Source organism: Boleophthalmus pectinirostris, unplaced genomic scaffold (genome assembly GCF_026225935.1).
Source record: "Boleophthalmus pectinirostris isolate CB_2022bp ecotype Guang Dong unplaced genomic scaffold, ASM2622593v1 HiC_scaffold_22, whole genome shotgun sequence".
Taxonomy (NCBI): Eukaryota; Metazoa; Chordata; class Actinopteri; order Gobiiformes; family Gobiidae; genus Boleophthalmus; species Boleophthalmus pectinirostris.
Window position 1 is genome coordinate 3,166,525 of NW_026571190.1, and position 72,089 is coordinate 3,238,613.

Consider the following 72,089-nt stretch of genomic DNA (forward strand, 5'->3'; position numbering starts at 1 on the left):
TGTGTGTGTGCTCCTCATGTGTGTATGTGGTCCTTGTGTGTGTGCTCCTCGTGCTGTGTGTGTGTGCTCCTCGTGTGTGTGTGTGTGCTCCTCGTGTGTGCTCGTCGTGTGTGTGTGTGTGCTCCTCGTGTGTGTGTGTGTGCTCCTCGTGTGTGTGTGTGTGCTCCTCGTGTGTGTGTGTGCTCCTCGTGTGTTGGTCAAAGTCAAAACACGTTGTAACTTGACCAGCTGTTTTGTGAACAGGAGATTCCTGCATCAGCTTAAATTACACAAGAGTTTATGTAATGACGTCACTTTAAATTTCATTTAAAACAATCCAGTATTTAACTTTAAACTAGTGTTGTCACGATATTAAAACTTCAAACTCTACTTACACAAAGGAATACATCTACTTATACAAAGGAAGGAGTAGACTCAGTACTTGATACTGGCTCTGATACCACGATGATAATAACAATACTCTATCAGTTTCAGCATTAAATATTAGTGCTTTTATATCCCATGTGTAATATCTCATATGTAATATCAGATGTGTGTAATCCCTCAGTGGTCCATGTGTGTTTACTCGTCTATGTGCTCTTTTAGTTCTGATACAGCTCAACATCATTGTAAAGTCATTCAGGAAAAGTTCATTTGTATCCTGTGAATGTGACTTTTTTAGTATTGATACCAGTTCAAATAAGTATCTAGTTTTGATACTAGGCCTATCTTATCTTCTACTCGCAGTATTTGAGATCGAAGTGGATCAAACACCGGTTGAACGACTATTTGCTGTTCTTGTGATTTTTAGACTGAAGGTCCTACATTACACAAACATCACTCTTGTGAGCTTTAAGCCACGTTCTAATGTTTTTACCTCAAAAACAGACCTGGAGTTGTGTTGATTCATTTCCACATGTTTGAGTAACTCTTTCTGTCTGCCTACATCTCACAAGCTCAGAATACTCTGTTCCAGCTTGTGATGTCATGAAGTGGTAAAATAGCTACAGCCAACTAGTTCAGTAAAAATGGCCAATTCCGGGGCTGAAATTATCCGGATGATTCGAGTGAATATATATGAAGTTTAAAAACATAGTGGAGCACTTCCTGTATCACCACATGACATCAGAAGGTGGAACAGAGGGTTTTCCATTTGAGAGAAGAACTCAGCCTAAATGTGCAGGTTTGTGTGTTAAACATGTGTGAATGAAAGAGAACCCAACTCCAGGTGTGTTTGTGATGAGGAAACTGTTAGAACACAGATCAGACAATAGTGTCATATGGTGAGATGTTCTCACCTTGGTCCCATTGGCTTTCAGCAGCAGCTTCTCAGCCTCACACTTGGTCTGGGCATAAGTGATGGTGTGTTTGATGGGGTAGGGCAGGTCTTCAGTGCCCCTGAAAAAAAAAAAAAAAAAAAAAAAAAAAAAAGAATCATCTTTGTAGTTTTCATATATATTATTTGTGTGCCACAGTTTTGTGAGTCTTGGTAACAGAAGAAACATAAGGACCAAAGAGTTTGTTCAGAATGATTCCGGTGTAGTAACCACTTCATACTTCAGGGGTTTATTATATGTTCTACTTCATTTATAAAGTTCTTCTTTATGAATGAAGCAGAACATAGATTTGAGTCATGACTGAAAGAACAAGATCACAGATACAAGCAGGTCAAATGAGTTTCCTCTTCACAGAGGCTGAGCGTTCTCTTAGAGATACAGGGAGGAACTCAGTCACACGGGAGGAGCTCGGAGTAGAGCCTCTGCTCCTCTGCGTCGAGAGGAGCAGTGAGGGGAGGGCATCTGTTCCAGACGCCTCCTGTAGGAAATCTGCACACATTTTTGTAAATCCTTATTAAGTAATAAAAAATTAGATAAGAGTAGTGATAATCTTGTGTTTTCTAAGAGAAAAAGACAATCTTTTCATTCACTTATTCACTGTCATCCAAATGTGACGTCTGTGGAGTCGAGTCGTTCTGAGCCGAGCACACGTATCAGAGGAATGTTTGGATTCCTCTGGATCAAACATGTGGCTGAGGAAAGAATGACACAGGGGAAGTGTGCAGTGCATTGTGGGATGTGTGCAGGGTCCTGCACATGTGCACATGGAGGATCACTTCAGCACCAACACAGAGCTGTTTTATAAAGTAGAAATGGAAAAGAATGGAAAAATATACCATTATAAATGATATGTTTTTGTAGCTTTGGGGTGACACAATTATTTCAATTATTTTACAGTGTCAATATTTTACGAGGTCAGTCACTCGGTCGTGTCCATGGGAATGAATTGCTTTGCCTGTAATTTTCCACTGAACTCAATTACAGGTGTTTAATGTTCAAAGACACAAGATTTGGCCCTTGTTTACAGTATGGTTGCCAGGGAACAGTTCAGCCAGGAAGTAAAATGATAAACTTCACCAAAATTATAAAACTAGAAAAAGAATCCAAAATTGGAAAATGACTTGTTTTCTATTTCCTAATCATGAAATAAAAATGGAAAAATATGTAAATAAAGTCTGTCTTTATTGGTTTTCAAAGACAAAATATATTTAAGGTTTTCCTAAAAATCGTGCCTGTTATTTTCTAGTTTTGAAATGTTGTTGAAGGTTATGCCTGGACTCACTCACTGACTTTGGTCAGAGGATGCAGAAGATTACCTGATGAAATCTTGAGTGGTTTGGACCACGGCCATGCTGCTGGTGTAGATGAGGCTGCAGATGCCATTTTCCACACAAGCCTGGATCACATACTCAGTCCCTGAAATGACAAAATATTTGATTAGATGCTCACAGAATGACAATAAACTAAGCATTTTCTTAAAAGACTTAAAGCATATTTAAAGCAATACTGTGTAACTTTCTGGAGGAAGTTTAAACCCTTCAGGACCTTCTCCAGATTTATGTTTTATTGTACTGTATGTCGTTTTATTTTTATTTTTAATTTATAATTTTTTTGTTTGTTTGTTTTGCAGACTGGGTGCACTGGGACATCTTTTGTATTAATAAGACCAGGCCCTATTTAAATGAAGAGATTCATCAGTGTATACATTAGTGTCGTAGTCAAACCACACTAATCCAAGACCAGTCTGAGACCACAGTCCATTGAGACTAAATCAAGACCATCTTTGTGATTCTCTACATTTATTTGTATTTTACAGTTATTTTGGCACATATATACCAATGTTGTTGTTGTTTTTGTTTTGTTTTTGTTTTTTAAATAAATCTATCTCCATTTTATCTGATTAATGTTCACTTAAACTCTGTGCCCTTTTTTGGACCCTCATCCACAGTTTGAGAACCCTTCTTTAAGCCAACTTCCACTGGCAAGTTACAGAAAATTGCTTCAAAGTGAAGAAAGTGTGTAGGATATTTAAACCAGTTTTCCTAACATGAGTGACATTCTCTTATTGGTTTTGAGCAGCCTCTCCACATTTACCAAACCAAACGCACATCATGACAAGCACAGATTTTATTAGGCAAATTTTAGCCCACATATCACAGTAGACCTCTGCTCTGTGCTGTAATTTTGTATCTTCATAAACTCTCTATCTTACAACTAAAATCATCATTATAACACTATTCATTTGACCTGCCCCCTTCTGTATGATATAACATCCAGCTCCTCCTGGGGAACCCCGAGGTGTTCCCAGGCCAGCCGAGAGACATAGTCCCTCCAGCGTGACCTGGGCCCGGTACACCTTCTGAGGCAGGCGCCAAGGAGGCATCCTGTACAGATGCCCGAGCCACCTCAGCTGCTCCTCTACTTCGAGCTCCTCCCGTGTGACTAAGGAAACTCATTTCGTCCGCTTGTATCTGTGATCTGGTCCTTTCGGTCATTACCCAGAGCTCATGACCATAAAACCTATAAAACCACCCGCAATTAAATAAATGTAAGGTAGAACAGTTTAATGTCAAACTGTGGAACATTCGAGGCAGAGCAATGACATATCCACAGAAACAACCAAAAAGTTACACAGTGCACCTTTAACAAGCAAATATCAGCAGTTACACATGCCTTTACGTGCCCTGTGGATCACTGTGACTGATGTGTTTCACTGCACAGGACACACACATTACACCTGGTGTGCACTGACTGCAGGTGCAAGACTTAGAAAGTCATTCAAATCAGTGTCCTCCTGCCACACTGTCCTCAGTCCAGGTGCGGGTGGAGAGTCGGCCTGTGGAAAGAATCTGCAAGAAGTCTATCTTTGCCGGACACCACAGTGGTCTCTGATGTCAAGCTGACAAAATCGCATGAGCAAAACAGGAAATGAGACGGCAGAACTGACAGTTCTGGTGTACTTTCAGAATAAAATATCCCTGCACACTCCTGGTACTTCACAAATGTACTTACCTAGTGTAGACCGCCACAGTATCCAAAAGCACGAGATAGTGGTATCCAAAGGTGCAAGGAAGTGGTCCTAGTGTGAAATGCTGCTGTTGTTTCCAAACAAGACTCTGTATGTTAATCTATGGCATGAACTCCTGACCAGAGCTTTAATCCCTGTGAATATGTTGTCTCAGGAGCGCAGTTTCCACACTTTGCCTGCAGCCTGCTGTGACCACACAGCAGCAGAGAGCGCAGTCAGTGGGCCGTAAAAGGTCATACCAGCTTGTCAAAGCCTGATCCGGTCAGATCTCAGAAGCTAAGCAGGCTGGGCCTGGGTAGTACTTGGATGGGAGACACTGGGAATTCCAAGAGCCACAGGGGGACACCAGTGGCATAAACTGTCATTGTGTCCTTAGGCAAAGCACTTCATCCTCATTGCCTAGTATGAAAGCAATGTGTGTGTGTGAGTGATGGTGGTGGTCGGAGGGGCCGATCATGCAGATTGGCAGCCTCATTTCTGTCCATCTGCCCCAGGGCAGCTGTGGCTACATTAGTAGCTTACCACAACCAGGTATGGAGTGAATGAATAATGATCTGTAAAGCATCTTTGAGTGTCCAAAAAAAACTGATGCGTTATTATTATTATTAAAAGTCACAGTAAAACTGCACTGAACCTGAACTGCACCACAGCTGCAGTCAGCAAAGTACAAGTTCAACAAGTCATCCAACTATTTGAGTAAACTTACTCAGCTAAACCAGAGATTTCACTTTTTCAGCTTTGCCTTTTACCTGTGCTCTCCTCCTCCATGCTGGGGTCCGTGTGTTCATCAAAGACCCGAATCTCCGACACACTCTCCTGCTCTTGCTCCAGTAAAACCCGCACCAAGTGTTTGCCCAAGAAGCCACAGCCCCCGGTGATGAGGTACACAAGCCCCCGCGGCTCTCCTGACATGTTAACAGGTAGTGGAGCTGAAGATAGCAGCAGAGGGGACAACGCTTCACTGTGTCTGCTGACTCTCTGTCGGGGCTGTGAGGTCCACAGACACACAGGAGGAATTTAAACCACGGGAGGAGCCAGAGGGGAACATCACGTTTGATTGGTCCATTCGTCTGCGCTGCTGGAGTGGCACTGTTGCCGTGTGTCCAGGCTGTGACTGTAGCCTCTTATTGTAGTTACAGCAGCTTGAGTTTGTTTTGTTGACGTTGTTGGGGCTGATATATGTTGTCACAGTTGAACATCTTTTATACTTGACCTAGATTTGTATCTATTGTCCATCCACATTTTAAACATATTTTGCTCACTCATAATTAAAACTAATTATATAACTATGATAATTATATTTAATTTTAGGTGTGGCCACCTCTCCGAGCTGTCAAGTGCGTCATTCACCTTTTCCTGGTTTGATTTGTGCCAAGGTCTTTTGAGGTTGTTGTAGACTGAGTGGAGTCCGATGTTTTTCTCTTAACAAAACTGGCTTCCTTCACATTCCTTTCAAACCAACTCTTCTCCTGCTTAAACTGTGCACCTCACTGTGTTTAAATGAGTGGTTTGTGTCTTTAAGATGGAGGTGGATGGTGGACTGTCTTATATGTTCAAACAGTCTGTATCAGGGGTCTCCAAGCGTTTTTCTCTGGTGAGCTACCTTTTAGAAAACAAAAATGCGAAAGAGCTCCTCATTTTAGGCCATGTTTATATGATGAAAAAGTGACAAGCGTTTTCGAAAAGAAATCTACGTGCATAAAGGGGTGTAGTGGTCGTGGTAAGCGGGGGTACGCCATCCACTCACTTCTCCCGGCGTGAGATATAAAAAAAAATAAAAAATAAATAAATTATATATATATATATATATATATATATATATATATATATATATATATAAAATGTCAAACTGTCTCAATGTGTCTCTCCCAACACACTTTTTTTTTTAGCACATTTCTCTGTTGAAAATGAGAATTTGTAAAACAGTTCACACAGAATCCCAAACAGAGTTACAGTTTTCCTAAAGAAAAATGAATCTGAGTAAAATGCAGTTTCACATTCAAAACAGATCAATCATGTCCAAAAGCAGGTTTCACCATCCAAACTGTCAGACTGTGCTCATGTGTTTTCTGTGCTCTTTCATTCATTTGACAGAGCAGCTCAGAAGCCTTAGTCCTGCTCTCAGGGACCACAGAGAAGCTCTGGGTTAGTGCAGTCTCACACTGGGCTTCACACTTTACACATGTGAATCTGGGGCTGGAAAAGTTTTGCTTTTTGTCTAAAGCAACATTTTACACATTATGTTTTTAGCCTCAGTTTTATATAGCGCTTTTTTGGACATTCAAACATGCTTTACAGAGCCTTATTCATTCACTCCATACCCTGTGGTTGTAAGCTACTACTGTAGCCACAGCTGCCGTGGGGCAGACTGACAGAAGCAAGGCTGCCAATCTGTGCCATCGGCCCCTCCAACCACCACCAACACTCACACACCACTTTCATACTAGACAATGAGGGTGAAGTGCTTTGCCTAAGGACTCAACAGTTTTTTACAACCTGCACCTCTTTATGTTTGTGAATAAATGTACACATGACCCATTTCAGACGAGATTTTGATGAAAAAATATACTGAGGAAAACTGAAAGAAAAGCAAATACACCAACATTACTTTTATAATGCATGTTTTCTTTATGTACAATTAAACAAGACATTTTCATCTAACTGGATATACAGTCCCTGACAAAAGTCTTGTGGCTTATCCATTTTGTAGAAACAAAAGCTTATAACCTCACTTTAAATTAATCGATTAGTTTTAGAAATGTCTCATATGAAAGATAAAACCCTCCCAAATTATGCTCAATATACTAAAATAAATTTTGCTTCACTGAAGAAAGATTGATCATTTAATGAACACAGAAAGGTCAGATTTTGGCAAGACAAAAGTTTTGTCGCCTACAGAAAATTGAACAAATAATTTACTTCAAATACAAAAATATGTTGCATAACGTCAGTGAATGAAGTAGTGGTGCTGTGAGATCCAGATTTAATATCTTGTATGACTTCCATGAGCCTGAAGGACACATCCATGCAGTTTGACAATGATTCATACAATTTGTTGATGAAGTCATCAGGAATAGCAAAGAAAGCGTCTTACATGCCTCCCAGAGTTCATCAAGATTCTTTGGTTTTGTCTTCCATGCTTCCTCTTTCATTCTACCCCAGACATGCTCAATGATGTTCATGTCTGGTGACTGGGCTGGCCAGTCCTGGACCACCTTGATCTTCTTCACCTTGACAAACTTTTCATGTAGAGATAGAAGTATGTGATGGAGCACCATCCTGCTGCAAAATTTGAGCCTTTTATGGTTGGGAATGTAAGAGGAGCTAATACTTCTTGATATTTTAGGTTATTGATATTTGCCTTCCACCTTGCAAATGTCTCCCACACCCCCAGACTGGATGTAACCCCAGGCCATGATTTTTCCGCCACCAAACTTAACTGTTTTCTGGGTGAATCTTGGATCCATGCGGCTCCAGTAGGTCTCCTGCAATATTTGCGGTGGCTGTGATGTAATTCAACCGAGGATTCATCTGAGAAATCCACCTTCTGCCACTTTTCCAGTGTCCATCCTTTTAGCAGGCTGTGGGCCTTGGCAAATGCCACACGGTTTTTTAATTGCCTTTTGTTTAGTGCTGGTTTCTGTGCACTGATTCGACCATGGAGGCCATTTCCAGACAGAATTCTACAAACTGTTGTGGTTGACACAGGGACTTGAGGTGACCAGGCCTGGTGGAGTCTGCTGCAGTGGAAAAGGGGCCTTGGATTTTTGAATCAACAAACGGTCCTCCCGAGCAGTTGTCTTGCGGGGTCTGCTGGACCTGGGCTTGTCAAAAACATCTCCAGTCATTTCAGATCTTTTTCTTCTTCTTTGTACTTGACGCTGAGACACATTGAAGGTGTCACCACCTCAGCAGTGGATCTGGTCTTCAGCCTCTTGATAATTAAGGCTTTGGTCTCAGGGTGGATCTTAGACATGTTGTCAGAGGTCAAGTTGCAGTTGATGTGAAGGTCTGGTGTGCTGGGGCTTCTTTTTTATACACACCCACTAACTGACTGATCAGTAACTGATCACAGGTGAGGCTGTAATCTAGGATTGGGTGCATCATATGACAAGGCCACAAGACTTTTGTCTTGCCAAAATCTGACCTTTCTGTGTTCATTAAATGATCAATCTTTCTTCAGTGAAGCAAAGTTTTTTTTAGTATATTGAGCATAATTTGGGAGGGTTTTAGCTTCATATGAAACATTTCTAAAACCAATCGATTAAGTTAAAGTCAGGTTATAAGCTTTTGTTTCTACAAAATGGATAAGCGACAAGACTTTTGTCAGGGACTGTATATATATATATATATATATATATATATATATATATATATATATATATATATATATATATATATATATATATATATATTATATATATGTATGCAGGCCTATTCATATGTATATTGAAAGTGACAGAGTTTCGGCCAGTGTCCTTTAGCACATGAGAACAGACCTGTAGTAGTGAAAAAACAAGGTGAATTCACTGATCATGTGTGTTTGTGAATGAGAGCTGTGTCAAGTGTTCTGAGAAAGAGCCTGAGAACTGTGTGAACTGATGAAAAATGTTCCAAAGGATTTGACCTGTGGCCCTGTTCAGATCCATGTTTGAACCAAACATCAAACTAAACAAACTTTAAAAAAACAATTGAAAACAACTGTAAATTCATGTGTCACTCACTCAGAGCCTGACAGAGTTTAACCAATGAGAGAAGTGGGCGGGGAATAGTGTCTGTGTTTGAACACACAGCTGCATTACATATAGAATCTCCACAGGGAGCACATCTCCATACCATTTTGATCTCAGTATTGTCCAGACCAAGTTCATTCTACACTTCTGTTTTCTAACATGTTTGGTTCTTTTGGCGTCTCCTCCTTTACATTTGGATTTGAAAGTCTCTTTATGGAGGCACTTGACAAAACTCCATGAGATGAACCATGTGAGCAGTGGGCGGGGCTAAACACTGTGATGTCATTCTGTAGGACTCTGGACTGAGCATGGATCAGAGAGAGCACAGAGAGGACGCAGACCCTCCCACCACCAGCAGGGCGGCGCTGGGAAGTGAACGCTCTATTGGACGATTGATTCATTTTAAAAAGGAGCCTGGTCCACAGTAAGTCTGAGCCAATGATCAGATGTGACTGTTGTGTGTGTTTTTACATGAACTAAAGAAATGTGATGACCAAAAACACCAGGGGCCCAATTTTGCACCAAAGCTTAGCACTAGTGCAAGTGTGGGGTGTAGAGCTCTAAAGAAGAGGAGTAAATTGAGGGCGTGGCATGGTGCGTGCTGTGACCTGTCAGAATCATAAAAAATCAAACTTAAAAGTAGTGCACTGAAAGTGTAACATATTCTAGACATTTCCTGAAATAAGCCATAATTATTACCATTATTAATATGATTAATATTATCATTATCAGTATCATTAGCATAAGAGAAATAGCTACTAGTAATAACAACAACAATTATAGAATATTGTAGACAGTTCACATGCCGTGAAACAGCACAAAGAGTTAAATCTCACATTTGGTCTGTTATATTTTCTGGTAGACAATGGAATATGTACTTGCATTATGTATAGCCCGGAGACGCAGGCGTGAGCGTGTCTTTCGACCCCGCGTGTCATACCTGACACCACAGAGAGGCAGTGTGTGAGACTACTACAGCTCAGCAGGGAAGTGGTAACTGAGCTCTGACACCTGCTTGATGCTGACCTGGCAAGGGCTACCATCTACCAGCCCTCATACCCTCATTTAGTTTTTATGCCACTGGGTCATTCCAGCACCCTTGGGTTCAACTGGAGGCATATCTCAGTCAGCCATAAGTTCAGCAATACACGCAGTTACATCAAGATTAGTCCAACATGCCAGTGAATTCATACAGTTGCTTATGTCTCCTGAAGACCCAGCATGTGTGAAAAATTATTTCTGGCACAAGTTTAGTTTCCTAATGTCCTACGTGCGATTGACTGCGCACATATTCAGATGCATGCACCAAATGAAAACGCGTTGATCTACATGAGTTGCAAGGGGACCTATTCTATTAATGTACAGGTGATTTGTGATGCAGTGTAGAACTAGAAAAGCACTCAGAGAGCGCAGACCTCCGCCAAGGACTACAGTCCCCCTCAAATTAATTGTGTTTTCCATAAATATTTGTCTCGTATCTTTCAATTTGGAATATGAAAGAGGATCCCATTGTCCATCCCTGAGTCAAATTTAATGGGGTTTGGTCAATAATTAACCCAGATATTGAGAAACAAAATTTTTGGCCCCATTTACCACAATGTTAACTGAAATTTCAAAGTGATCCAGAATCCAGGATTTCTTCCGGATCACCCCCAAAATGAAATCAGTTCTTCCTTTTCACATTTCCAACAAATCCTGAAAATTTCATCAAAATCGGTCCATAATTTTTTGAGTTATGTTGCTAACAGACAAACAAACAAACAAACAAACAAACAAACAGACAGACAAACAACAAACAGGCAAAAACATAACCTCCTTGGCGGAGGTAATAATGCATGTACTTGCAGATTATCCTGGATCCACCCATGACTCAGTCATTCATGACTCATTCATTCTAGCCAACTCTTCCATTCCCCACACATGCAAACACACATGCAAACACACATGCAAACACACATGCAAACACTGCATTGAGAAACTGCACTACACACAACCACCCCCAACCCCCAATCCTTTTTTTTTCCTTCTTCTTCTTTTTTCCATCTTTTTATTATTATTTATTACTGTTCTTTTTGTTGTTGTTGTTTTTTGTTTGTTTGTTTTCTTTTGTTTTCTTTTTTCTCTTTGTATGCAAGTTAGTCTTATATTTTGTTATGTCGGTTTTGTTATTAATGTGCTGGGTATGCATTCCTTAAAAAAATCATAAAAATCATTAAAAAAAATGAATAAAAAAAAAAATGGGTGGCTGTTGGAGGACAATGGCTATGGTCTGCGGACCTGGCTGATGACCCGTTCATTACACAGAAGAGAAGGAATGAGTGTGCCTATAATCGAAAGCACCCACAAGCGCTTAGTGTGATCAAAAGAAGGTTTGGGCTGCTCAAAATGTACTTCAGATGTTTGGATAAGTCCAGTGGTACATTGCACTGTAGTCCTCAGAGAGTCGCTGCCTTCTTTGTGGCATGCCGTGTATGACACACAACATTGCCATTCATCACTGATGTGCATTGGACATACCTGAGGATATATTAGAGGACTTCAGAAGGCGTGCGCCACGTGTGCCGATACCAACTGACCCGCATCCACAAGCGGCAGCCCGGGTGAGGAGGGATCAGCTGGTGGAGAAGCTGTCTCACTGCTAAAATGGTAGGCTAAACTAAATTTACTGTCAAATGCTTGTATATGTTTTACATTTGACCCATGTGTTTTGATACAACAGATATATGACTGAGTGGTGTAATATTTTTGACTGTGCAATATTGGGAACTGTGTAATGAGTGGAGTGTGCAATATTTTATTGTCTGGCCCCCTGTGACCCCAGCCCCTTGGAACAATGGATGGAAATGATCCTTAGTCTACAATCCGGTGTGTTTACATTCATGTTGTCATGTTTGTCCATTAACATGCTCTGTCCCAATCAAATTAATAAATAAAATAAATCAATAAATATCCTCGTTCTAGACTACAGCACTATAGACAGCTCCTAGAACGACCGCCTCAAGGCTACAGATAGGCTATATTCGTATTTCAAAACATGAACACAATAGAATGATGCAGGCGAAACAAACTCTTATTTGCAAATGCATTATGATGATAAATGCATTACATTTAGGCCCATTTACAAAGTCGGTTTTAAGAATGCGCACTCACACACACTTCGAACCATACATTTTCAGCTACTTTTTGTGCGATGGGCTGTTGGCTTCATCGAACCAGGACCTGCAATGTGCACTGTGGCGGTTTGCAGCCGAGTGTAAAGCAGCTGGGATGAAGATCAGCTCCTCCAAATCCGAGGCCATGGTTCTTGACTGGAAAAAGGTAGCTTGCCCTCTCCGGGTGGATGGGAATGGAATGGTAATTTTCTGCGATGCTTAGCATAGCAGCGTCTCCAGTGCCTCTGTGCACAAATGAAGACTTGCCTCTTTCCAAACCTCTTAAAGGACGATTGTTTTGACTGTTGACCGTGACACCCTCATCAGCAAAATGTCAAAAAAGAGAAAAGTGGACGTGAGTGCAGGATTTTCTAAGAAAAACTGACTTATTCCTATTTACAGACAAGTTCATGTTAAAACATTGTGCTGAAACTGCATTTTTCTTAAAGTTTCAGGTTGTTCATAATATTATAATATTTTGTAAAAGAAAGAGTTCATCAATTAAAAAATATTTCTGTAATAGATTTGTGTTTCTCTGCACAAATATTTGAACTTATTGTTATTTTTGGGGTTTATATGTTTTCTGATCTGGCCCCTTTGGGATCAAAGTAGGTTGGATACAGCCCCCAGACCAAAATTAGTTTGACACCCCTGATCTAGAGTGTTCATCATAGAGGGTCAGTTTTAAAATACAAAGTGCACAGCATGTGTGGGAAGGTGTATGTTCAATATCAAACCCTTTGAAATTACACTTTCTACAGTCTTTCAAAGATGCCCTCCTATTTGAAGAGGAGAATTTTCTAGCAAATTCAAGCCCCCAGAAATCTGTGATAAATCAAATGTGTAAAAGTTCAGATTCTCCAATACATCTGACTAATTTTAATCCTTGAAAATTTGAAGGACCGACCTTAAATAGTTTTTTAGATACAGCATCTGAAAGTGGCTCCTTGAACAACTCTGCTCAAAACAGGTCAGGGGAGAGTTGACAAAATATTTTTTAATGGTAAAACTAAAAGAAGTTGGGAGCAAAAATTTGGGACTTTTCCCAAAATGACCCATTCACAAAGGAAATTTATAGGCTACTACATTGTCATAAATATAACTACAATAATAAACTTTAAATTTTCGTCCCCCTCTCCTCCACAGGCGTGTGCCACGGTGAAAACTGTGGGATCAGAAGGGGCCAGGACAATCTGCCACCGAGCGAAGTGCTTCTCCAGCTGCTCCAGCAACTCTGCTATTCAATTAAGTGGCCCATGTAAAAGCTGCACATTGTCATTTATTTGTTGGAGCTGCCACTCCAGCATAGAAAACCCTCTCTGCTGCTGCTCCAGGAACGGCTCTTCTCCGATGCTAATGGCCCTATATGGCTGCCTCTCACGGGAGCCTTCCTCCATCTCTTCCTCTGCCTTTCCCTCCACTATTTCCTCCACGTCTTCATCCACGGTCTCCAGAGCAGCAGCAATACTAGCTCCTGGTGGTTGTGGCTGTGGAGCTGAACAACAGAGCGTGATTGAGCATAACCTTAAATGTATTGTTTGAATGAAGAATTAGACAGTCGACTGTCAGTTAAGATGTTTGCATTTCTATGATCCATTTAATAAAACTGCAAATCTTTTGTCAGTTGTTTCTTAATTGTGCCTTTTATTGTAATGGACCTGTGCTATAAATCAAACATGCCTTAAGTGTAGGGCTATTTTGAAAAATGTATAGGCTATTTAGGTATATTGGGGACAATTTTAGTTAATTAACAGATTAGTCCAAGCCTGTGAAGAGGTGCACTGATAGGCCCCTTCAGCATTTCATATGGTCTAGATCCACAAATGACTCCAGTTTAATTAGTAAGCCGTTGCAGTAGCTACTGATATATTAGCCTATTTTAGGATTTTTAGGTTATTAAATAAGAGGAAATTTAGGAATTTTAATTAAGACTATAACAATAATCATATCTATTTAATTTTGCAAATTTCCCTTTGGGTGTGATTGTGGGTCAGTAAAGTTCTACCTCGATGTCCTGCTGGACGCCACCAAAGCCCTCCACTTCTGCTTTACTAAAGCTGGAAGAGGCAATGTCCTCTGCGGGTGTGAGCTCTGCTGACATGGAAAGGCCACCTCCTTTTGCTGCGGCTAGACGGCGGTTCGCAGCAGCCTTTTCTTTTCCCCATTTTCTGACATCATTGTACCACTTGAGAAACTGCTCCGCAATCCTACTGATGCCAGAAGATGAGGAGACAGCTGCTGCCACCTCCATCCATGCCTGCTTCACCTGCTTAAGAATAAAATAGGCCTTATTGTCAAAAAGCCTGTATGCTAAAATATAACTAAATATGTGTGGGTAGTGGGCTAAAAGACTACTTTAGCGTGGGCTGGTTAAAATGTACTTACATCATGGGACTTATGAGCTGGTAATGAGGCTATGACTGCAGAATTCACCTGCACCTGTGGTAAATTTAAATGCCACAGCCTTCACAGATTGGTTCAGTCACCACCTTGGTTCTGTCATCACCATATATGTACTTGTACTGTCCCACTCCAGCCTCCAGCTGCGAAATACAGCCCAACCTGGCCCCCTTCTTTGCACTTGCACTAGTGATAAGATAGGGGCATGATCGTGCCCCAGGTGTTCATGTGTTGCTTCAGTGTAGGACATATTGTCTTTCTTACAGAAATCACATCAGACTTTGATGTTTAAGTTACATTTCAGTTACCTGACAATTCCAGAAATCAAATTATAATTAGATTTTAAGTGTGAATTTAAACATAGACAATGAAGGATTTTAAGAGTGAACTGGGTTCAATGTCACTATCACGCCTCTACGTGAAACATGAGAACTTTTTTGAGGTTTAAAACGAGATGTTGAAAGTAATTTATTTTGTATAAAAACAGAAAAATAGCATAATGTAAAACTTGAAATGTAGTGTTCCTTTGTTCAAACCATCAGACTGAAGCGTCTGTGGTGAAGGCCTCATGAACACTTTGTAGAACCTCCTGAAGTATCTGACCTGAGTCAGAACAGTCCCATGTGTTTTACTGTGACTGAAGTGTGTTTTCTTCTGTGTCTCAGGATCCACCAGAAACATCCTCCATCTGAACCTGGTCCCAGCTGTGAGTCCCTCAGGAGTGACTGGTCTATGGAACGTCCCTTTGTTTTTGCCACAGAGCAGTGAGTTTCCACAAGTGTTGAATAAAACTATAGAACTGAAATGAGAGTTTAATGTGTCTCTTTCACAGAGTGGAGCAGACGGGTCCAGAGGTCTCCAGTGGTCAGCACCATCAGACACAGCTGGACTCCATATTTAAGGTCTGTCATTCACTAAAGTTTGGAAATGTTCAGATGAATGAGAACTTGTTTGACACAGATCTGACACTGACTGTATTTGTCTGTTCAGCTTCTGGAGGAGGACATCTTCACTTTTGTCCGGAAGGAGCTGAAGAAGCTCCACAAGGTTCTGAGTACAGATTACCCAGAATGCTTAGAGCCTGTGGAGGATGAGGATGAAGAGCAGAGGAGCAGCAGTGAGGCTGTTCTGAAGATCACACTGAACTTCCTGAGGAGGATGAAGCAGAAGGAGCTGGCTGAGCGTCTGTGGAGCAGTAGGACCATTTAACACATTTAACAAGATGCTCACAGTCATTTTATCTTCTCTGAGACTCAGGTCTGTATCTGTTTTCTTCATTCAGGGAGTTATTCTGGAGTTTATCAGCGTAAACTGAAGTCTAACCTGCAGCAGAAGTTTGAGTGTGTGTTTGAGGGCATCGCTAAAGCAGGAAACCCCACCCTTCTGAATGAGATCTACACAGAGCTCTACATCACAGAGGGAGGGTCTTCAGAGGTCAACCAGGAACATGAGGTCAGACACATGGAAACAGCCTCCAGGAAACCAGGCCCAGCAGAGACAACCATCACATGTGAAGACATGTTTAAAGGCCCAGCTCACACACATGGACCAATCAGAACAGTGCTGACAAAGGGAGTGGCTGGCATCGGGAAAACAGTGCTCACTCAGAAGTTCACTCTGGACTGGGCTGAAGGCAAAGCCAACCAGGACATACAGCTGCTGTTCCCGTTCACTTTCAGATCACTCAATGTGCTGAAGGAGAGAAGCTTCAGCTTGGTGACACTTGTTCATCACTTCTTTAGTCAAACACAAGCAGAACTCTGCAGCTTTGAAGACCTCCAGGTGCTCTTCATCTTGGACGGTCTGGACGAGTGCAGACTTCCTCTGGACTTCACCAAAACCAAGGCCATGAACGACCCCACAGAGTCTGCCTCAGTGCACGTGCTGCTGGTAAACCTCATCAGGGGGAGCCTGCTTCCCTCCGCTCGCCTCTGGATAACCACACGACCCGCGGCAGCCAATCAGATCCCTGCTGAGTGTGTCTCCATGGTGACAGAGGTCAGAGGGTTCACAGACCCACAGAAGGAGCAGTACTTCAGGAAGAGGTTCAGAGACAAGGCCGACACAATCATCTCCCACATCAAGATGTCCAGAAGCCTCCACAACATGTGCTACATGCCGATCTTCTGCTGGATCGCTGCCACAGTCCTGGAGCATGTATTGAAAAGCAGAGAGAGAGGAGAGCTGCCCAAGACCCTGACTCAGATGTACATCCACTTCCTGGTGGTTCAGGCCAAAGTCAAGAACATCAAGTATGAAGAAAGATCTGAGACAGACCCACACTGGAGTCCAGAGACCAGGAAGATGGTGAAGTCTCTGGGAAAACTGGCCTTTGAGCAGCTGCAGAAAGGAAACCTGATCTTCTACAAGAGTGACCTGAGCGAGTGTGGGCTGGACGCTGCAGCGGCCTCAGTGTACTCCGGAGTGTTCACACAGGTCTTTAGAGAGGAGACAGGCCTGTACCAGGACAAGGTCTACTGCTTCATCCATCTGAGTGTGCAGGAGTTTCTGGCTGCTCTTCATGTCCATCTGACCTTCATCAACACTGGGATCAACCTGCTCTCAGACAAACAAACACCATCATGGACAAAGGTTTTAAGCAATAAGTCAGTGCAGTTTTACCAGACAGCTGTGAACCAGGCCTTACAGAGTCCAAATGGACAACTGGACCTGCTCCTCCGCTTCCTCCTGGGACTTTCACTTTCATCCAATCAGAGTCTGCTACAAGGTCTGCTGACAAAGAGAGAAAGCAGCTTCCAGACCAATCAGAAAACAGCTGAGTACATCAAGAAGAAGCTGAGTGAGAATGTGTCTGCAGAGAGGAGCATCAACCTGCTCCACTGTCTGAATGAACTGAATGAGCGTTCTCTGGTGGAGCAGATCCAACAGTACCTGAGTTCAGGACGTCTGTCTGAAGGTGGACTGTCTCCTGCTCAGTGGTCAGCTCTGGCCTTCATCTTACTGTCATCAGAAGAAGATCTCGAGCAGTTTGATCTAAAGAAATACTCTGCTTCAGAGGAGGCTCTCCTGAGGCTGCTGCCAGTGGTCAAGGCCTCCAACAAAGCTCTGTGAGTAACATTTGTTTAACAGAGGATGATATGAGTCAACTTCAATGTAAACAATGTTTCCTCCTCCAGACTGAGCAGCTGTAACCTGTCAGAGAGAAGCTGTGAAGCTCTGTCCTCAGTCCTCAGCTCCCAGTCCTCTTTTCTAACAGTCCTGGACCTTGGTCATAATGACTTGAAGGACTCAGGGCTGAAGATGTTTTCTGTTGGACTGAAGAGTCCTCACTGTAAACTGGAACAGCTCAGGTCAGAAATATACAGAAAATTATTTCAATGTTCATAGTTTTGCTCTAATATTTTGTTGATTACATTCTCTTTTCCACTGTTGTGTTTATTTCACAACAGTGGATTATAAATTATAAATTATATATTATAAATATTTTGTAGACTTTATATATAGTTTTGTTGCTCACATGTTGTAATACCTGTGTAAGCATAATAATGAATGCCAGAGACAGACCGTCATTTTGGTCACTATTGGCTCTTGAATAATTTAGCTTGTTTATTAGTCACCAGTCCTACACTTGCCCTGTGCTTGATTATCACAATCAGAGCACAATGTACAGCCAAATGCCATATTTGCACAGCATGACACACCACTCACACCCAGCACCAACAACACAAACTGATCCACCGTTCACAACCAGCCACAAGAACCAGCCCCGACACCGTCAACAAAACAAAGTTAAACTTTTTGAGCTGTTACTACTACAACACAGTCACAACACAAAGACATGGGATCAGCTACATCGCACCCACAAGCTCATTTACACACTATTTAATTATTAACACTATCGGCTCTATCTTGCCCCTGACCTTAACATAGTGCAAGAAGTGCGTCATACCTGAGTATCAGGTGGAGCGGAGCAGACTGAGGGCATTGTGTGGCATATTCAGTGAATTGCCAGAATTGTAAAAATATCAAACTAGTCTACTGACAACGTGTAACATGCTCAAGGCTTCTTTTATTAAATATATTTTTTGACCAAATTATTGCCATTGTGCCGCTCTGGTTAGTTTCTAAAATTAGTGGAGAGTAGCTATCATCAGAATCGTAGAAAACTGTGTGGTGGCCGGACTCTGAAAGGGATCGGTGCACACAATCATTGACAGCTCAGGTCTCGTATGTGCAGCATGGTCAGTAGAGCTTTGTATAGTGGCTCAAGAGACGTATAGTCCGCATGAACACTGCTCTGTACAGACTTGCACATCCTGCTCTGTGCTCATGGTGCACATCAGTCACTTGTGCGAGGCCAGTGCAGATCGTGCAGTCCCCTCCTCGTGTGATAATGGTTTAATAATGTCCGTGTGCAAAGCGGTAAAATCAGAAACATTTACATTTCAATAAACGTATTCCATAATCCACGAGACATCCACCTGTGTGGGACCAAATGCTCTGGACACCCGTGACAAGAGAATGTGAGTGGTCAGCTGTAGCAGTGGTGGACACACGTACCTCAGATGAAAGGTGTAGAAGCGAACTGCTGGGTCAGGCGGGAACGGGTGCAACCAGGGAGGAAGCAGCGGTCAGCGAGTCTGCTGTGGGATTTGGAATTCATGAGAAGGTCTGACACTGATACTGGCTTGCTGCATAATCTGAGGGTGCTTTCACATCAACAGTATTTGGTGTGCACCAAATGGTCCATTTGATCCAAAAGTGGTTAGTTCAGTTTGTTTGCGTTGGTGTGAAAGCATCAATCGGACTCGGACCCGAACCAAATCAAGCGGACCGAGACCTCAAAAAAGAGGTGGTCTCGGTTTGCTTGAATCTCTCTGGTGTGAATGCGAACTCTGGTCCAAACCATAGACAGTAAGTGGGGCGGCAGTAGCTCAGTTGGTAGAGCATTCGCCCACTGATCTGAAGGTTGGCGGTTCAATTCCAGCTCTTGACATGAATGTCACAGGTTGAGCGGTTAGATCCACTGACCCATAGGTTAGCTGGTGTGATTCAAGCTCCCACAGATGAATGCTGTCGTTGTGTCCTTGGGCAAGACACTTAACCCACCTTGCCCACAGTGTCTGTGTGTGAATGGGTGAGTGGTTCCTTGTTGTAAAGTGCTTTGAGTGCCTTGAAGGTGGAAAAGCGCTATAGAAAAATGTGACCATTTACCATAAGTCCAAACAAACTATTCTAGATGCATCATGGGCGGACACGTGTCTCATCTGCCTGAAATAACACGCTGTACGACTCCAGTGCAATGACAGATTGTTGTGCAGACGCAGTTGCAATTCATTTTCGAAATATTTTGCCAACAATGACCAAAACAGAGAATGAAATACACGAAGATCAGAGCAAGAACCAAAATGTGAACATGTGGCTCCAGAGTGAGTCTAAATTGGGGTGTGTACCTCTGTTCAGGACCTGCATGCTCAGAGAGATCCCGGTGTTCCCCGTGTTCACGCAGCAACCATTGTTTGTTATTTTAGGCTATTAACTAACCAGATAATTTTAGGACAATAGGCAATCACCTATTCAAAATGTCCTGCTTTTAGCCTCATGTGAGAAATACAGCTCCGGTTCAGGTCGGGCCCAGATGACGTGGAGCGGGGAGTGAAAAGCGCTTTCCCCGAGAAGAAACAAATGCGTTTAGGATGGACACTAACCAACCAAACTGTCCGGATACTGCACCACCTCGGAACCAGCCGCGGTTCTTCACCACGGAGGACCGGACCTGTAGGTAGTCCACAGCATATTCTCGCTTTCCCCGCATGGAACCAGCGTGCAGATGGCGGAACGTACCCGCTCAGACCTAGTCATTGCGCACTGGTCTTGCTTGCCACCGTTTCGAACCAGCACATGGAGGACAGAGCCTCTGGACCTACCTGACCAACGCGCTTGTAGGACGACAGAAGGCCAAGGACCGGACTCCAGCCCCATCCTGAGGAGCTCCGCGCTACGGTGAGCGCTGTTGGCTGCTGCTGTTACCCGAACTCTGGGCTAATGTGCGGTGAGTTTGTAGAAAGTTCTACATGTTGCTGTTTTATGAGTTCATGGTGATAAGCTGAGATGAGGACGACCCATGGTATTAACAGGGAACATCGATATTGATAACTGGAGGTATCGCTGTTCTACTGGGAAACAGAGGCACGTCAATCGGACCAATTTTGGTTCATTTGATGGTGTGAACGCGGACCACTCTGGAGTGTATTTGCTACATAATAACAATTTTATTGCCTGGTGTGGACCACATCATCGATCTAGCCGTGTGAAAATGCCCTGAGACAAACGAATGGAAGGAACACTGAGAAAACTAAAAAGGCTTACAGGGGTACACGTGTGTGAGAGGGGTGCAGATGTGCGCGGAATGTTCGGAACACAAACCCAGCCACTTCTGTAATGGCCCATCCACAATTCTGTATTCGTGATACCTCTACTGGCATCGCGTGGCTCCGGAGATGTTTTATTGTATCCATATATAACATTTCCCCACACCCAACTTTACTGTCTGGTAATGAGGCAAAGATTGCAGACTTTACCCACACTTTCAGTGATTTTAAATGCTACAGCAGTCACAGATTGATTCAGATGCCGGCCCACTCCAGCCTTCAGCAGTGAAGCACAGCCCGACCTGAACACGTCCGTCTTTAATGCTAGAGCTAGTGCTAAGATCGGGGCAAGATAGGGCACTATAACTCTAACATTATATATACAACATTTATTACTGTAACAGTATGTAACTGTGAGGCTTCATCCTCAGAATGAAAACAAGCCTCTTATCTTCTCCAGAAGACTGAAACAAAATGTAATGCAAAGTAATGGACAGAAGCAACTTTCTTAAAACTTCAGGCTCTCCCACAGAAGTCCATCCAGTCCACTCCAACCCAACACACTCAAAGGGCAAACACCTGAATCAAATCATAATATGATCACATTTAACATGATAAAAATAAGCATATCCATGTACAAAATATGGAACATATTGCCTAAAACAAAATATATTTTTTTTAAATCTAGGTCAAGTTAGGAAGTGCGGTGCACTTTCGTCCCCCTATTGCCCAACTGCCACTTTTTCACACTCATAGTGTATTTTCTATTATTCTGGCTCTTTGTTGATGTTTTGCATAAACAGTTGTTCATGAAGTGAATAACTGACTGCTTAAAGATTAGCAACACAACAGCCATCCTACAGGAAAAATATGTGATGTTTTTGATGTCATAAAACCAAGAGATTAGTTTCTTTTAAGATTGATTGTTGAGATTTGGAGTGAAAGAAAGTATCAGAACAGTTCGTTTGTGTTCTGAAGTCTACTCTAATGAGCTCCTATCTCGTCCTCCAGATTGAGCCACTGTAACCTGTCAGAGAGAAGCTGTGAAGCTCTGTCCTCGGTCCTCAGCTCCCAGTCCTCTAGTTTGAGAGGTCTGGATCTCAGTCTCAATGACTTGAAGGACTCAGGGCTGAAGATGTTGTCTGTTGGGCTGAAGAGTCCTCACTGTAAACTGGAACAGCTCAGGTCAGAGGGGTTCATATTATTCACTATTATTGCATAACTTGTTGGCATTTGCATTGAAAAATTATATTTGATAAAAGTAAAATAAAGATAGGGGATTTGTTATTTGTCTCATTTGGGCTAAATGTTACTATTGAATTGACTGATTACAATAATATGTGTCCTCAGACTGTCAGCTTGTCTGGTCACAGAGGAAGGCTGTGCTTCTCTGGCCTCAGCTCTGAGGTCCAACCCCTCCCTTCTGAAAGAACTGGACCTGAACTACAACCATCCAGGAGACACAGGAGTAAAGCTCCTGTCTGCTCTACAGGAGGACCCCCACTGCACACTGGACACTCTCAGGTATAAGGAATATGTGTATGTGTTTATTATTATTATTATTTTCCTTAAAAAGGTTTAAGTAAGCTTATGGACCCACAGTAGACCATCTGCAGCTGCTTTTCCATTAAGTTGTCACAACACACTACAAGTCACCAGTTGTTTCCTGCCCCTTTATGGTCACTTTGGTTGTTGTACTCCATACATCTGTTGTCACCTTACACTTCTGTATAAAAACTCTCCATTACTGTGATGCCTCTGTGTCATCACATGCAGGCAGCAGAACCAGAGCCCTATTAGACCTTCAGAAAAACATCTGTGGCCTTCAACTCTTTTCTTATACAGCAACCAACATTTTACTGACTGAAAACATAGCTGAAAACGTGCAGCTTGGACAATTCTGAGGACAGTGAAGTGAGGAACTGTTGGACTGTGTGAAAATGAGCTGTTTCTTTTTCTTGTATCCATGGAGAGCTAGCTGTATATGTCTGAGAGACCAAAATATAGCCTTCCAAATGCAACAGAGAAGTATAAGATTTAAGCTTAGAAGAAGCTTTCCTGTTGTGTCTCCAGATTTCACCTGGCTCCCCCTAGAGGCTGCTGTGAGTCTTTTGTCCTTAGGTTGTTACTCTCCTCAAACTACTCTGACACTGGATCTGCTGATCAGACCTCCTGTTAAGTTGCTGTTTGTCCTGGCCTGTCAGCAGTGATATGAACTTTGACCTGTGTCTATCAAATAAAGGGGAGTTCCTAAAACAATAGAAAGCACAAGTGAACATGGAGAATGGAAAAGGCTTGATTAGGAGGTGACATACATTTGGATTTATACAAATCATTGCTTTACTTTGTTTAAAACATCACATTTATTGTACATCTTTCTAGATTCTCATTTTGAGGTGGTGATAATAACATCAGAACAAACCTGTTTCAAAAATGTGATTTTAAAACGCCTCAGTGTTTCAGGCTGATGTCATGTGTTTCAGACTGGAGCCTGCTGGAGCTGAGTGGTTAGCACCAGGACTCAGAAAATGTAAGTGTTGAGGTAACTCTATTTGAAACAGACTCATAGACACAATGCATGATGGGAAACAGAGTTCTCACATAAAATATCTATTGTTGTGTGAGAGACCTCAGACTGCGTGGTCAATAGCTGTGTCCATAATCCAGAGTTGTTCTTAAATTAGATCCTGAAGAGTTCAGTCTGGAGCTGTGTAACTGCACTCATGTTTCAGCTCAAACATGTTCAACAATGATGTTCATTGTTCTTCTGGAGACAGTGGATTTAAACCAATCTCCTGTTCTCCTTTGAGCTGTGCCTCTGCTGTCACTCCTCCTCATCACTAGAACAACAGCAGATATCACACAAACACTGGCAAAAGGACAGCAGCTGTGAACAAGCTCCTGCAACACAGAGCCACATGTCTAAGCCCCTGTGTGCAACAAGAACAGAACTACTGCTGCTGGAGCAAAGGAGGAGCACCAAGGTATCAGAGTGAAATCTTTGAACCCATTGTCAGATCTTACACTGGGGCAGTAGGTCCTTGGTTCCTCCTGATGCAAGACTATGCCCACGTCAACTGTCTGCAGGCAGTACCTGGGGGATGAAAGGATTGATACAATTGAATCACCCTCACGATCACCTGACTTAAACACAATAGCACACTTCTGAGTCATTATGTCTAGGTTCATCAGACTCTACAGGAGTTCAGTGATGCCCTTAAAGAGATCTGGGAGAACATCCCTCAAGACTCCATCCGCTGTCTCATTAGGAGTGAGCCACGCCGTTGTCAAACATGCATACAAACATGTAGAGGCCACACAAGATACTGAGAAAGCATTTTGATTTGCAGAAATTTAAATTTTAGCAAAATGGACTACCCTGCCACATTTTTATTTCACTTTTATTTTCAAGGTGTCTATAAAACAAAGCCTTCTGTAGGCTGATAATGTTATTTCCATTAAGGTCACATACTTTTGGTCCTAAGGCATTGCCCTGTCCATATTTGTTTCAATATTCATCTTCATTTAATATTACGTTACTAACTTTGCATTAGTGCAACAGCAGAAGCAGCAAAACCAGAGCTTTCAGTTTTTAATCAAAATGTTATGATGTATTACATCCTTCCAAGAGTGGGGTTGTGGTCCTGTGGGGGCACACTTGTGAAACCTCAGGGGTTTCAGCAGAAAAGCTGTTGCTCTGATGTGGAGCATGTCCTGCACCCCCTCGCTCGGACTTCAGCTACCAGATCAGGCTCCAATAATCTTGACTGTTAAACTTGCGCGGATGATGGAGCTGTCCAGAGGGCTTTGGCTTTTAATTTCCCTGTTTCTTGTTGTGTATGTTGTTTACATTCAAGTGCAGTAGCACAGCAGACAGACTGTTGTAACTAAAGTATGCACAACATTAAACTGTGGTATAATGCGCAACAAATGTCGGTGTATGCAAAGAAGGTCTAATTACCTAATGTGCCACGTCTATGGCTATATGTGCATTCTGTACATTTGAAGCAGCAAGATTGGGCTTTTCTTTTAATTTTATAAGATTTCTGAATTTCTTGGGCCCAAAAAAACTAAAACTAAAACTGCATATGCTCTAGTATAATTACCAATATTCTTACTATTAGAGATAATATATTGTGTTCAGAGTGGCAGTAGAGGTGTGTGACTAGTAATCAAAAGTCTCAGGGGCTAGGTGATTACAACATGTTTGGCACCCACTGCTCCAAGAGGAGTATTTTAATGTAAGTAGATGAACAACATTCAACTAGTTATTATAATGACTCTGGGGCAGTCATTTTATCTGGAAACATTTCCAATAAATGCAATGTCCCCTAATATAAAAGTTATTAGGTGGAATTAGGTTCAAAACTCCTAATGATATTACAGTAAATAAGCTTTATAAATGTTTTCCATGATAATAACTGTCTGTAGGTTCTTGTTATTCTGCTGAGTGTCACTAAACGGTCTCTTTGACAAGATGAAAGCTTAAAGGTGCACTGCACAAGTTTTCTGGTGGAGGGTCCATCATGCTTGTTTCTATGGATATGTCATTGGAATGTTCCACAGTATGACAATAAACAGCTTTACCTCACATTTATTAAAATGATTATTATATAATTAATTACAGATGGTTTTATAGCTCAGAAATACCTAGAAAAACAGGAATTTTGACTTTGAGCGGGGTTGCCTCTCCAAAGATCTGACCTGTAACTTGGTCTGGTTTGGGCTCTATGATGATAGAAAGGTTTAATGCCATACTGTGAAACATTCCAGACCAAGTAATAACATTTCTATGGATAAAATCATTTGGACCCTCCATCAGAAAACTTGCACAGTGCACCTTTAAGCTTTCATCTCGTCATTGTGACTGTTTTGTGACACTCTGCAGAATGACAAGAACCTATACACAAAGCACCTTTAATATCTTTCTTTCCGCATTTCTATTAATGGTGTCAAACATACTGACTTGTGGCATTAAAAGGGCAATAAAAAGCATTATTTTTAGGTTGAACCCTGCATAAACCCTGAGGTCTGCAGTTCTGTCCATTAAAATGCAGTTTCTGGTCTTTAATGAACAGAATGATGTTGCCTCCTTCCACAGAGTGGATAAATATGTGTCAGGATGCATGATTGAATATGTGGCACAAGAGGGCAGCAGTGTATTTATTATCTGACTCAACAAATTTCATTTTATTTCATTTCAGATGCTCCAGGGATTTTTACCATCATGTTTAGCATTGTCAATTTTGCCTTTATAATAATCCTTTTCTTTTTTTTTTTTTTTATTAATTTTGGTGTCTTGGTTCTTGAACTTGTGATATTTGAAGATGTCCTCTAATAATCTGGATTTTAGCTTCATCCCTTAGCTTCATCATGTTCTTCAGTGTTGAGTCAGTCCTCTTAGCATTGCTTCTGCTTGTTCTGTGAAGAATCCCTCAGTCGTCCAGGTAGAATCCACGGCGAGGAGAAAATTCAGTTTGTCGACTGGACAAAAGTTAGTTTGGTTGAAGACGTTTCACAGCTCATCCAAGCTGCTTCTTCAGTTCTGGTCAGACGCTGGTGGACACTTCCTTATATCTGCAGGGAGGAGCAAACTACACTGAAACTAACACACACACTTGTTTACAGTTTGTGTTTGTTAGTTCGGTCTATTGACCTGTACAGGGTGTGGGGGTCTAATTAACATAACAATTCTTGGCCATAATGGATCTTCCACACCTCTGGACCTGACCTGACTACACCTGTTGTTCTCTTGTTTGTTTTGATTTAGGTTTGAGGATGGAGTTGTAAATAGGAGATCGATGGTGTCTGAGTCCATTTCTGTTTAGAGAAGGATTCTCTTTCTTAACAAAAATGGCTTCTTTCACTCCCCTCTCAAAACAGTTCTTTTCTCTGTACTACTGTACTGTACTGGTCCAGGTTGAGGTCTTCAGGAAGCCCACACCCACAGACCAGTACCTGCTTTTTGATTCTCACCACCCACTGCAGCACAAACTTGGAGTTATTCGGACACTGCAGCACAGGGCTCAAGTGGTGCCTACAAGCACAGAGGGAGAGGAGAAAGAAGAACAAAATGTGCAGAAAGTTCTCTCTGTTTGTGGAGACAACAAAACCAAGAGAACTAAAAAACAGGACAACAGAGAATCAGAACCCAGGAGAAAGGGGTAACTATTTCGTACATGGCTGGTGTTTCTGAAAAACTACAGAGGATTTTCAGACAACATGAGATCCCGGTCTATTTCAAACCTATGAACACTCTAAGACAGAGACTAGTCCAACCCAAAGAACAAAACACCGAGCCACAAACAAAGCAATGTGCTCTACTCCATTCAGTGTAGTGAAGACTGTAGTGAACGCTGCACTGGAGAAACTAAACAGACACTTCACAAGAGGATGAACCAACACAGACGAGAGAGCAGCAGTGGACCTCAGTCTGCTGTACATCTCCACTTAAAAGCCACGGGCCACTCATTTGAGGACAGTGAGGTACAGATTTTACCTAGAGAAAAGAATTGGTTTGAAGAAGCCATTTTTGTTAAGAAAGAGAATCCTTCTCTAAACCAAAATGGAGGCCTCAGACACCATCTATCTCCTGTTTACAACTCCATCCTCAAACCTAAATTAAAACAAACAAGAGAACAACAGGTGTAGTCAGGTCAGGTCCAGAGGTGTGGAAGATCCATTATGGCCATGAATTGTTATATTAGACCTCACACCCTGTACAGGTCAATAGGCCGAACTAATAAACAAAAACTGTAAACAAATAGGTGTGTTAGTTTCAGAGTAAATATTTAGCTCCTTCCTGCAGACAGATATAAGGAAGTGTCCACCAGCGTCTGACCAGAACTGAAGAAGCAGCTTGGATGATCTGTGAAATGTCTTCAATCAAACTAACTTTTGTCCAGTCGACAAACTAAATTTTCTCCTTGCCTTCTTCCTTGTTCTGTTTTTCACTGGTGCAGATTTGTCCACAAAGTCCAAAAGTGAGCTCATGAAAGCGTCTAAAGAAACCTCGACGTTGTGTCTATTATAGACATCATTCCAATCAGCCTTCTTCACTTCTCTCACAATGTCATCAACAGCACACGCTTTATAAAGCCTTTTATGCTTTAAATGTGCCTTTAATATAGGAATTTTAACTCTGTTTGTGACGACTATGAGATGATGGTCGCTGAATCCAACTGGTAATGATCCAGTTCTCATCCCTCAGCACAGCCTTTTCTCCCCTCTCTCTGGCAGCCCTAAGTTTAAGAAGTAGTGGTGCTGGAGTAAAGGAGGAGCCCTGGAGCCACACTGACACAGACACAGCTGTTGGACTCAGCACAGGACTGTCTACACACAAGCACAAGTGACTGTGGATTCGTATAGAGACATTTTAAAGGACAAAGTCTGTGTCATGGAGCACAGACGAGTGTAGGAATGTGTGGAGTGACGTCAAAGACTGGAGCTGCACAAACTACACACAACTCACATTTACACTGAAAATAATATGAAATAGATGTGTGAGAGGCTCTGAAACTAAAGGAAATATAGGGCTGATGCAAAATCAATATTAGACTAATATAAGCCTGCAAAGATTAAGAAAAAAAAAAAAAAAGTGCTGTCAAAAAAATCTTGTTATTAATGAATTAACATAAAATCATTTTAACTGCGTTTTTTTTTTTTTTTTTTTTTTTTTTTTTATCGCAAAGTAGTTTTTTTCATAAGCTGTGGGCACTGCTGTAACTTTAGGAAAACTACAGGATCCAGCTGTAGGCATTAAGCAAAACTATTTGTATAAAACTGAGAAACCCTGCCAGGTGTCCTGATGTCACTCATATGAGGAAAACACTAAATATAGTAAGAAACAAAAAAGACACAAAAAACACACAAAAAAAAACACAAAACATACAGTAAATCCACACTTTCCTTCAATAAGGACTGTGACAGAGACAAGTTTTAGTGGCTCTCTTCTTAACTATGACGTTCATGAGATTAATTGCTAATAAATATTTTAATCAATTGACAGCACTAATAATAATTAAATACATGAATCAACAATAAGTAAAAGCCTTTCCATCTTTCATGAAAACATTTGTCCATATTAAACTCTAATGAAATGTGTGTCTCCACATGGGACTAACTGCTGCTGTGTTGTGTTTTCTCTCCATCAGATTTCTGTGATCTCACTCTGGATCCAAACACAGCTCACACAAACCTCAAACTGTCTGACAACAACAAGAAGGTGACACATGTGAGAGAGGAGCAGCCGTATCCAGATCATCAGGACAGATTTGAGAACAGGGAACAGATTCTGTGTTCCACTGGTCTGACTGGTCGCTGTTACTGGGAGGTCCAGTGGAGAGGGGTGGTTCGTGGATCAGTGTCTTACAGAGAAATCAGAAGGAAAGGAGACGGTGCTGACAGTGGGTTTGGATACAATGATCAGTCCTGGAGTCTGGAGTGCTCTAAAAATGGTTTCTCTGTTTGGCATAATCACAAACACACACCCCTCCCTCAGCCCTGGTCCTCCTCTTCTGGGAGAGTAGCAGTGTTTGTGGACTGTCCTGCTGGTTCTCTGTCCTTCTACACAGTCTCCTCTGACCAACTGACCCACCTCCACACCTTCAACACCACATTCACTGAGCCTCTGCTCCCTGGGTTTAGGCTCTGGCCTGACTCCTCAGTGTCTCTGTGTTTAGATTAACCGCATCATTTTCCTTTGAGAAAAGTTTTATGCTAACAATTGTATCATATCAAATGTGTTTTGCTTTGGCTTCACTTTGTTTTTGAAATGTCTCTGGATGAATGCAGAATAACCATCATTACCAAAACATGAAGCAGAGTTTATGGACTGTGTGGATAACCTCGGCTCCGCAAAATACGTGTCCAAACTTGATTTGCTAAAAGGATACTGGCAAGTGCCTCTCACGGAGCACGCTTCAGAAATATCTGCATTCGTAACCCCCGATTATTTTCTGCAATATACGGTGATGGCTTTTGGGATGTGCAATGCCCCAGCCACCTTCCAACGCCTTGTTAACACTGTTTTACAGGGATTACCTAATAGTAATGCTTATCTGGACGATCTCATTGTGCACTCCCCCACTTGGGAGGATCATCTTAATACTCTGACTCAGGTTTTCGATCGACTGGCTCTAGCGTCGCTCACATTAAACCTTGCCAAATGCGAGTTTGGGAAAGCCACAGTAGTTTACCATGGTTGGGAAGTAGGCCAAGGCCAAGTGCGCCCCATAGAGGCTAAGATTGCAGCTATAGTTGCGTGCCCACCTCCCTCCACTCGTCGTGCCCTACGCCGCTTCCTGGGCATGGCTGGGTACTACAGAAGTTTCTGTAGGAATTTCTCCTCCGTTGCTCTGCCCCTCACAAACCTCCTCAGCCCCAAAGTTGATTTTGTCTGGTCACCTGAGTGCCAACACGCCTTTGATAGTGTTAAGTCTTTGTTGTGTCATGCCCCTGTGCTTGTTGCTCCAGATTGTTCCCGTGCCTTCAAGCTGGAGGTGGATGCTAGTGGCGAGGGAGCTGGTGCGGTGTTATTACAGGAAGATGATTGGGGTGTGGATCATCCTATTTGTTACTTTTCCCGAAAATTTTCTAAACACCAGTTGGCCTATTCCACCATTGAAAAGGAAACTTTGTCGCTGTTGCTCGCCCTCCAACACTTTGAAGTATATCTTGGGTCCAGCTCTCTGCCTGTCACAGTTTACACCGATCATAACCCCATTGTGTTCTTATCGCGTATGTACAATCATAACCAACGACTAATGCGATGGGCGCTGATGGTGCAGGACTACAACCTCCAAATCTGCCATAAAAAAAGGATCTGACAATGTCATCGCTGATGCCTTGTCCCGGATGTAAAAAAAATTTGTAAGTAACTTTTTTTTTCTCCCCGTTTTAATCTTAAGGGGGAGAGTGTTACGGGCCTTGGCCCTTTGATATTTGTTTAAAGTACTTTTGTCTGCGCATGATGCTCCCGGTCCGCGAGCCCTGGACCCGGATGCTCGGGAGTACCCGACGTGGGACAGAGGCTGACGTCGCAGCGCGTCAGTGATTGGCCCTTCATCCCTGCGCTTCCACCAATCCGCGGATGACACTTGTGATAGCGGGGGATTGAAAAGGGACCATCTTCCACCTGCTCGGGGCGGCTGGATCACTGCGGCCAGCTCGCCACTTTCGTTTGATGTTTGGGTTGTCTCATTTTGTTATATTGCCAGCTATTGCCTCGTTTAGTTCGTTGAGACACCTTTGTTTTTGTTCGCAGTAAACCTTGAGTAGATTTGGTACTTTGTATTTAGTTAGGGCTCTTTAGTTTATTACATTATTTTGTTTAACTCCCATTTATTTTTCACCTTAATTGCCTGTTTTTTGTTTGTCTTCCCTTCCACTCTAAATAATAAATGCACAATTTTTAGTTAAACCTTTAGCATCCTGTTTTTTTTGTTACTTCCCTTTCTCCCCTAGCAAAGGGGACGTAACTGTGTTACACTTAATCACCAAATACTTTTACTTTTACTTGGGTAGTTTATTTGAACATCATTGTTGTACTTGCACTCACAGTACTTTTACTCGAGTACACTTTAGGTGTGTTGGAGCTCCCTCTGTGTTTGTTTTTGTACTGACTGTTTTCTACAATAGTGATCAATAAACAAGTGAATAAACAGGTCCATGGACATGACCATGACTTTATTCCACAGCTCAGTGTCTTTCATTCACACAGCTCCTTATGGGAAATGTGGACACTATATACAATTTCAACACAGTTACCATGGTTACCACATGCCCAGAGTGACGAGTGGTTTCCATCAGAAGCACAGGAGAAGATTTAGAAAGGGGGAAACAGGCACAGAGCCGCTGTGTCCACTAGGGGGCGTGGTAGCTCTGCAGATAAACGTGGGACTCTTCTTCATGCATCATGGTCCAGGCAGGAGGCTGTGTCCAGAGGAGGGCCTGTAGGGGGCGCTCTCCTCACTGCTACTTCTGCAAAACTAATCAGTCAGGACCAAAACAATACAACAATGTGATGAAATGAGAAGCTCCTAACAGTCAGGTGGCCCGAAGTAAATTTGGTAAATTATTATTCACACCACAACATGATGCACAACTCACATCATCTGTACTACATGTATCTGTAATACTCACATCATCTGTACTACATGTATCTGTAATACTCACATCATCTGTACTACATGTATCTGTAATACTCACATCATCTGTACTACATGTATCTGTAATACTCACATCTGTACTACATGTATCTGTAATACTCTCATCTGTACTACATGTATCTGTAATACTCACATCTGTACTACATGTATCTGTAATACTCTCATCTGTACTACATGTATCTGTAATACTCACATCTGTACTACATGTATCTGTAATACTCACATCATCTGTACTACATGTATCTGTAATACTCACATCTGTACTACATGTATCTGTAATACTCACATCTGTACTACATGTATCTGTAATACTCACATCATCTGTACTACAAGTATCTGTAATACTCACATCATCTGTACTACAAGTATCTGTAATACTCACATCATCTGTACTACAAGTATCTGTAATACTCACATCTGTACTACATGTATCTGTAATACTCACATCATCTGTACTACAAGTATCTGTAATACTCACATCTGTACTACATGTATCTGTAATACTCTCATCTGTACTACATGTATCTGTAATACTCACATCATCTGTACTACAAGTATCTGTAATACTCACATCTGTACTACATGTATCTGTAATACTCACATCTGTACTACATGTATCTGTAATACTCACATCATCTGTACTACAAGTATCTGTAATACTCACATCATATGTACTACATGTACCTGTAGTACTCACATCATCTGTACTACATGTATCTGTAATACTCACATCATCTGTACTACATGTATCTGTAATTCACAATATCTGTACTACATGTATTTGCAGTGGGTGAGTTGTTGTACAGTTGTAGGGAGTATTATCTGTCCCTCTATATTCTGGTACAGTGGGTGAGCAGGAGTGGGTTCTCTCCATCATATTTGTTTTCTACTGGCTAATTTTTTCAGTTGTGTCACACTAAATGAGGCCCTCACAGACACAGAGCTCAGCAGCAGCTTCCTGTCACTCACCAGTGTGAAGCCCCGCCCACCTGGACCACAGCCAATAGAAGAAAAAGAACACACGAACAAGCCTCTTCCTCCAGACGCACACTTTTCTCTGAGACGCTTTGGACTCGTTGGATCCACTCAGGTATCACTAGTTTGATTCTGTTCAACACTGGGTTTAGTCCTGGTTTAGTCCTGGTTTAGTCTTGACTTAAGACCTGGTTTAGACTTGGTTTAGTCCTGGGTTGGTACAGATTTAGTTTAGACCTGTGCTCGTCCTGGTTCAGTTCCTGTTTTATTTCCTGTTGTCATTTATGTAGTTGTACTTTTGGTGGTCGTCATAGGCGTCAGTTTATGTTTTTCCAAGTAGGTGCTCAGTGCAAACACATGTACAGGCACTCTTGGGTGCACGTGCATGTGCCCACACACACATTTAACTTTTTTTTATGTGTGCTCCCCTTCCATATACATCGCAGAGACAGAGAGAGGGACACTAAAGGCTCGTTGTAAATGTGCATTCTTAAAAATCTAGTCAATTTAGGATTGGGAAAAAGTCCGGTGGGTGCTTGGAGATTTGCGTGGGGGCTCACAGGATGGGTGTCTGTGGTGTTCATATCATTGGGACATTTGTTGTCAGTTGACACAGTTTTCAGACTCTTTCTCAGAACACTTGACACAGCTCTCACACAAACACACACACTCACTGAATTCACCTTGTTTTTTCACACTAGAGGCTTGTTCACACATGATGAAGAGAGAAGAGCTGGAGCCGTGAGCACAGACTCTACTGAATATAGAGACATGAGTGTGATACAGCACATGTCCAGTGGGACGGAACATTCTGGGTTTTTATTTCTTATCTTTGAGTTTGGGAAATGATTCATGAGTTTTGCAAAATGATATTTTCCTGAGTTTATTTTTAAAGAAGTGTTCAGGATTCTGTAAGAGCTGTTTTGTTTTGTCAGTTTCAAAAGGAGAAGTGAGTCTAAGTTTGTGTTTTGTGTTTGTGTTTGGCCTGACCCTGGTTTATTTCCTGGTTATTTGTCTTCATTAGATGTATGGATTTGTTTCCATGTTCCTCAGAGTCATGGGATGTGTCTCTTTTCTTGTTTCTCTCAGAGTTTCCTCGTGTGGCTCTTGTCATGTGTTGTTTCTGTGGAATTGACTTGTGGTTGTAAATGACAGTGTAGTTTTCTTTTGTTTTTTTTTCTGCTCTAAACTCCCACTGTTCCATATTTCATGTTGAATCATTTGTATTATTTATTTTTGCTTCAGACAGGACTTTTAATTGTACTTATCCTGGTCTCATATTTGCTCTTTGTGCTTGACCAGAGTCTTTATAAACCACATAGAAATAAAAGGGAGACTTCTGTCACTGTGTGTTACATTGAAGACGATTTTGTGTGGGTTCTCCTTTAGACCTGGTTTAGTCCTGATTTAGACCTGGTTTAGACCTGGTTTAGTGCTGGTTTTGTCCTGGGTTTAGTTGTGAACTTTAGACCTGCCTTAGACTGGTTTTAGGTTACATGCTGTTATTCCGACATGCCGCTATTTAGACAATGATGTCTAATTGTCGGAGAAGTGGCATGAACATTATTTTTCAAGCGTTCCACTACACTACACTAAGGCAAGAGTAGCACATGTGTTTGTTTGCATCCACACAGCACACGGATCGAAGTGAAGCTGCAGATTAGTGGCAGTGACTCTACTTCCTGTGGACTTTATCTCAAATTTTTTATGCTTTAAAAATCACATATTTGAAGTACTGCACCACATTTCACAAATAATAACAGTTTTGGCTTACTTCTAAACTAGAAGTGCAGAGATCTGATCTTTGAACACTTAAATGTCTCAAAGCGAGTTGTTATACTGTAGACAGGAAACAGCTGATGTGATTGCGCTCACGACTTTATATTCTGTGGTCTGCAGCCATGTCCCGCTGCTCTGTAAATACCAATCGATCAATCTGATGCATTCAGCACCATGGACAGCGAGAGCCATAAAATATGATGTGTTGTAATACCGGGATGTCTGAATGTAAGTATGTCATAATGAAGGAATGCCGGAATAGACTGTGGACCCCCTGGTTTGGTACAAATTTAGTTTAGAACTGACTTAGTCTTGGTTTAGTCCTGGTGTAGACCTGGACCACAATGAAGCACTGTCTAAAGCATTATTTTACACACTGTGTTTGTAAACAACTATATATATGACCCAGAGGTTTTGCAGGATTTGATGAAAAAAAAATATGCTGAAGAAAACTGAAAGAAAAGCAAATACACCAACATTACTTTTATAATGCATGTTTTCTTGATGTTGAATTAGACAAGACATTTCCATCTCACTGGATTTATACTGTATACAGGCCTATTCATACAGTCTGTGCTCTGCTCAGGACATTCTCCCTGTTTGACTCATGTATGAAATCCTTTGCTCTTAGATTTGAGGTGCTCACAAATTGTAGTTTCTACCGTTCTGTTTGAGTTTGTATATTGAAAGTGACAGAGTTTCGGCCAGTGTCCTTCAGCACATGAGAACAGACCTGTAGTAGTGAAAAAACAAGGTGAATTCACTGATCATGTGTGTTTGTGAATGAGAGCTGTGTCAAGTGTTCTGAGAAAGAGCCTGAGAACTGTGTGAACTGATGAAAAATGTTCCAAAGGATTTGACCTGTGGCCCTGTTCAGATCCATGTTTGAACCAAACATCAAACTAAACAAACTTTAAAAAACAATTGAAAACAACTGTAAATTCATGTGTCACTCACTCAGAGCCTGACAGAGTTTAACCAATGAGAGAAGTGGGCGGGGAATAGTGTCTGTGTTTGAACAGACAGCTGCATTACATATAGAATCTCCACAGGGAGCACATCTCCATACCATTTTGATCTCAGTATTGTCCAGACCAAGTTCATTCTACACTTCTATTTTCTAACATGTTTGGTTCTTTTGGCGTCTCCTTTACATTTGGATTTGAAAGTCTCTTTATGGAGGCACTTGACAAAACTCCATGAGATGAACCATGTGAGCAGTGGGCGGGGCTAAATACTGTGATGTCATTCTGTAGGACTCTGGACTGAGCATGGATCAGAGAGATCACAGAGAGGACGCAGACCCTCCCACCACCAGCAGGGCGGCGCTGGGAAGTGAACGCTCTATTGGACGACACATTGACTTTAAAAAGGAGCCTGGTCTACAGTAAGTCTGAGCCAATGATCAGATGTGACTGTTGTGTGTGTTTACATGAACTAAAGAAATGTGATGACCAAAAACACCAGGTGTACATGTGTCGCTTCAGTGTAGGACGTCTTGTTTTTCTGAAAGAAATCAAATTACAATTAGATTTTAAGTGTGAATTTAAACACAGACACTGAATGATTTTAAGAGTGGCTTTGTTTAACAAACATCCATTATATTCAGTGCCTCTACCTGGAACATGAAAACGTTTGAGGTTTAAAATTAAATAAATAATTAAAAATTAAAAAAATTTAAAAGATCCATCCATCCATTTTCTTCCGCTTATCCGGGGCCGGGTCGCGGGGGCAGCAGTCTAAGCAGGGACTCCCAGACTTCCTTCACCACAGACATGTCCTCCAGCTCCTCCGGGGTGACCCCAAGTCATTCCCAGTCCAGCCCAGAGACATAGTCCCTCCAGCGTGTCTTGGTGGGTCTTCCGGGGGCCTCCTCCCAGTGGGACATGCCCATAAAACCTCCCGAGGGAGACGTCCAGGAGGCATCCGGATATATTAAAAAGATGTTAAGTATTTTATTTTTAGTGTAATGAAACTAACATTTTCTAGAATTTCCTGAAGTATCTGACCTGAGTCAGAACAGTCCCATGTGTTTTACTGTGACTGAAGTGTTTTTTCTTCTGTGTCTCAGGATCCACCAGAAACATCCTCCATCTGAACCTGGTCCCAGCTGTGAGTCCCTCAGGAGTGACTGGTCTATGTCACATCCCATTGTTTTTGCCACAGAGCCGTGAGTTTCCACAAGTGTTGAATAAAACAATAGAACTGAAATGAGAGTTTAATGTGTCTCTTTCACAGAGTGGAGCAGACGGGTCCAGAGGTCTCCAGTGGTCAGCACCATCACACACAGCTGGACTCCGTATTTAAGGTCTGTCATTCACTAAAGTTTGGAAATGTTCAGATGAATGAGAACTTGTTTGACACAGATCTGACACTGACTGCATTTGTGTTGTTTATAATGTGTCTGTTCAGCTTCTGGAGGAGGACATCTTCACTTTTGTCCAGAAGGAGCTGAAGAAGCTCCACAAGGTTCTGAGTACAGATTACCCAGAATGCTTAGAGCCTGTGGAGGATGAGGATGAAGAGCAGAGGAGCAGCAGTGAGGCTGTTCTGAAGATCACACTGAACTTCCTGAGGAGGATGAAGCAGAAGGAGCTGGCTGAGCGTCTGTGGAGCAGTAGGACCATTTAACACATTTAACAAGATGCTCACAGTCATTTTATCTTCTCTGAGACTCAGGCCTGTATCTGTTGTCTTCATTCAGGGAGTTATTCTGGAGTTTGTCAGTGTAAACTGAAGTCTAACCTGCAGCAGAAGTTTGAGCGTGTGTTTGAGGGCATCGCTAAAGCAGGAAACCCCACCCTTCTGAATGAGATCTACACAGAGCTCTACATCACAGAGGGAGGGTCTTCAGAGGTCAACCAGGAACATGAGGTCAGACACATGGAAACAGCCTCCAGAAAACCAGGCCCAGCAGAGACACCCATCACATGTGAAGACATGTTTAAAGGCCCAGCTCACACACATGGACCAATCAGAACAGTGCTGACAAAGGGAGTGGCTGGCATCGGGAAAACAGTGCTCACTCAGAAGTTCACTCTGGACTGGGCTGAAGGCAAAGCCAACCAGGACATACAGCTGCTGTTCCCGTTCACTTTCAGAGCACTCAATGTGCTGAAGGAGAGAAGCTTCAGCTTGGTGACACTTGTTCATCACTTCTTTAGTCAAACACAAGCAGAACTCTGCAGCTTTGAAGACCTCCAGGTGCTCTTCATCTTGGACGGTCTGGACGAGTGCAGACTTCCTCTGGACTTCACCAAAACCAAGGCCCTGACCGACCCCACAGAGTCCGCCTCAGTGCACGTGCTGCTGGTGAACCTCATCAGGGGGAGCCTGCTTCCCTCCGCTCGCCTCTGGATAACCACACGACCCGCGGCAGCCAATCAGATCCCTGCTGAGTGTGTCTCCATGGTGACAGAGGTCAGAGGGTTCACCGACCCACAGAAGGAGCAGTTCTTCAGAAAGAGGTTCAGAGACGAGACTGACACAATCATCTCCCACATCAAGACGTCCAGAAGCCTCCACATCATGTGCTACATGCCGATCTTCTGCTGGATCACTGCCACAGTCCTGGAGCATGTGTTGAAAAGCAGAGAGAGAGGAGAGCTGCCCAAGACCCTGACTCAGATGTACATCCACTTCCTGGTGGTTCAGGCCAAAGTCAAGAACATCAAGTATCACCAGGAGTCAGGGTCTGAAATTCATTGGAGTCTGGAGACCAGGAAGATGGTGGAGTTTCTGGGAAAACTGGCCTTTGAGCAGCTGCAGAAAGGAAACCTGATCTTCTATGAGAGTGACCTGAGAGAGTGTGGGCTGGACGCTGCAGCGGCCTCAGTGTACTCCGGAGTGTTCACACAGGTCTTTAGAGAGGAGACAGGCCTGTACCAGGACAAGGTCTACTGCTTCATCCATCTGAGTGTTCAGGAGTTTCTGGCTGCTCTTCACGTCCATCTGACCTTCATCAACACTGGGATCAACCTGCTCTCAGAGAAAACACAGAAGTCTAAAATTTTCAGTGCAAAAAGAAAACTAAAGCATCTTCATGAGACAGCTGTGGACCAGGCCTTACAGAGTCCAACTGGACACCTGGACCTGCTCCTCCGCTTCCTCCTGGGATTTTCACTGTCGACCAACCAGAGCCTTCTACAAGGTCTGCTGACACAGACAGGAAGTAGCTCCCAGACCAATCAGAAAACAGCTGAGTACATCAAGAAGAAGCTGAGTGAGGATGTGTCTGCAGAGAGGAGCATCAACCTGCTCCACTGTCTGAATGAACTGAATGATCGTTCTCTGGTGGAGCAGATCCAACAGTACCTGAGTTCAGGACGTCTGTCTGAAGGTGGACTGTCTCCTGCTCAGTGGTCAGCTCTGACCTTCATCTTACTGTCATCAGAAGAAGATCTGGAGCAGTTTGATCTGAAGAAATACTCTGCTTCAGAGGAGGCTCTCCTGAGGCTGCTGCCAGTTGTCAAGGCCTCCAACAAAGCTCTGTGAGTAACATTTGTTTAACAGAGGATGGTTTGATTCAACTTCAGCATAAACAATGTTTTCTCTCTCCAGACTGAGCAGCTGTAACCTGTCAGAGAGAAGCTGTGAAGCTCTGTCCTCAGTCCTCAGCTCCCAGTCCTCTAGTCTGACAGTCCTGGACCTCAGTCATAATGACTTGAAGGACTCAGGGCTGCGATGTTGTCTGTTGGACTGAAGAGTCCTCACTGTAAACTGGAACAGCTCAGGTCAGAGGGCTTCATATTATTCATTATTATTACATAACCTGTTTGTATTGGAATTGGATAATTACAAGTGATAAAAGCAACTTAATTATGTGGGACATGTTATTTGTCTCTTTTGCGTTGAATGTTACTAATGAATGGACATATTATAATAATCTGTGTCCTCAGACTGTCAGGTTGTCTGGTCTCAGAGGAAGGCTGTGCTTCTCTGGCCTCAGCTCTGAGGTCCAACCCCTCCCATCTGACAGAACTAGACTTGAGCTTCAACCATCCAGGAGACACAGGAGTAAAGCTCCTGTCTGCTCTACAGGAGGACCCCCACTGCACACTGGACACTCTCAGGTATGGAACACTTTACTGTGGACAGAAAGAAACTCATCATTCACCAAACATGTAAACAGGATTTTTACTGCCAAAACTCAAATTAGACTCAAAATTCCCATGGAATGACCCCATATGTATTCTATGGCCAAATGAAACTCTCTCCATGGGTTTGATGGTGTGGAACATTATTTTTGTTACAGCAGGTGATCCACTGGAGACACAGAGCTCATCCTGGGTTTCATTTGAAGCTGATTTTTTTATTTTTTTATCTTTTTATTTATTTATTTATTTATTTATTTTTTACATGTGATTCCATGCTAATGTGTCACAATCAATTAGGTTTACACAATTCTGTTTAACCTTACAGGGGTTAAACAAAAGTGTACAAACCCCTGAAAGGTTAAATTGTTATGTGCCGCATCATGTCAGGACTCTATGTTTCAAATCTCTTGACTCTGTAAACACTGTATGTGACTACAGCAGCACCTTTTTTTTTGTGATCAAATTTTTATTGAAGTGTTATTTGCAGTTATACATAATCTAGTTAGCATTGCATTTTTCTCCCTTTGTCGTTTAGCAAAAGAAACCTCTGAGTGCAAGGTATAGTTATTCCAATTACTTTAGACCAGGGGTCTCAAACTCAAATTACCTGGGAGCCACATTAGATAAAGTCTGAGTGAGGCTTGGCCGCATTGAGTATTCGATAAATAGCAGTTGCACAGGAAATGAAGAGAGAGAAAGAACAACACGCAACACACTTTCTTAATCTTTAATAACAATTCAGAACATGAAAATGTATTCAGAACGTAAGTTTAAACTAATACGTCTACTCTTCTTCTTTTGCCTACTTCTTGCTGGTTGAAACCTGGCTACACTTCATCTTCCACAGCTGAGAGATACTTGGCTTGCAGGAGGAAGCATATGAGATCCTCAGGATAGATTGAAGATGCTCATCATTGAGCCTTGACCTGTAGTTTGATGGTGCTTTCACACACTTTCACACTGGCGTGAACGCGAACCCGGGTCCCAACCATAGGCAGCAGGTCCAAACGAACTATTCGAAATGCATCATGGAAGAAACGCGTCTCCTCTGCCTGTAATGACTGTATGATTCCAGCGCAGTAACAGATTGTTGTCCAGATGCAGCCGCGATTCATTTTCGAATTATTTGACCAACAATGGCCAATACAGAGAATGTAACACACGAAGATCAGAGCAAGTACGTGCGAACAAGTGGCTCCAGAGTGAGTCAAAGTTGGGGGTGTGTACTTCTGTTCAGGACCTGCACGCACAGAGAGGTCCCGGTGTTCCCCGTGATCATGTAGGAACCAGCATTTTTTTATTTTAGGCTTTAATTAACCAAATAATTTCATTGCAATAGGCAATCGCCCATTTAATTGATTCACCTTTAAAAAATATCCTGCTTTTAACCTAGTGTGAGAAATACAGTCAGACTAGATCCAAACCAGAGTCCCAAAGATGCAGCTCTGGTTCAGGCCGGGCTCAGATGACGTGGAGCGGGGAGTGAAAAGCGCTTTACCCGGGAAGAACCAAATGCGCGGAGGACAGACACCAACTAAACTGGACTCATGCTTCTGTCCGGATGCTTTGCACCACCTCGGAACCAGCCGCAGTTCTTGAGTGCGGTGGACCGGAGCAGCCCGCACAGACCTGTAGGTAGTCAACAGCGCATTCTCACTTTCCCCGCACGGAACCAGCGCGCAGACGACGGAACGTACCCGCTCAGACCCAGTCATTGACCAAGGACCAGACTCCAGCGCCGTCCTGAGGAGCTGTGTGCTACGGTGAACGCTGTTGGCTGCTGCTGTTACTCGAACTCTGGGCTGATGCGGTGAGTTTGTACAAAGTTCTACGTTGCTGTTTTATGAGTTCATGGTGATAAGATGAGAACAGCCCGCGGTATTAACACTGAACATCAGTATTGGTTACTGGAGATATCGCTGTTCTACCGGGATACAGAGGCTCGTTAATTGGACCAGTTTATGGTTCGTTTGAAAGCGGACCACACTGGAGTGTATCTGCTTCTCGTATGTCAAACATGGATGGAAGACGCTTGTTTTTGCCTCATACTTTTTGCTAACATGTCGCCAAGCCTCTGGAATAGATCAGTGCAGTTTTGTGGTGCTTGCATACTGATGGGACGGCTGTTTTTGCCGCTGAGTGTGCGTGGATTTCAGCGACACATATGTGGAGTTTGGTCATCAGATTGCCAGCAAGTTACGCACCGAGTGTTGAGCAGGTAAACAGACTGTAAAAGTCTTTTTATTTCTTATTAGCCCCTCCAATAATGGTCCCATACTTATGAACAGGGGAATTCTGTCAGCGCCTCCTCTGTGCTCTGATACTGTGGTTGTGGGAGCGTAAAGTGAAGTGCGCACACATGTACCACCGTGTGTGGTTTGTTTTGGTTCTTCGGTGATGCCGTATGTGCACGTGTATGTGCACGTGTACTCCTATTAACAGATCCACTTAGACTTGTTGCTTCACAACTGCTGTAAATTGAGTTTTGGGATGCAAGCTGCGTTAATAATCTGTTGTTGTGAATCTGCATGGGCACCGATTGCAGCTTCATCTGTCAGTGCGGCCCGCGGTAGGGGGGTGGGATTGTGCGTACATCTACGTGGGCCACACTGACATTATTCTTTGGAATTAAGTGGAGGGCCACAAAAAATCCTTCTGAGGGCTGCAGTTGGCCCCCGGGCTGCGAGTCTGAGACCCCTGCTTTAGACATTGTCTTTGAGAGTTTTCCCAAAATTGTGCCACCTCAGGGCACTCCCATATTATTTGTCCAAAAGGGCCAACAGTTTTTTCTATGTAAATGGATTGTCTTTAATTTTCATTTGGTGTAATTTTCTAGGGTATAAATAAGCGCTATGAATGATTTTGTAATGAATCATCTGGTGATTGGGATTCCTTGATGAAAGCAAAATATTGGACCAAATCTGATTCCAATCCCACTCCAAGTGATCCCTCAATTCAGTTTTCCAAAGCTGCTCACCGGTACAATTTTTTTGTGTGCACTCAATTAGTTTATATAATTCAGAAATCGTACCAGAGCTTCCTTCTTTGTTCAAAATAGAATGAAGAGGGTGATTTTTTTTGCATGCATCCCCAAGGAACACTATGGGACTGCAATGCTGTGCGCAGCTGAAGGTAAAAGAAAAACAAAATACCTGGTAGATTAAAGCATTTTTGTAAATCACGGAACTCTCTTAATCCTTTCTGGCCTATGATGTCACTGAAGTTAGTTACCCCTTTGTGCTCCCATGGTGAGAAAGAGATGGGTTTCTTGTCAGTTAGCAGAGAATAATTATGGAAGATTGGTGTCTGAAGGAAATATTGGTTAGCTATCCCCATAAGATTGTTAACTTTGTTCCATACAGGTATAAGATGTGTAACAATAGATCCAGAATGGCCTTTAATGGTTTTGTGTGGCAATTTAGAGTATAAGAGCGTGGGCATAGTGTAAGGTTTTATTATCTGCTCTTCAATTAGTATCCATGCTGCAGATTTTCAACTACAGCAGCACTTTTAACAGACTCATCTCATGTCACACAAGAGAAAAGGCTTTTGGGTCCTGAGACTAAACGAGGCCAAGTTGAAACAAAAGACCCTTAACTCGTAAAATCCTGTGGTGTGACATGAAAATCATTTTAAGAAAAAGGAGCAAAAGAATCTTGGTGGAGGGCTCTGGCTCCAGGACTATAGGTCAAAGGTCACTGATGTAAAGATTCCCACAACAACTCCACACACCTTCACTAGAATCATTCGGTTGATTTCAGACCTGGAATTTCCAATCTCTGCTGAACATATAAAAGGTAAATGCTAAATTGAAAATAACCTCATTCATTTTGTCTTCTTATATACTTTAATTTCTTGGGTTCTTTTTAAAGACAATACAGTAAAGTGTATTTACCTTGCTGACATGTTTCTGCTGCTGCATCTTCAGAACTGTCACCGGTGTTGGTGGTGACGTGTCGTAGCTCAGCTGTTGTTACTTCCTGTGGGCGTGGTCAGCCTGATGGACCTGGCAGGTTGCTTAGACTGACCACGCCTCCCCTCGCCCGGTGTTTTCTGGAGGGTGTCCCAGGTGTGTGAAAGGAGGAATGCTCCGTCATCACTGTTAATGCTGTCCATGCCTCGTTTTCTGATTTCACTGGTCTCCTTGATCCTTTCTTTTATATATCAGAGCACTGTAAAAGAAACAACCACATTCTGGATTGGGACGGGGCTCGGGTCATTGGATCGGAAAACAAGTTTAAACGCTGGATCGAGGAAATCAGAAAACGAGGCATGGACAGCATTAACCGTGATGACGGAGCGTTCCTCCTTTCACACACTTGGGACACCCTCCTCCAGAGACACCGGGCGATGGGAGGCGTGGTCAGTCTGAGCGACCTGCAGGTCCATCAGGTCTGACCACGCCTACAGGAAGTAACAGCTGATATACGACACGTCACCACCAACACCGGTGACACTTCTGAAGATGGCTCGCAGCTAGCAGCCGAAACATGTCAACAAGGTAAATACACTTCACTGCATTATCTTTAAAAAGAACCCAAGAAGTTATTGAAAATAACTTCTTCATTACATTAGAAAGTGGAACAGAGCATTTTGAGCTTTGGAGATGGAAAAAGACTATTAATAATGTTAGTATGAGTCAAACATGTGTGAATTAAACAGAAAACAAATCAGGTCTGTTTTTGAGGAGGAGGTAACAGTATTAGAACATGGCCAAAAGTTCACAAGTCCATTTAGTGTCATATAGAAGCTTTAAAGAGTGTAGGGTTGGTCATTAGAGTCTGAGCAGAGGTATGACCTTTGACCTGAGTCTATAAAGTGAAACAGTGAAAGACAATAGAAAGCACCAGTGAACATGGAGAATGGAAAAGGCTTCATTAGAAGGTGACATACATGTGTCTGATTCAGATCATTGCTTTAGTTTGTTTAAAACATCACATATTGTATGTCTTTCTATGCTTTTATTTTGATAAGTGGTGATAAAAACATTAAAACAAACCTGTTTTAAAAATGTGATTTTAAAACGAATCAGTGTTTCAGACTGATGTCATGTGTTTCAGACTGGAGCCTGCTGGAGCTGAGTGGTTAACACCAGGACTCAGAAAGTGTAAGTGTTGAGTTAAATCCATTTGAAACAGACATATAGACAGACAATAGACACAATGCATGATGATCCTTAGCACCTCAGAGGAGAGCAATGTGGCGCAGATCGCAGGTTGCTGTTCAAGGAAACACTCCAACATGTCAAATGCGCTGTTCCATCTGGTGGGTACGTCCGTCATTAGTTTGTGCTCCAGTAAGATCAGAAGCTTTTGCTTTTCCTGGAGGACGTGGCTGGCGAGTGAACTTTTCCTGAAGAAAGAAACAATCTGGTGAATCCTTCCCAATAGCTTGGAAACTGCAGTGGTCTTGAGGGCACGTTGAGCGGCAATATTTAGCGTATGAGCAGTAACTTCGCAAGCTCTGCTGCAACTGCCATGTTTGCGGCGTTGTCCTTGACTAATACTGGGTCTTTGTCTTTGATCGCTCGCTCCTCAAAGACCTCCATCAGTAACTCTACCAGATTTTACCCGGTGTGGCTGCCAGACATATCTCTGGTTTGGAGTACATGTGAAACCATTTCCCATTTTGAAGTAATGTGGTGGCATGTTAGCGTTACGTAGGGCTGTGTTGCTCTCGACGTCCACCCGTCACATGTAATGGCTATTCTGCTTGCTTCTGAAATGGAATTGATTACATGCTGTTTCACTTCAGCATATAAACAAGGCACAGCGGTTTCTGTTATGAAGCGACTAGTAGGTATGGAAAAGCGCAGCTCATATTCCTCAATTAGTTCTCAGAAGCCCTCGTTTTCCACTGAGCTATAGGGTCATAAGTCTTTGCAAATTTAAGACAAAAATGCTGTAGTCATTTTTTGTGCCTCTGGTGATGTTGATGGGAATTTTGCCTTGAACCCCTCAGTCAGACTTGACTGTTTTCCTGTTGTGATACCACTAGCATTCCCTACTAGCGGTATGGCAGGGTGATGTCTGGTCATGTGGATGCACAGATTTGTTGTGTTGCCGAAGTACTTCACCTTCGTTTTGCAGTGTTTGCACACTGTGTGTGTCATGTCAAGTTCAGTCTTTTCCGGTAGTTTGTAAAATCCGTAGTGCTGCCATTTTTGAGCCTTGAGCTTGCTTGTTGTGTGTTCTTCTGTTGCAGCGCTTCTGCTTTTACCGGCAGCGCTGTGTGTGGTCAAAATGTGCATTGCACTGCTAGGAGCAGAACATAAAATATACCTACCTGCACCACTGAGGGATTATACAGCTATAAGAGTATATTGGAACATAAAAGAAAGTACTATGATTTAATGTTGAAAATCATGTTCTATTTCTTAAAGATGAAGTGTTTTTAATCATCATCAAAGCATCAGAATCAGGACTAAGTGTTAAGTCTTTTCCTTAGTATTGAAATCCAGTTAAAAGTTTCATATGGTTCCAACTCTAATCAGAAATAGTGGTGCTGGAGTAAAGGAGGAGTCCTGGAGCCACACTGACACAGACACAGCTGTTGGACTCAGCACAGGACTGTCTACACACAAGCACAAGTGACTGTGGATTCATATAGAGACATTTTAAAGGAGAAAGTCTGTGTCATGGAGCACAGACGAGTGTAGGAATGTGTGGAGTGACGTCAAAGACTGGAGCAGCACAAACTCCACACAACTCACATTTACACTGAAAATAATCTGAAATAGATGTGTGAGGCTCTGAAACTAAAGGAAATACAGGGCTGATGCAAAAGAAATATTAGACAAATATAACACTGCAGTGATTAAGAAATTAAATAATCGTACATACAAAGCAAAAATACTTGAATCATCAATAAGTGAAAGCCTTTAAATCCATCTTTCATGAAAACATTTGTCCATATTAAACTCTAATGAAATGTGTGTCTCCACATGGGACTAACTGCTGCTGTGTTGTGTTTTCTCTCCATCAGATTTCTGTGATCTCACTCTGGATCCAAACACAGCTCACAGAAACCTCAAACTGTCTGACAAGAAGGTGACATATGTGACAGAGGAGCAGCCGTATCCAGATCATCAGGACAGATTTTACATCTTGCCTCAGATTCTATGTTCCACTGGTCTGACTGGTCACTGTTACTGGGAGGTCCAGTGGAGTGGAAGGGTCTGGGTATCAGTGTCTTACAGAAGAATCACAAGTACAGGACCAATTTTTGAGACTATGTTTGGAATGAATGATTACTCCTGGAGTCTGTTCTGTTCTGAAGCTGGTTTCTCTGTTCAGCATGATGACAAATCCACTCCCCTCCCTCAGCGCTGGTCCTCCTCTTCTGGGAGAGTAGCAGTGTTTGTGGACTGTCCTGCTGGTTCTCTGTCCTTCTACACAGTTTCCTCTGACCAACTGACCCACCTCCACACCTTCAACACCACATTCACTGAGCCTCTGCTCCCTGGGTTTATGCTCTCTCCTGACTCCTCAGTGTCTCTGTGTTCTCCTTTGGATTAAGAGAATCTTCACTTTTCACGTCTCTAAATCAAATCATCCATAGAGTCATTCATATATATATATATTTTTTTTTTCCACTCTCACTTAGTTGATACTAGGCCTCAGTTTGATCTCAGGTGGATCATGAGCTACATTCACTCATTTGTTCCATCAGATTTTATTTGTAAGAATCATTTTATAACCTCACCTTTTTCCTTTGAGAAAAGCTTCTGCCAACCAGCTGTGCCCCAGAAGACCAGTGGATACAACTACAGAGGCTATGACAGGAAAGTTCTAAGTGGAGAGAAAAAAACCTGCACCCGCCATTCCGTACGATCAGGAATTTAGCCAAGTGCACGTCTGAAAAAAGGAAAGCCATATATGGACATAGCCTGGAGGGACTATGTTTTGGGACATAAGAGCAGAAGGACAAAGGGACCAGGGGACTCTCTTTTCTTTTGGGGTCTTTCTCTGGGCTTTTAGTGGGAGGGACATTTTGGGGTCTTTGTTTGGTCTTTGTCCAGTCGGCTTCATCCTCTTAGTTTCTTAGGTTATATACTTTTCTGTATTTCCTGGGAAATTGTTTTATTGTTTGTCAAACTTGGACCATCAATAAATGCATTCTCATTGTGCATTAGAACTGCCTCCAGTGGATTCTTTTTTATGTCTCAAAGTGATTTCAGTCAAGTTGAACAGAAAACAAACCAAGAATATAGAGGCTTTGCACCGTCACGTGTCCCCCATGGCAACAGTAACTACGCCGCCATGACACCGGGCACGCTATGCCATTGACTTCAGCAGCATCGGAGAAACATGGGCAGGTTTTGTTGTGTATTTGGTTGTTCTAGACGCTCTGAAAAGGATAAAACGATTCGTTTCTTCACTGTTCCTCTGGAAATTACTCATGAGGGAGCTCAAACAAGGGAATTATCGAAAAAAAGATGCGGATTATGGCTAGAGAACATAAACCGTGAAGAGATTTCCTATGGTACCATCAAGACACACTCACATCACTTTCATCATTCATTCATTTAAATTGTTTCATAGCTTATTTAATGAGAGAAGCACATTTACTGAACTAAAATGTAAAAAGAAAACATTTGCAGTGTGAGTGGCAGTAGAAACTGGATCTTCCAGCGCACATATAAACATGTCACTCGTCGTAGGACCCATGTTTTCTTTATTGTCTTGCTTATCCACAATTGTGTCTTCTAGAATTAATCTCTTTTTGTGAGCGGATCTTTCTAATGTTCGCGAGGATCTTTTCATGGCCGATTCTTTCGAGGTTCGACTCACAGACTCTTCGACTCGTGCGCCATGTTGATCAGAGGAGCCCAATGTGGGTTTTATAAATCGTAAACTAGTGCGGGTTTTCCTGGATAAATTAATGACATTTTTGTTTAGTAAATGTGCTTCTTTCATTAAATAACCTATGAAACAATTTAAATAGCAAATACCTTGATGAAACTTTCGGGTGTCTTGATGGTATCATTGGAAATCTCTTCGTGGTTTATGTTCTCTAACCATAATCCACGTCTTTTTTTCGATAATTCCCTTGTTTGAGCTCCTGATGAGTCATTTCCAGAGGAATAGTGAAGAAACGATTTGTTTTACCCTTTTCAGAGCGTCTAGAACAACCAAATACACAACAAAACCTGCCCGTGTTTCTCCGATGCTGCTGAAGTCAATGGCATAGTGTGCCCGGTGTCATGGCGGCGTAAGTACCGTTGCCATGAGGGACACGTGACGGTGCAAAGCCTCTATTAGTGGCTCCACAAACAACCCAACAGCCACATGCCCAGAGTGAGGAGTGGTTTCCATCAGAAGCACACGAGGAGATTTGATCAGTCTTTATAATAAGACACACCTACAAATCATTTGGAAATGTTTATTCACCAGCTACATGTATTTTATTGTAGTTTAAAGCAGGGGTCCCCAGCCCCCAGGCCGGGAACGGTACCGGGCCATGGGTTATTTGGTACTGGACTATGAAAGCATGTACCTTCTAGGGACATGGTAAAAGAACAAGAACCAGAAGGCCACCCTTCATCCATGTTCTGAATAACACGCTGCAGTTCTGTGCCCTGTGTTGTATCAGTTATTTGTTGTGATTTTGTGTCAGATACAGGCAGTGCATTTGACACAAAGGTAACGTGGCTTGCAATGTCCTCATCTCTGGTACTCACACTGCTTTCTGTAGGTGCTCTGGACGGGACGTCTGCGGGTACCAGGTGTTTTCCAGGTGTACAGATCAGTTCAAAATAATATTTTGCATTTTCATTATTAGGCACTGGATCCACGGTGACATTTCATTTAGATTTTTCTTAATGGCGGTGATCTGTTTCCACTGTGAAAGATGGTAGTCCATAAATGTAACTGTGAAACTGTTTCAGTCCATAGGCCAGACCCAAACACTCCGCTTCAATCTGAGTGTACTTGCACTCAGTTTTTGGCATGGCCCCTGATGCATAGACTGGTTTCCAGCGTTGATCCTCAGTTTGTAAAAGTACTGCTCCAATAACATCTTTGGACACATCAGTTGAATCAGGCACTGGCTGTGTCTCTTCTTTTAGCTGTATTTTATATGTAAAGGGCAGTGTACCAAACCCTTTGAAAACATCTGAAAACTGCTGTACTATTGAGTCAGTATCAGATTTAACATTTCTCAATACAGTACTGTAGCATCCAGTTGAATTGGCTGTTGCTATCTTTAGGGTTTTTTTGTTTTGTTTTTTTAATATAGAATTTTACCATATACTAAGCAAACATTTTTTTCCTTCACTTCTGCTCACACAGGAAGTCACCAAAATAAAATCGTAACCTTGCTATTAAATGCCATGGACTGTATGTTAATGTATATAAGAGTTAACTTGAGCTTTTTGACTCTTTTGACCAGCCCTAACTCTTCACAGGATATATGACCCAGTAATGACTCATTTTGCTTTTTTTTTTTTCACATTTTTCAATCACAACAGAAACGTTTACATAGTGCACTTTACCTTTTACAGTTATCTTCAGTCTGCAAGTGAAACACCGAAATAATCTATTGGCTGTCTATTGTGATCTTTCAGACCTGCCCTGTTTTTGTATATTTGTGGCTTTATCTGCATCTCTCTAATGTCAGATATGCTAATAAGCTTAGCTTTTGCACCAGTGTCCAGTCTCATAGTGACAATTGTCCCATTTTCTTACACAGGAGCGAACCATTTGTCCTCATTGGTAACACGGTTAACCCTTTTCTGATCATTTCCACAGTTCAGGAGGCCAACAAAGAACGTGTCACTTAAATCTGTGCCAGGACTTTCATCCATGATATTCACATTTCTGCCTTTCTTTCCCTCTTTCTTTCTGGAGAAACATTGTTTGGCAAAATGATTCCTCCCATGGCAGTTGAAGCATACTTTACCAAAAGTTAAGTATTGCTTTGGCTTGTGCTGTGTTGCGCAACACTTGCAGAAGAACGCGCTGTCCTTGGTCAGGCTGGGTCTGCTGTTGGTGACGTCCCCTCTGAAACGACACCGCACCGACTGCCGCTCTGTTGATCATAGGTGCTGTTGTGGAGATCACACTGACCGTTTTATTGTGCTTGTGTGACAGTTCGTTCGCTCGGCATTTCTTTATGGCTGCTTCTAGGGTCAAATCCGTTTCACAAAGCCTCTTTCTTAACCTTTTGTCTTCAATGCCAGAAACAATTTGGTCTCTGACCAGCAAGTCTGTCAATGTCCCAAAGCCACAGGACTGCACCTTTAAATGCAGCGCGGTCAGAAAACAGTCGAATGGCTCATCCTGCACACAAGATTTAAACGTATATTTCTTATGTCTCGTTTTTTTTTTTTTTTTTTTGGAGTGCAGTGTTTTTGCTGAACAATGAGGCTTGTTTTAAAATCAATGATCCTTTTTAATGTGACGTTATAACAGTGAACTCACATGTACAAGTACCACTACTGCTTCTGTTACGGCACATGACAAATAACAGTGTGGCGCCCCCATGTGGCACACGCCATTATAACTACTGACCATAACACATGATGATAACTTGAGATGAGGACGACCCGCGGTGCTAACGAGGGAGCATCAGAACCTTTCCAATCAGAGGTACCAGATCATGGAAATAAACAGTGTAAAAGCGCCTAAACCAAAATACTGCCAAATGGTAAACCGATCTGTGGCACAAAAAAAGGTCGTCGACCACTGGTCTACAGAATATTCCATCCCTCCTTGGTCAAATCCACTGTACATTATTGTCACTGATGATATCTGTAGAACATGGGAACACAAAGTGAAAGACTTTTTGACCATTTTTCATTGTTAATTTTGTAAATGAACTCTTCAAATGTTAAACAATAATTTACAATAGAAAAATGTTATTACGCATTTATAAAACATTCATAAAAGTTTAATTAGAAATGTGATGGAAATGGATTACTTCCTCATCTACAAACACTTTACAAATGTTTATGAATCATAAATGACTCATGTACTAATAATTACAATTTTGACTAAATGATGAGTTAATGGTTCATAAACATTTGTAGTTCACGTTCAGTAATGTTGTGGGTGTCCAGTTTTCAATCAATAAAGGCTCTTTACTGGGTTTAGAATCAGACATATTGGTCAATTTTTGTTCTTAGATACAGTTCTTTAGTGCGTCCAACAAGGGCTTTCCAGGTGATTTTTTTTTTTTTTTTTTTTAAAGTTTGAACAGTTTCTCTTATTTGTGTTTTTGTTCTTAGCTGTTCACATTGCCATTTGAAACGGTCTAACTTGTTTGTTTGTTTGTTTTTTTCTGATTCAATGAAGGCCTCAGACACAACAGGTTGTATAGTTGGAGGCAGCAGCGAGCAGCAGGGCACAGAGCACAGGAAGCCCACACGAGACGTTCACTGTGTGTAGGAAAAGAGGCACGACCACAGCAGCACGTTTCCATTTAACCCTTGTAAGGTCTTCATTTTTCTGTTACACAGGGAGTCCTGCTGGGTCTGGTGGACCCATTGCACTTTGGGGCTTTTACATCATCATATTTAAACCCTTTTTTGTTTAAATTCTCAGCAGATGCTTAATTCATCTCATTTGGAAGTAGTATTAACAACTTATTGTTAAATTTGCTCCCTTTACCTTTGTTAAATTACATTTATGAATAAACAGGCCACTTGTTTTTGTTTTGCTCTCATAAGCTGGTCCTTGGACCAGCTGCTGGCAGACTGGTCCTATGGCTGAGGTCCACTTGTGTTTTGCTCCTGCTCCTGACTCTGTTGGCTGATCTTCACCCTCCTGTCCCCGTCCTCTTCAAACTCACTCTCTGACCCTGAATTTTCACAAATCTGATTTTCATTCTCAGAGACATGTTAATCAGCTGCACCATCAAAACCCTCTGTCTCTTCTAGAATCAGTTCCATCACAGTCTGAACTGAGAATTTCTTCACCATCATGATCAGTTGTGATTGAGATTCTCACTGACAGAGATGTTTATGGGGACCCCGAGATTCATTCATTTATTCATTCAGACAGAGGGTGAGATGTGGGTGCAGATAGTGTTGGGTGCACACACATCTCACACACACACACACAACACACAACACACAACACACAACACACACACACACACACACACACACACACACACACACACACACACACACACACACACACACACACAACACACACACACACACACACACACACACACACACACACACACACACACACAACACACACACACACACACAACACACACACACACACACACACACACACACACACACAACACACACACACACACACACACACACACACAACACACACACACACACACACACACACACACACACACACACACACACACACAACACACACACACACACACACACACACACACACACACACACACAACACACACAACACACACACACACACACACACACACAACACACAACACACACACACACACACACACACACACACACACACACACACACACATACACACAAACACACACACACACACACACACACACACACACACACACACACACACACACACACACACACACACACACACAACACACACACACACACACAACACACACACACACACACACACACATACCACATACAAAACACACACAACATACACCACATACACCACATACAAAGCACACACACACACCACATACAAAACTCACATAACACATACAAAACACACACAACACACACACAACACAGACAACACGCATACAACACACACAACACATACACAAAACACAACACACACACACACACACACAGGCCCAAAGAGGAGAAAGGGGAAATGAGGAGCTATGATTTTCCTACTTTCAGTAGCTCCGGGTCCAGTGGACCCGAAGACCCTGTATGTAATATAAGTGTGAAGGGGGTGGAATCAAGGGGGGGTCAATTTTTTTTTTTTTTTCTGATTCATGTTCCTCACTCAAAATGAGCCAAGGCCAAATAATCTCAGGCTGAAAAAATAATTCTTTGTATAATTTTTCTGAAGTTAAAAACTGGGTCCCACAGACCTGAAGACCTTACAAGGGTTAAAACAGCAACGGACAAGGAATGATCCAGAGAATCCACAAGAAAACACTTACGGTTTCAAATGTATAATACTGTAGAGAATAATGAGTGGAATAAACAGCCCTTCTCTGTGTTTTGGCAAACCTTTGCTTAACCCTTACATACTGTTCATTTCTGAAGCCTTCACAGTATGATTCGGGTCAAACCTAATTTTGAACTATAGATCTATTTAAAATGACTAAATAGACTGTACCACATTAATAAATAAGTGTAATATATAAATATAATGTTTCTGAGAGCAGGAAGAGCATATTTTTGTAAGTTTTACAACACTCGTTTTTGGAAAAAAACATTTACCATCACAAGTATCATAGTCCTGTTTTACAAAACACCTAAATACATACAAGCCATTATGATTTTTATATATATTTTTGCATTTGAAAATGACATGAATATTCTGGAACTGTTGAAATTTATAATATATCCATGTTTATCCACTGCAACATTCTGCTTATTTCAAACTAGTCAGTGCATTCAGAGCAGTGGGAGGAAACTTTGTGTGTGTGGGACTTGCATCTGTGTTTTCCACATCTGCAGCAGGTTGTAGCTGTTTTTCAGTTCTTCTTTGCAGGGCTAAAGTTGTATCTCCTTCTCTTCTGTGCCCTTGTGTTGGTTTCTGGTGTGACTTCTTGATCAGGGTCAGGTTCAGATCACTGCACTGGCCTCACCAACGCTGCTGAAGCTGCTGTGTGGGGAAGCTGGTGTCACCTTTGCATACAGGGAGTCACAAGGGCCCTTCCAAACTCCTCCAGAAAGAACCTCCTCCAGTTCCTCCTGCTTGGCCTCCAGGTCGAGTTCAGTTCACTCCATAGACAAAGTGGGCCAACAAAGCAGGCCAGTGGGAGGTTCTTCTTTTGCAGCTGTGTCTGTTACTTTGTCAAGGTTTTCCACTTCTCCTTCGTTGGCATTGTAGTCAAGGATGATGATGATGATGATGATGATGATGGAGCTCCCAGGAGCTCACCTCTGCAGCCACATTATTACATGTAATGTGCTCATAAGAATGACATTCTTGTTCTTCTTTTACATGTATGAGACAACTGTGGTGTCCTGGGTGAACTTACTCAAACTTAGAAGAAAAGATCTCTCTCTCCCACTTGATTGACTTGTGTTTCTTCTGTGCTCCATAAACAGGATGTTCACTCCTTTCACTGTTTTGAGATTCTCCTTTGCCCCTTCAAAAACCAACAGGCGTCTGTTCTCTGGGAACCTGGGACATGGGGGAATCTCAAAACAGTGAACTCTTGAACTCTGTCACCACTGTGCCTTAAAAAAAATACACACAAACATGGTCTGTGCAGTTTCACAGTTTCAAGTTTCCCTAAAATTTCCATTTTGCTTCATTTGACCTGCACTGATAAAGCTAAAATCCATCTTAATAGATACGGGTCAAAACTGACCCGAAACAGCCTCAGTGTCCTAAAATTTGTAGCACCTGTACAAAAGTATAACATTTTAAAATATTTTCATTTTTGTGTATTTTGGCAAAATTTAGGAAAAGTCATCAAATTTCAGGATAAAAGAATGATGTTTAGGGTATTTTTGCTACTGTTGAATGTCAAAATGGGTCAAATTTGACCCGAACAGTATAAGGGTTAAATGCTCAAATATGAATATAACTATTTTATATATGGGTCCGGTCAAGTGGTAACGGAGGGAAACGGGCAGATTTTTGATATTCAAATGTCTCTTATTCAGAAACTAGAGGGACTATTGAAATAAGTAAAGTATCAGAATGTAGGAAAGAGTTACACTCCAACAGGGTCAAGTTAAACCTGTGAGATTCTTTCAAGTTGTTGACAAAAAATTTAAAAACTCATGTCGGTAACGGAGGGAATGAAATATGCAGCACTTTTTGGTCAATAAATCCAAACAGTGATAACTCTTGGTTCTCACTTCCATATCCTTAACAAACTGGTTTGAATATTTGCTTCATATATTTTTCTACCATATGGTACAAGATTAGGTTGAAAAACCTCTTACTTTTTGACTCATGAGATTTTTTATTAAGAAAGGTCATGGTAACGGAGGGAAAAGTAACGGAGGGAAAATTGTACAAACAAGTAGAAGGTGCAGGATTTTACATCATTTGTCACTTTTTTCTTCTGAATACTTTAATATTACTTCAAAATGAAAGGAAACTATTTCTATAAAATATGTCAGTCCTTCCAAGAACATTTTTATCTTTTTAAATACTTTTTTTTTTTTTTTTAATCATGTACATTCATCAACAGTTCAAAGATGGAATAACACAAGATATGATGAAATACATCAGTTTATTTACATGATTTTTGGGTCTTTGAAATTTGGGAAATAATTTTTGTTCCATGTTTCATACATGGTCTGTTTAAAACGTATGGAACTTTAGAACCAAAAATGGTACAGAAAAAAGGTCAACAGTTTCATAAACTAGAGTACATATGTATCTGTTCAATACATTTTTATATCTGATGCATTAACTTGTATTTTTGTTGTTTACTTCTGCTTGACCGGGCCCATATGTAAATCTTTTGATGATTTCTTGATTAAACACTTCTTCAAACTCTCTTCACTTCTGCTCCTCTGCACACGTGTCATTTTTTCCCCGTATACACTGTGCATCGGTGTTATGTGATGCCTCCCTCTCCCATATGCCTTTCCAGTACCTCTCAGTCTCCAGCCTTGGTGGGTCTGCTTTGGTGTTATTACCCTGCATCTTCTGGGAGACTTTCAGATGGTACTTAATTTAGCCTCTGTTACTGGCGTCGGGGTTGCCTTGTGTTCATTCGGGCCATGATCTTATCTTTCAGGTCAGTCGTGATACTTATTGGGGCGTCATACCCAATCTCTGGTTGGGGAGTTGGTGTTAACTCCCCTCTGACCTGGCACACTGGTTCCCCCTTGCTGTAGCATTTGTGTTGTACCTCATCAATCTCTAGTTGTGATAGCAGTTGCTGTTTGTGGATGTTGGAACACTGAGCTACTAGTTGTTTGGCCGTTAGCTTGGACTGTGGGTATCGTAATAACCATTTCTCCCACATCCTGTTCATGTAACCCCTCTGCCTAGGGTTACTGTAGTAGTAGCATTCCAACAGAGCCTTGTTCTCGCATCTCGCCCATTTCCTCCATGTTCCAGTAGCCCATTTTTCATCAAGGTGCCCTGGTTCCCCAGCACCTGACGCAGACCTTGTTTGGCCGAGCAATGTCTGGGCCGGCATCTCATAAGCTTCATTGTCTCTCATCATTGTATGACATGGCAGTAGCACAAAGGGTCTTGCCCAAGGACCTACACTGGTTAACTCACTGCCCCCCATCAGAGAGGGGATTGTCTCACTCTGTGGTCCCATTCCAGAATCTTCTTGATTCCAACACAATGTAGAATAAGGGACTGGCTGCTGGGGTTTATGAACTATAGACTAATGTTACTAATGTAAATCATCAGGTTCAACATTTGTGGATTTCTCTTTTGAATAACCCTTTAATCCCAGCACTAGTATTGTTGGTTTTCAGATTTTAGAATGTGAAGCTGCTGTTATACTCTAGGATTTAAAAGTGCACTATGTAACTCTCCCTGTCTGCATGGAATGTTCCACAGTAGCGCATTAAACATATCTTCCTTGCGTTTATTCAATTTCAGGTGTTTTTAGTTCATAAATACCTTTAAAACATGAACTCTGACCATGTGCAGCCTTATTTCTCCATAGATCTGATCATTAACCTGTCTCCATTGTGATGACCAAGTTCATTTCCAGACTGTGGAATAATCAAGACAAAAGAGTCATATCTCCATGGAGACAAACAGGTGGTGAAACCTAGACCAAAAAAGTTACACAATGCACCTTTAAAGTCAAGTGTTCAGATATGATTGAATGAAGATGTGAGTTATTATTTCAGAGCAGTAGGACAGTCCCAAAACACATGAACATGATGGACTCTCTGACAGACACAGACTCTGCAGTATCTTTATTATATTTATTTTATTTCTAGTAGTGTCTATTGGGATAATGTATATGCCAAGTCGTTCTTATAACAGTAGTTGAAAAGTATTTGTGTGTGTGTGTGTGTGTGTGTGTGCGCGTGGGTGGGTGTGTGTGTCCATAATCACAGCAGCAGTCACATCACTTCACCTGTGCGAAGCCCCGCCCACCTGAACTGCAGCCAATAGAGGAGCAGCTCTGAGTTGCTCCAGAGAAAACACACAAACAAGCCTCTTCCTTCAGACACACACTTTCCTCTGAGACACTTTGGACTCTTTGGATCTGCTCAGGTATCACTAGTTTGATTCTATTCAACACTGGGTTTCATGCTGGTTTAGTTCTAGTTTGATAATGGTCTAATTTAGAGCTGAGATAGTCTTGTGCTTTTTGTTGTTGTTGTTTTTCTGGTTATACGCCTGTTTATGCCATTCATCTCATTATAACTTGAGATACTTTTGCATCTGTTTTACGAATCCATGTGTTCTTAATCTACTATTGTACTATGTTGTCACAGTTGAACATCTTTTATACTTGACCTAGATTTGTATCAATTTTCCATTCACATTTAAACATATTTTTGTTCACTCATAATTTGGCCTCTTTAGCACAAAGTGTCCTCCTCTGCTTCAGAGCTGTTGAGTCATTCACTTTTGGCTGGTTTGATTTGTGCCAAGATCTTTTGAGGCTGTTGTAAACTGGAGGGAGGTTTTATCACAGAGCACCATGGCTTCCTTTCTTTTTTCATCTCTTTATTCCAGTGTTTTTGTAAAATAAGTGGAGCATCGAAGAGTTTACATGATCCTCCCTCATGGCTCAGAGGGCAAACAATGTCCTCTTGATTACAACACTTTTTGGACATCAGGGCATTACATCAGAGATTGCACGAGTAGTACAGCAGGTAAAATTCATGAGGAGACGTGCAGATAATGGGGAACTGGGAATGGGGAACCGGTAATGAGGAACTTGTTTCTGGTAAAGTGGTGACAGAAAAGAGAAGTCTTTGTGGTGTTATGAAACTGAGCTCTGCCACCACACCTGTAACTGCCATTAGGCTTAGGGACAAGGAGAGTTTGTACATTTGGTGGATTCCTGCCATGAGAGAAATTTGAATGTACCAAGGCAATCTGTGTATCATTTGTTAATTCAAACATAACCAAACTCTAGGGGTGAATACACCCAGATACACACCCCAGAGCCACAAGATCTATTAATTCGTTTAAAACACTGGCGCATATTCAAGACTTGCCCAGAATTGTCCCAAATATTCAAAGATCCACCCCTATTTACCTGTAGAAGAAGCTGAGACCTGAGAGATGCCTTGAATCCGTGTATCATTTGTTCATTCATTTTTCAATATAAAACCAAAAATAAGAAAATGAAAAAGCAACAGTTTTCTTCATTATTTATCTCCAAAACCAAAATTTAAAAAAACAGGCAACACTTTGTTTTTTCAGTTTTTGATTTTGTGTTTAAATGAAGAATGGAAAAAACGGATAATGGCCGTTTCCCGTTTACGTGACTTCTGTGACTGCGATGCTGGACTTTTGCACTGCATAAGGACTGTCCAGCAAAATTTTAAAAAAAAAGTGTGGAAGTATGAACAAATTATTTACTATAGTTATGAACAATGAACAAACTAGTTAATTTTGAAATTTGTGAACTTTAATCTAGTTCTTGTAGAAAATGAACTTTCCCAGCACAGGTGGAGTGGTGGTGAAGTGCAGCTGTGCATGTTAGGCATTTTAACACGTTGAACACAAAGTTACGGGTGCACAGTGATCGGAAATGAGTTTTATTTATGATTAAATATGACATATTTGAGAGACGCCCCCAGATAATAAATTTTGCTGCTTTCATGGGAGCCATCGCTCCCACTGGTTCCCACATAATTCAAACACTGGAAAGTGACAGAGTTTAAGCCAGTGTCCTTTAGCACAAGACAACAGGCCTGTAGTAGTGAAAAAAAAAAACAACAACAAAAAGGTGACTTCACTGATCAACGACTGTTTAGCAAACAACTGTAATATCATGTGTCACTCACTCAGAGCCTGACAGAGTTTAACCAATGAGAGAAGTGGGCGGGGAATAGTGTCTGTGTTTGAACACACAGCTGCATTACATATAGAATCTCCACAGGGAGCACATCTCCATACCATTTTATTCAGAACTGTCCAGACCTGGGCATTCAATAAAATTTTCTTAATCGATCATTGGGAGAATTAATGATTGATTTTCAATTAATCATTAATTTTTTTATAAAATACATATAAACAATAAATAAACTCAACTTTACAAGTAAACCATAAACACTCTAGAGCCACATCAGCCCATTTGAGATTAGTTTGAGAAACTAAACTTTAAACCAAGTGGTTCATTTGCATAAACTATAAGTGCTGAAAAAAACAGCTCTTTCCTTGTGCACTGATGCGGTTCAGCTTCTGTCGGATTAAAAGACACAACTCAGTGGAATACAGGTTTTCTCTCTGTGACAGAGGGATGCTGATGATGCTGATCCTGAGTGTGTTCTGTGTGTGAGTTGCGTTGGAGATGGTTCATGTTTTCAGAGATCAGACGTGTGCAGGTTTAGCAGCTTTTTATTTAACACTCATTTCACTCATGCATGGTCACTTTATTTGTATAGTATATATACATATGTATATATACTGTGTATACATGCACTATGACAAAACCGGGAGACAAAAAAAAACAGATCATGACATATGCATGTAAACGCACTTACTGAGTTTTACAGTGATCTCCAAGGAGGTGCCAGAGCCCAAACATGGGACTGTGAGGCCGCAACTCCAGTTTGTGCTGTCAGACCCAGCCTTGTCTCCTTATGCTACACTAGGTACAGCAACCTACAATTGGTTTGTTGCTTAAAAATTTACTTGATCAACGAAATTCTTAATGATCAATTATCAATTAGTCGACAATCCTGCCCATCCCTGTTCTACAGTTCTATTTTCTAACATGTTTGGCTCTTTTGGCGTCTTCTCCTTAACTTTTGGATTTGAAAGTCTCTTTATGGAGGCACTTAACAAAACTCCATGAGATGAACCATGTGAGCAGTGGGCGGGGCTAAACACTGTGTTGTCATTCTGTAGGACTCTGGACTGAGCATGGATCAGAGAGAGCAGAGAGAGGACGCAGACCCTCCCACCACCAGCAGGGCGGCGCTGGGAAGTGAACACGCTATTGAACATTATATCGATTTTAAAAAGGAGCTTGTTCCACAGTAAGTCTGAGCCAATGATTAGATGTGACTGTTGTGTGTGTTTACATGAACTAAAGAAATGTGATAACCGAAAACACCAGGTGCACATGTGTCGCTTCAGTGTAGGACGTCTTGTCTTTCTGAGAGAAATCATATATCAAATTTTGCTGTTTTAAGTTACATTTCAATTATCTGACAATTCCAGAAATCAAATTATATTTAGATTTTAATTATGATCCCATTGGGGTGATGAGATCTCACGAGCTCAAATTGCCTTGAGATGTTACGCCTCACTTCACACTTAAACATTTATAGGCCTTCTTCATCCATAAGTTGAGAAGAATATAAGAAAGGAAAAAGGAGTACTCCTCCTCTGGCTGACTCCCTCTGCACCGTGCCTGTATTGTAAATATTGTAATGATCGTTGTGATGCATGGAGAGATTTACAATGCAGAAATGGTGTTTAATGCATAAAGGTATTATGAAAATAATTGTGAAAAAAAAATCAATTTTTAAAACTCTAGCAACCCATAAAACCCACTCACAACACAATATATAACTAAAGCAAATGAACCAAATGAAAATAATGTGACGAAAATGCACATTGATCCGATTGTGGTAAATTACTTTTAAATCTTGTCTCATCTTCTGAAAATGCTGTCTCTAATTGAAAGATTTTAAGAGTGCACTGGTTTAAAAAACATCCATTATCTCGACCTGGGATGTGAAAAAGTTTGAAGTTTAAAATAAAAAGGTGTGAGTACTTTCTATTTTGTATAAGTAGTTTCTGAAATATGAAGTATATATGAATATGATGTGTCACTTTGTTCGAACCATTGTACTGAAGCATCTGTGGTAACAGCCTCACTTTGTAGAACCTCCTGAAGTATCTGACCTGAGTCAGAACAGTTCCATGTGTTTTACTGTGACTGAAGTGTGTTTTCTTCTGTGTCTCAGAATTCACCAGAAACATCCTCCATCTGAACCTGGTCCCAGCTGTGAGTCCCTCAGGAGTGACCAATCGATGGCACCTCCCATTGTTTTTGCCACAGAGCCGTGAGTTTCCACAAGTGTTGAATAAAACAATAGAACTGAATTGAGAGTTTAATGTGTCTCTTTCACAGAGTGGAGCAGACGGGTCCAGAGGTCTCCAGTGGTCAGCACCATCACACACAGCTGGACTCCATATTTAAGGTCTGTCATTCACTAAAGTTTGGAAATGTTCAGATGAATGAGAACTTGTTTGACACAGATCTGACACTGACTGCATTTGTGTTGTTTATAATGTGTCTGTTCAGCTTCTGGAGGAGGACATCTTCACTTTTGTCCAGAAGAAGCTGAAGAAGCTCCACAAGGTTCTGAGTACAGATTACCCAGAATGCTTAGAGACTATGCAGGATGAGGATGAAGAGCAGAGGAGCAGCAGTGAGGCTGTTCTGAAGATCACACTGAACTTCCTGAGGAGGATGAAGCAGAAGGAGCTGGCTGAGCGTCTGTGGAGCAGTAGGACCATTTAACACATTTAACAAGGTGCTCACAGTCATTTTATCTTCTCTGAGACTCAGGCCTGTATCTGTTGTCGTCATTCAGGGAGTTATTCTGGAGTTTGTGGACGTAAACTGAAGTCTAACCTGCAGCAGAAGTTTGAGTGTGTGTTTGAGGGCATCACTAAAGCAGGAACCCCCACCCTTCTGAATCAGATCTACACAGAACTCTACATCACAGAGGGAGGGTCTTCAGAGGTCAACCAGGAACATGAGGTCAGACACATGGAAACAACTTCCAGGAAACCAGGCCCAGCAGAAACAACCATCACATGTGAAGACATGTTTAAAGGCCCAGCTCACACACATGGACCAATCAGAACAGTGCTGACAAAGGGAGTGGCTGGCATCGGGAAAACAGTGCTCACTCAGAAGTTCACTCTGGACTGGGCTGAAGGCAAAGCCAACCAGGACATACAGCTGCTGTTCCCGTTCACTTTCAGATCACTCAATGTGCTGAAGGAGAGAAGCTTCAGCTTGGTGACACTTGTTCATCACTTCTTTAGTCAAACACAAGCAGAACTCTGCAGCTTTGAAGACCTCCAGGTGCTCTTCATCTTTGACGGTCTGGACGAGTGCAGACCTCCTCTGGACTTCACCAAAACCAAGGCCCTGACCGACCCCACAGAGTCCGCCTCAGTGCACGTGCTGCTGGTGAACCTCATCAGGGGGAGCCTGCTTCCCTCCGCTCGCCTCTGGATAACCACACGACCTGCAGCGGCCAATCAGATCCCTGCTGAGTGTATCTCCATGGTGACAGAGGTCAGAGGGTTCACAGACCCACAGAAGGAGCGGTACTTCAGGAAGAGGTTCAGAGACGAGACTGACACAATCATCTCCCACATCAAGACGTCCAGAAGCCTCCACATCATGTGCTACATGCCGATCTTCTGCTGGATCACTGCCACAGTCCTGGAACATGTGTTGAAAAGCAGAAAGAGAGGAGAGCTGCCCAAGACCCTGACTCAGATGTACATCCACTTCCTGGTGGTTCAGGCCAAAGTCAAAAACATCAAGTATGAAGAAAGATCTGAGACAGACCCACACTGGAGTCCAGAGACCAGGGAGATGGTGAAGTCTCTGGGAAAACTGGCCTTTGAGCAGCTGCAGAAAGGAAACCTGATCTTCTATGAGAGTGACCTGAGCGAGTGTGGACTGGACGCTGCAGCAGCCTCAGTGTACTCCGGAGTGTTCACACAGGTCTTTAGAGAGGAGACAGGCCTGTACCAGGACAAGGTCTACTGCTTCATCCATCTGAGTGTGCAGGAGTTTCTGGCTGCTCTTCACGTCCATCAGACCTTCATCAACACTGGGATCAACCTGCTGAACCCACCACAGTCCTCTGAGTGCCCTGACACTGAAGCCTTCTACTGCTCTGCTGTGGACCAGGCCTTACAGAGTCCAAATGGACACCTGGACCTGCTCCTTCGCTTCCTCCTGGGACTTTCACATTTGACCAATCAGAGCCTTCTACAAGGTCTGCTGACACAGAGAAGAAGTAGCTCCCAGACCAATCAGAAAACAGCTGAGTACATCAAGAAGAAGCTGAGTGAGGATGTGTCTGTAGAGAGGAGCATCAACCTGCTCCACTGTCTGAATGAACTGAATGATCGTTCTCTGGTTGAGCAGATTCAGTGGTACCTGAAATCAGGACGTCTGTCTGAAGGTGGACTGTCTCCTGCTCAGTGGTCAGCTCTGGCCTTCATCTTATTGTCATCAGAAGAAGATCTGGAGCAGTTTGATCTGAAGAAGTACTCTGCTTCAGAGGAGGCTCTCCTGAGGCTGCTACCAGTGGTCAAGGCCTCCAAAAAAGCTCTGTGAGTAACTTCTGTTGAACAGAGGATGATTTGATTCAACTTCTACATTAACAATGTTTCATCTCTCCAGACTGAGCAGCTGTAACCTGTCAGAGAGAAGTTGTGAAGCTCTGTCCTCAGTCCTCAGCTCCCAGTCCTCTAGTCTGACAGTCCTGGACCTCAGTCAGAATGACCTGAAGGACTCAGGGCTGAAGATGTTGTGTGCTGGACTGAAGAGTCCTCTCTGTAAACTGGAACAGCTCAGGTTAGACTTATACAGTAATTATTAAAGTCTTTTCTTTTTGCTTGTGTCTAAATAGACCTTGGGGACTATGCACGCTGGTGGAGTAAAAGCTTATTGAGCGATTCACAGACAGACCTCGGTTCACCTGTGCAGACACAACATAGACTGCATTACGAAGTGGGCTCAGTGAGGTTAGCAGTTATAAAGCAAATTTGCAGCCGAGTTCAATATTAAGAATTCGGACCACTGTTGCTAACGCTAGTGGGAGGGACCTTGGGGAAATGAGGTCCCTGACTGGTCTATTATTAATGTCCATGTCTTGATTTGGGAGAAAATAGTGAAATGCAGAGCAGTTTATTACAAACATCTTAAAACCAAAATAACGTGGCTCACCGCAGCAGATACAGAGAGAGAAGAGCCACACTTTGACAGTAGAAAATTAATTGGATCCAGATTTGATGGAGCCAGAAGCATGCCAATGCTCACTCCTTATTTGGAATACAGCAGCTAGCAGGTTAGCTATGTCCATTTATATATACAGTCTAAGAGACAGTTTAACTGCGTAGACAGGCTTGGGCGTAGCTGCACAGACAGACGTGGGGTTAGCTACATATACAGGAGTTGTAGTTGTATTAGTTGTATTACCCTGCCTTTTGTTGGTGTATTATATAAACTGAGGAGGGGGGTGGGGGATGCAGCATTTCCTTTGCTTTATTTTCAGACATTCATTATAAATTCATTATGAATATCTAATTATGTAAATATAATTGATAACCATAAGAAGTATTATAAACATATCTATGTACAATAACGTCCATATCTGGATGTTATTGGACATATATATATATATATATATATATATATATATATATATATATATATATATGTGTGGGGGTTTTTTTTTAGAATAGAATATCTTTATTTGTCATTGAACAAAATTAAGTACAGTCACTGTTCAGAAAGACCGCTTCCTGTAGTCTGACTTGGCCTTATGGATGCCCTCTTGAGTTTGGAGCGTGCTGCACCATACAGAGCTCCATCACCTCACTTAAAGGCAGTGTTCCTTTCCTTTAGCAGCTGTTGGACCTCAGTACCAGTACAACCAGTACTGGTTGTTTGTGTTTTTCACACCTCAGGCTCCTATAAAAACCAGCCTTTTGATGCTGCCAATTATAGTTATACATGACTGACTGTGGTCTCGTGTTACACTTTTCCTGTTGAGGAAAGCCTCGGTCCAGCCCGTCTCTGTATTAATTTATGCGATTCCATTTCACTTAAATCTGTCTGCTGTATCATAACTGTCACAGGCTAAAGATTTAAGATGTGGTCATGTTTTGTAGCACTTTATTTTGTTACCAAACCCATTTACATTAAAACTAATAACTTTGATACCCTGTTGGAAGTTGCATTCCGTTCTACTAGTGCAAAGCAGCAAGAAATAAGAGTGTGAAGAGGAGACACACTTACAGAAGAGAGAAAGGAAAAGAGAAAGGGAGGCAAACAATGCCAAAACAGCAGAGACAAAAACAAACAGCACAACAAAGGGCATCTGATCTCCTTCTTCTGTCCACGAACCAATGAGAACATGTTTGAAGTCAACTGTGTCCCAAGGACATTTGTATTCATGATGTATGTAGGCTCATTCTTTTAAATGGATACATTGATTTTCATGAAATTTGACTGTCCAATTTTAAAAGACAGGTACCATATTTTCCGGGCTATTGGGCACTGTTATAAGCCTTAAATTTCATCCAAAAACGACTGCATGTGTTATAATCCAGAGCGCCTTATATATGAATTTACGCAAGTGTTCCGGTACGACTTTAGTAAACTATAAAGCCGCACCACTTGCAGCATTACGGCTACCCTAGTCAGGAGCATCGCGGAGTGATACGTACTGTGATTCCTCAGATGATCATGATCAAAATGCCACCTGTCAAGAGACACGCTTACAATGCCGACTTTAAACTCAAGGCTATAAGTCATGCAGTAAAACATGGGAACAGAGCAGCTGCGAGAGAACTCAACATTAACAAATCAATGGTGTGGAAGTGGAGGAAGCAAGAAGATGACCTGCGTTTCCGAGGGAACAAAGAGAGATGGCCACAACTGGAGGACAAAATTGAACAGTGGGTCATTGAACAGAGAGCAGCAGGTAGAAGCGTCTGTACAGTCACTATTCGCAAGAAGGCAACAGCGTTAGCATGGGATATGGCTATCAGTAACTTTCAAGGCGGGCCTTCTTGGTGCTATCGTTTTATTAAAAGATGTAATCTCTCCATCCACACACAAACTATCATCTCGCAGCAACTGTCAAAAGATTACGATGAAACGCAGCGTAATCTTTCAGCGCATACTGCAAAGACAAAATCACTGAAAACAAGATCCGACCAGAGCACATCACCAACATGGATGAAGTACTGCTCACCTTTGATATCCCCGTGAACCGCACTGTGGAGAAAACAGGGACCAGAACGGTGTATATACGCACCACAGGGAATGAGAAGTCATCCTTCACTGTAGTTCTCGGTTGCCAGGCTAATGGCCAGAAACTTCCACCCATGGTCATTTTCAAGAGAAAGACTTTACCAAAAGAAAAGTTTCCAGCCGGCGTCATCATCAAAGCTAACCCAAACGCTGGATGGACGAAGAAAAGATGAGCAAGTGGCTGCGAGAAATTTACATTAAGAGACTGGATGGCTTTTTCCACACATCTCCGTCCCTATTGATCTGTGACTCCATGCACACCCATCTCACCAATGCCATCAAAAAACATGTGAAACAAACTAATTCAGTGCTTGCCATCATTCCAGGTGGATTAACTAAAGAACTTCAGCTGCTAGATGTTGGTGTCAACAAGTTGTTCAAAGTTAAACTGCAAGCTGCGTGGGGGCAGTGGATGAGAGAAGATGAACACACATTCACCAGGACAGGGAGACAGTGCAGAGCGACTTACGCTACGATCTGACAGTGGATCGTGGATGCCTGGGCTAAAGATCAGTATCACCTGTGGTCCGAGCTTTCACCAAGACTGGAATCATCACTGAACAGCCAGGGAACAGTAACCACACTGACTCGGATCATGACGAGAGGGATGCGGGCGTGCTGGACGCCGGAATCACCCAACTGTTTAACTCGGACACTGAAGATGAAGAATTTGAGGGATTTGTGGACAAGGAATGAACTGAAAAAGTGAGTGTAATGTGTTATTTTTAGTTATAACTGAACAATTATGAGTTATTGTGAATACGCTGACAATTTATCGGTCTCAGACAGTATTTTCTTTTATGTGTTACAAATGAACAAAGTTGAGTTACTGTAAACGTGTTAAATAAAGTTTGACTGACTTATCTAACTGCTGTGTTTCATTTAATGCGCCTTATAGTTCGGTGCGGTTTATATGTGAAAAAAGTTTGAAAAAAGATCATTCAATGACAGTGCGCCTTATAATCCAGAGCGCCTAATAGCCTGTAAAATATGGTAATACAACACCATCCTTCAGGAAAAATAACTCCTGCTATTGTTTTCATGAATAAAAATGTATTTTTTTCTTTAAAGATTGATTGTTGAGATTGTAAGTGAAAGTATGTATCTGAACTTGTCAGTTCTGTTCTGAGTTCCTGTCTTCTTCTCCAGACTGAGCAGCTGTAACCTGTCAGAGAGAAGCTGTGAAGCTCTGTCCTCAGTCCTCAGCTCCCAGTCCTCTAGTCTGACAGTCCTGGACCTCAGTCTCAATGACTTGAAGGACTCATGGCTGAAGATGTTGTGTGTTGGACTAAAGAGTCCTCACTGTAAACTGGAGCAGCTCAGGTCAGAGGAGTTCATATCATTCACTATTATTACATAATCTGTTGGTATTTGCATTGGAAAATTGTATTTGATAAAAGTAACATAAAGTTAGGGGACTTGTTCTTTGTCTCATTTGGGTTGAATGTTACTAATGAATGGACTGATTACAATAATCTGTGTCCTCAGACTGTCAGGTTGTCTGGTCTCGGAGGAAGGCTGTGCTTCTTTGGCCTCAGCTCTGAGGTCCAACCCCTCCCATCTGAAAAAATTGGACCTCAGCTACAGCCATCCAGGAGACACAGGAGTAAAGCTCCTGTCTGCTCTACAGGAGGACCTCCACTGCACACTGGACACTCTCAGGTTTGGACCATTTTACTGTGGACAGAAAGAGATGTTGAAAGAGATGAAAGAGACCAGGTTTTGTAGACTGGATATCACTGGGCCCTCACTATCTCAGAATGTTCTGAGCCTGGTAGCGCCACCCCGGGTGCCTCAATGACTGGTCTTTGGGTAAGCTACATCCCATATGTGAGATACTGAAACAAATGGTCAAAGGCAGCTTTAAGGTTAATTCTGGTTCTCTGAAACATGCGTGAGGTATCTCACTAGACCGCACTTTTTTTCCTCAAGTGAGAAGAGTGTGTTTACTACTTAGACTAAAGTGGAGACATGCTGGGATGCTCTTATAGCAGGAGGAAGTCCCATCTTGTGGAGCATACACCACATCTTCTAGGCAGTCAGGTACTGGTGTAGTGTTATAAGGCTTTTAGGGAACTGACCTGGAGTGCTGGTCCCGCAGCTCATGTCATGTTTCAGACTCATTTCATGTGTTTCAGACTGGAGCCTGCTGGAGCTGTGTGGTTAACACCAGGACTCAGAAAGTGTAAGTGTTGAATTCACTCAATTTGAAACAGACACAGCCTTATTTAAAATGGGTATGAGACACAATGCATGATGGGATATATATATATATATATATATATATATATATATATTAGTGCTGTCAAGCAATAAAAAAAGAGAGATTAATTAATTATGATCTGTAATTAATTAATCTAATTACTCTCTTTTTAATCTCACCAAAAAATCGCTGAGAAACCTCAACTTGAGGTATTTTAATTTAAATTCATTATTACATTATTGTGGCAGATCAAAAGACTGATATAGAACTAAAAAAAAAAGTGACTTTATAAAGTCATTTATTCAAACTTTAACAGATGCAGTAATTTACATTCCACAGTATCATCATTAGTATTACTATTACTAATCTGCATGAATAAATTCAACTTTACAACATATAAACCATAAACACTCTAGAGCCACATCAGCCCGTTTGACATTATGTGTTTAATGCAGTTTTGCGCAAGTCTCACAGAAACCAAACTTAAAACCACATGGCTAATTTGCATAAACTAAGTGAAGAAAATAAAAAAAATAAAAATAAAAAATGCTCTAATGCACTGATGTGGTTCAGCTTCTGTGGGACTAAAGGACATGACTCAGTGAGTGCGTATACATGCACATCAGTATCCCGGTTGTGATCGGGTTTTTTGAGTATCCCGGCTTCTTCATGGTGCATGTATAAACAGTGTCCCGGTTTCAGTATCCCGGTTATGGCAGTATCACAGTTATTAGAAACCAGGTTACTGTAGCTGGTTTATTCCGATAGTAACCAGGATACTGTGGCATGTAAACGCAGTATCCCGTTTACTGCAACATAAAGTTGAGTGCGCATGCGTCCAAAAGACACTTTCCAGTCTTTTCACCACAACAACAGCGACATAAATAAATTGACCAGCATAAATAAAGTGACCAACATAAAGTGACCACACAAGTGAAATGACTGTAAAATATAGAGCTGCGCTAAACCTGCACACGTACGACCTGCACTCGGATGACCTGCACTTGTGTGATCACTGAAAAACTAAAACATGAACTATCTCCTGTACGATATACACACAGAACAGACTCACTATCATCAGCACCTCTTCTGTCATAAAAAGAACAAACATAATCCACTGAGTCGTGTCATTTAGTCCGACAGAAGCTGAACAGCATCAGTGGCACAAGGAGCAGCTGTTTTTATCACCACTAACAGTTTATGAGCCATGCGGTCTTAAGTTTCGTTTCTATCAAATGTAAACAAATGTGATCAAAGCTGAATTATATGATCAAACGGGCTGATGTGGCTCTATAGTGGTTTTGGTTTATATGTTATAAAGTTGAGTTTATTTATGCAGAAGATTTTAATGAAGAATCTGTTGGGTTTGATCTGTGCAGTGGATTGTGGGAAATCTCATAGTTCCTCACCGCTGGTTAAACCTCCCGAGCTTCTTATGCTAAAGGAGCTCACGGTTTGTATTTTTCCTTGTTTATTAAATTGATTTAAGTTAATTTTTGTGCTTGCACATTTGTAAGATTATGTCAAGAAACTGGGATACTCCATTTAATCATGTACACAGGAATATGAGTGTCCTGGTTTCTCAGTGCGCATGTCAACACAGTAACCCGAATACTGACAGAACTGGAAATAGGGCTAATAACCGGGATACTGATGTGCATGTATACACACTCAATATTTTCAAAGATTGCAGGTTTATCACAGATATATTTAATATTTTACAATAAAGCAACTCGCATACAGAAACAGTAAAGTTAGAGATTAAAAATGAGATTAACGCGATTAAAAAACATAATGAGCTAAATATGACTGTAATTAATTAATCGCAATAACGCGATAATTTGACACCCCTAATATATATATGTGTAGTTGTGTGAGGAGCTCAGACTGTGTGGTCTTGCATTTGTGTAAATATTTCAGCATGTGAACGAGGAGAACAGAACTGACACAAATGTGCAAGTGCTTCTTGCCCACAATAAGGAAAGCACTATGCACAGCATGACGAAGTCAACATTCTATAATGCATCAAATGACAAAGCAGCCAAAATAGAATTCGAAAATGTATCAAGCATTAAGGGTGCACTCACACTAGGACTTTAAACCATTCCCAAGCATGGACAGTCCCTAAAGTGCAGTACGTTTGTTGAGAGTGAGCGGGATCGAGCTGTGCCCAGGTGATGGGCCTTTGGCCCAGTTGGAGGTGTGCCAAAGCACGGCACAGACAGTACGTAGCTCCTGCTAGAATCTCTGACACACAGTGCTCTCAGTCCTCTTTCTGGACACTAAAACTATATTGTATTGTATAGAAATGTCTCAACGGTCCTAACGGATCTAAAACGGCCTCAACAGATCTAAAAACATATGATACAGAGTCTAAGAAAAAGATCAATTATAATAGAATAGAATAGAATAGAATAGAATAGAATAGAATAGAAAGCCTTTGTTGTCATTATACAATGGTATAGTGAAATTCAGAGCCGCTCTGTTAAAGAGCAAGAATTAATTAATTAATAAATAACTTTGGCCATTTATGTACAGGGGGGCAGGGGTGGCTCTGTTCTGCCGAAAGTCCAGGAT

At 41.9% G+C, this 72,089-nt stretch overlaps 3 protein-coding genes across 3 annotated transcripts in view; all 3 read left to right on the forward strand.

Annotated features, from left to right (window-relative positions):
* Nucleotides 1–15,434: 15,434 nt before the first annotated feature.
* Nucleotides 15,435–29,647, forward strand: LOC110175808 (NLR family CARD domain-containing protein 3-like). Its single transcript, XM_055157979.1, has 8 exons — nt 15,435–15,531; nt 15,620–15,824; nt 15,912–17,697; nt 17,767–17,940; nt 21,973–22,146; nt 22,312–22,485; nt 23,445–23,491; nt 29,115–29,647. The coding sequence occupies exons 1-8, from the start codon at nt 15,445–15,447 to the stop codon at nt 29,645–29,647; spliced, it is 3,180 nt and encodes a 1,059-aa protein (XP_055013954.1). The 5' UTR covers nt 15,435–15,444.
* A 3,498-nt stretch (nt 29,648–33,145) lies between these two features.
* Nucleotides 33,146–48,115, forward strand: LOC110175809 (NLR family CARD domain-containing protein 3-like). Its single transcript, XM_020942023.2, is given in 11 exon segments — nt 33,146–33,219; nt 36,140–36,270; nt 36,955–37,053; nt 37,122–37,191; nt 37,296–37,500; nt 37,588–39,373; nt 39,444–39,562; nt 39,565–39,616; nt 39,782–39,955; nt 45,040–45,086; nt 46,964–48,115. Coding segments are annotated over 10 exon segments (3,201 nt in total). The 5' UTR covers nt 33,146–33,219; nt 36,140–36,154; the 3' UTR covers nt 47,497–48,115.
* A 10,065-nt stretch (nt 48,116–58,180) lies between these two features.
* LOC110175796 (NACHT, LRR and PYD domains-containing protein 3-like) overlaps nt 58,181–72,089 on the forward strand; it is an 18,019-nt gene continuing 4,110 nt past the window's right edge. The window contains exons 1-10 of the mRNA XM_055157742.1: nt 58,181–58,311; nt 61,129–61,259; nt 62,196–62,294; nt 62,363–62,432; nt 62,537–62,741; nt 62,829–64,599; nt 64,670–64,843; nt 68,459–68,632; nt 68,798–68,971; nt 69,448–69,494. Of these exons, the coding sequence (XP_055013717.1) occupies nt 61,144–61,259; nt 62,196–62,294; nt 62,363–62,432; nt 62,537–62,741; nt 62,829–64,599; nt 64,670–64,843; nt 68,459–68,632; nt 68,798–68,971; nt 69,448–69,494 (2,830 nt within the window). The 5' untranslated portion in view covers nt 58,181–58,311; nt 61,129–61,143. The remainder of the gene's footprint in view (nt 58,312–61,128; nt 61,260–62,195; nt 62,295–62,362; nt 62,433–62,536; nt 62,742–62,828; nt 64,600–64,669; nt 64,844–68,458; nt 68,633–68,797; nt 68,972–69,447; nt 69,495–72,089) is intronic.

Bases quoted from the DNA above. Each gene is read 5' to 3' on its own strand.
- LOC110175808 (XM_055157979.1), top strand. From the start codon at position 15,445: ATGTGTCTCTTTCACAGAGTGGAGCAGACGGGTCCAGAGGTCTCCAGT. The intron at 15,825-15,911 runs GTAGGACCATTT...TTCTTCATTCAG, and splicing joins GGCTGAGCGTCTGTGGAGCA to GGAGTTATTCTGGAGTTTAT. The intron at 17,941-21,972 runs GTCAGAAATATA...CTCGTCCTCCAG, and splicing joins TGTAAACTGGAACAGCTCAG to ATTGAGCCACTGTAACCTGT.